The sequence below is a fragment of the Ursus americanus genome, chromosome 14 (assembly GCF_024610735.1).
Source record: "Ursus americanus isolate L20-20 chromosome 14, mUrsAme1.1.p, whole genome shotgun sequence".
NCBI classification, from domain to species: domain Eukaryota; kingdom Metazoa; phylum Chordata; class Mammalia; order Carnivora; family Ursidae; genus Ursus; species Ursus americanus.
Window position 1 is genome coordinate 45,739,946 of NC_142140.1, and position 62,392 is coordinate 45,802,337.

A 62,392-nucleotide genomic window follows, 5' to 3' on the forward strand; every position below is an offset into this window, starting at 1 on the left:
GCACTGGGAGGTTTCAGCAGGGAGAACTCTCACACCCTGCCCCTCCTGGTGGATTACAAACCTGACAACCAGACAGGAAGAGGTGGACTTGACCTTGGGCATGGATACTACTCCCGGCCCATTAAAGTTCTCCCAGTGAGAAGCCAATATACTTTGAATTCAGTTTTTTCTAATGGACTTTTTATAACAGCCTTCCTGACTTACCCCTTTTCTCCTTAAAAAGTCTACTTCTCCTTCGTTCCACCAAGCCTGCCTTTGGTTTTTCGGCAGCTTGTTTGTGCTGGATTGTGATTCTCTTTTATTACCAAATAAACACATCTTTTGTCAGTACAATAACTGGTGGTTTTTATTTTTAAGGTTAACACACTGATTGAGTTCCCATTCTGTGCCTCTGATGATTTCACCCTCATTAATTTAGTAAGGGGAGTGCTGTTTTTATCACCTGCGTTTTGAGTATCTTGAGCATATTCATTGAGAATATTGGTGTGCATAGAGGTTGGGTTACTTGCTGAAGGTGAAGCTGTCAAAATGGCAGAACTAAGACTTGAACCCATGGCTGGCTATCTCCAAAGACTATGCCTTTCACTATCCTTCTGGGTTGCCTCCCAAAATGAAAATGTTCCTCCACTGGACCTTCCAGCCATTGTCACTGTATTCTCCTACTCCCTTCTGAGAAATCCTGTTCTGCCCATAGCCTCAGAGACCCCAAGATACCCCTACCCCATGGCTACAACTGCTTGGACCAGCTTGCCCCTCTAACTTAAAACAAGTCAGATTCTTCCTCTGGAGTTACCCATGCAGGAAGTCAGAAGCAGGAGGCTGAGTAGAAATAACCTTCTGGCTGTTTTCCAGCTCCCATGAGGCATGTCTGTATGTTCTAAGGCAATGCAACATGGCCGTCAGACAAAGGGACATGGGAGCCAGCCAACCTGAGTTTGAATTCTTGTTCTGCCTACTGTGTAAATGTGAGCAAGTTTCTTCAGCTCTCTGTACCTCCATGTTCCCCTGCCTACTTCAAAGAGTTGTTATGAGAAATAAATGAGTTATTCTTAAATGTGACCTGACACACAGCAAAGCACTACCTATGATAAATCGATACACGAAGTGAGCAAACGTACATTGTCTGCAATCAGGAAATAACTTCAATTTAATGAGATTTCAATGTCTCTTTATGAATAACTTAACCATTTTTAAATGATCTTCTTTTTATTAGGCAATATAAAGTTTAAAAGGGCTGTAAGCCACTAATCTGCTTTCTGTCTCTTATTTACCTATTCTGTACACTCATCTAAATGAGATCATACACTATCTGGCCTTTGGGGTCTGGCTTCTTTCACTCAGCATACTGTTTTTGAGGTTTATCCACTTGTAGCATAGCGTTCTGAGAACTTGGTTGCTTTTTGTGGTTGAACAATAGTCCACTGTTTGGATAAACCACATTTTGCCTATTTACTCACTATTTAGTGGACATTTGGGTTGTTTCCACTTTTTCACTATTGTGAATAGTGTTGCTATGAATATTCATTCTTGCAGATGTTTAAAGCATATCAGTGGTTGCCAGGGGCTGGGGAGGGAGAATAGGGAATGACTGCTAATGGACACAGGGTTTCCTATGGGGATGATGAGAAAGTTCTGGAATTAGATAGAGGTGGTGGTTTCACCACACCATGAATGTGATTAATGCCCCTGAACTGTATTCTATAAAATGGCTAAAATGGTAAATTTTATGTTATAGTATTTTACCACAATAAAAAGATAGGGAAAAAGTGGTCGGTGGCCTTTTAGGTGGGCACAGGTCCCTGATCAAGCCCTGACAGGTTGGTAGTGAGAAATGAAGGGGGCGGCGGTTACATTGGTGACTAGAGGCTGCATTCCCCAAATATCACCAGTTTCCAGAGTTTCTTGGCTTCCTTTCCCTGGAGTCCCTTGCATCCTTGCTCCACTTCTGGGCCAGCACCTGCCCATAGGTCCCCAGGACCGTAGCCCCAACACCCCCCCCAGTCACTCTGAGATCTCAGAGGGGTGAGTCAAAGTCAATTATTTGGAAATTAGAACCTCCAAGAAGAGGCTGAATGGTTGAGACCAGGGTCATGGGAATTGTGCTCACAAGCCTCCAGCAGCTCTCCTACATCTAATGCAAGCTTTCTCAACTGTGGGACTCTTGATTTTCAAGGCCAGATCATTCTTTGCTGGGGGTGGGGGGAATTCTGTGCCTTATAAGTTGTTTGGCAGGAACCTTGGCCTACCAGCCCCCGCTTAGTGGTGACAACCAAAAATGTCCCCAGGCATCGCCAGTATTCCCACGGGGGCAAAGTCAACCCCAGTTGAGAGCAAGGATCTGAATAGTGCAGTTGCAATTCCTTGGCATGTTCTCTCTGCCCCAATCTTGGTTCCTTCCCTTCTCTGTCTATCAAATGCCTATTCGTCTTTAAGATTCAGCTTAAATGTCATCCTGGACATTCTCTTCCCAAAGCAGATTTAGTCACTCGTTCCTGCATGCTTCCAAAACAAAGACTCCTGAGTGAGTTTAAAACTCCTGGCTCCTACTTTATCATGATCATCATCATGCATCATGCTGGAGATAAAACCTTCTCTGGCACTGGATTTTGAGATCTTGATGAGAATAGCTACCCTTTATTGGATGTATTCTATAGACCCAGCACCTATGCTTATGCATTTTGTATTAAATCTTTACCCCAACATTATAAGGATGATCCCCATTTTATAGATGTGGCAGCTGAATCCCACAGAAGACACATCACTTGTCCAAGGGACTGCAGCTCTGGAATAAGGAAGCCAGGATCTGAACCTACATTTGAATGACCCTAAAATTTATCTCTTCCTAACCTCTCTGTCATACTCACCACTTACTGGTGGCTATTAATGAATGTCAGAAGCCACTCCCAGGACTTGGGAGATGTCAGTTTCACCATGCTGGACCATTTACACACTCCCTCCCCATATCAGTTAAGATCACAAAAATCCACATCCATGAAGAAAGAAAGGGAGAGGACGTATGAGAAGACAGGATGTCACCATGTCCTGGGGGGGTGGCCCAGAACTCTATATACCACCCTCTGGAATGATGGAGATGCAGAATACACCTAAAGAGGTGTGCCTGTTCATTCTGGAAAAGGCAAAACTATGGAGACAGCAAAAAGATTGGTGGTTGCCAGAGGCTCAGGGGGGAGAAAGGAAGGGATAAATAGGTGGAAGTCTGGGCGGGGGGTTGGGGGGGAGTAAGCTGGTGAACTGTTCTGTATGATACTGTAATGGTTGATACATGACATTGTGCATTTGTCAAAACTCATAGCATGTACCACACCAACGGTGAACCCTCATGTAAACTGTAGACTTTTGTTAATAATAATAATGTGTCAATATTTGCTCAGCAACTGTAGCAGTGGTACCTCACTAATGCAGGATGTTAAGGGGAAAACTGTGCGCGGGGGGGGGGGGGGTCTATAAGAAATCTCTCCATTATCTGCTCAAATTTTTTAATATTTATTTTATTTTCTTTTTCTACTTTATTTAAATTCAATTAGTTAACATATAATGTATCATTAGTTTCAGATGTATTAAGGAGAGCACCTGATGTAATGAGCACTGGATGTTATATGCAACTGATGAATTCTGCTCAATTTTTTAAAAGATTTTTTTAATTGATTTATTTGAGAGAGAGAGAGAGAGAGAGCATGAGTGGGGGAGCATGGGGGAGAGGGAGAAGCAGACTCCCCACTGAGCAGGGAGCCCGGACATGGACCTATCCCAGGACCCCAAGATCATGACCCAAGCTGAAGACAGGGCCTTAAGGCAGATGCTTAACCGACTGAGCCACCCAGGCATCCCTCTGTTCAATTTCTTATAAACCTAAAACTGCTCTAAAATGTGAATCCTATTAATTTTTTTAAGTAGAAAAACAACAACAACAACAACATACAACCATGATAGGTATGGGTCCAGGACAGGAGAGCGGGGGACTAAATTTCTCCTGGCATTGATTTACCAGAACACCTGGTGAATTCCTCTGTAGATAAACCAAACTGGCCCAGAGAGAGAGAGAGAGAAAGAGTGTGTGTGTGTGTGTGTGTGTGTGTGTGTGTGTGTGTGTGTGTGTGAGAGAGAGAGAGAGAGAGAGAGAGAGAGAGAGAGATCTGGCTAACTGGAACTTAGAGGAAACCATGGTGGGGTCAGCTCCTGCCCATTTACACCCCTAGGCCTGGGTTTCCTGACTTCAGCATTAGGAACTTTTGGGGCTGGATCACCCTTGTGGTGGGGACTGTGTGTGCATTTCAGGATTGAGCTGCAACACTGGTACCCATAGACGCCAGTAGCACCTCTCAGTTGTGATAATCAAAAGCATCACATGGTTTCACTTACATGTGGAACATCAGGAATAACATTGAGGATATTAGGGGAAAGAAGGGAAACCAAAGGGGGGGAATCAGAGGGGGAGATGAACCATGGGAGACTATGGACCCCGGGAAACAAACTGAGGGTTTCAGACGGGAGGGCAGTGGGGAGATGGGGTAGCCTGGTGATGGGTATTAAGGAGGGCACATGTAATGAGCACTGGGTGTTATACGCAAACAATGAATCATGGAACACTACATGTACTGTATGGTGACTAACATAACATAATATAAATAAATAAATAAATAAATACCCCCAAAAAAGTATCTTTGCATATTACCATATGTCTCCTGGGGAGCAGAAGTGCCCCTGGCTGACAGCCACAGGCTAAGTCTGTCTTGCTTCTCAGATCCCATCTTGCCTCTCAGGCCCCACCTGTCTGCACCCATCCTGTCTCTCTCTTAGTTAAACTGTTTGATTTCCCTTCTCTGCACCCTCCTTCCCACTTCAGACATCTCCTACCTGCCTTGTCTCTCCCTCTCTTCATCCTTAATTCCTCACCATCACCCCATCTGTCCCTCGGGCCTCCCTGATAGTTTATACCCCTGGAGGTTGCTGGAGCCTCTCTATCCTGAATCCTCTTATCTCTGTCTTTTCTTTGCCTCTCCCTGATCCTTTACCATTGGTTTCTGGGCAGGACGCAGAGGGGAGAGGTGAAAAGTCAGACGGGTATCCTGGGTAACTTTGAGTGGCAACTCTTCTGTCTCCGTACCTCCATTTCTCACCTATCCAATCAATCTCCCTCATAAGGAAATGTGTGCTCCAAAAAAGGTAATGCCTGAAAAGCTATCATCACACTGTCTTGAAGCTACAAGTGGATCCCCACGTGCTGCCCCCACACCATAGACTGAAGTTGAACAAGGGTTTGTATAAACAGGGTGACTTCACTGAGTCCAGGACAGATGCCATTTCCCCAGGTCTCTCCTAGTCAGGTGGAATGTGTGGAAGGTGACTCACCCAGGGTCGAGGCTGTGCATCCACCTCTGCCTCACTCCAACAGCAGATCCTTGGTTTGTTTTGCTCTGCAGGTGAGGGCTGAACAGGTGAGTGCTGGACTGCAAAGCAAGGAGTTACTGCCCTGAGCATTCCAGCTGGGTAGGTGTGGAGGGGGGGTTACCTCAGCCTGACCGCCATTATTTATGCTGCCTCTGCTCCCTACCTGCCTCCTTCTCTCACTGTGGTCCTACTGCTTCTGCCTCTGCTACAGGGATGCCAGGACCCCTTGGGATCCTGCAAGGGAGTCAGAGAGACTATGTCTTCACTTTCCCTCCCTCCCTGCCTGCCAGGGGTGAGTCAATTACTTGAGCTTCTCAGGGGCTTAAAGCAGAGTCTAATGCTCTGCAAATTTGGGATTTGGGGCCCTGGAATCTGATGTTGACAGGAGAGTAGCCCTGCATGGGCCACTGGGGACAAGGAGTCTGCCTAACATGCCCTCTCGACCTTCATCCTTCCCCATCCAGGTCACTTGCACAATTAAATGTCTTTTAAAAGATTTAAAACATTAAAAAAAAAACAACTATTTGTTATTAAATAATTGAAATGCCACAAATAAGGCTAAAAGTCATGCAATGGTCAGCCATGCAATTGTGATGGTGAATTTGATGGGCATCCTTCCAGACCTCTGTATGCATGTGGCATGGGAACAAACATAAAATAAGATTATTATTATGAGTTTGTGTTGTGGTTTAAGGTAGGTATCTATCTGTAACTTTATTTATTTATTTATTTATTTTTACTCAACATCACAAAGTGAAATCCACGTTAGTTTACAGAGACCAAGGTTTCTGGACCTTGGGAGTACTGATATTTGGGGCTGGATTACTCTTCATGCTGGGGGTTGTCCTGTACATTGTAGAATGTTCTCTACCTGCTAGATGCCAGTAGCCTCCTCACCCCAGTCATAACAAAAATGTCTCCAGATATTGTCAAAATCGCCCCTAGGCGAGAACCACTGCTATAGAACCACACCATTTTTATAAAATCCGTTATATTCAATTTTATGAATATGCACAATATATACTTAACTGATAGACACCTCAGTTGCTTCTAATTGTTCACTGTTATTAAGGATAATGCAAAACATATCTTCGTATGTCATTTACTACCACAGGCACTATCAAATACAAACTAAGTAGTGAGATGATCAGGTCATAAGATATATGATTCTTAAATTTAAGAAGAATTGCCAGTTTAAACTCCCAAGTGGCTGTGCTAATTCACATTCCCAACACCTGTGTGTCAGAGGATTTATTTCCCCACACCTTCACTAATGCTTGGTTGTGTAAAACTTAATTTTGCCAATATGGTTGCCAAGTGGTCTCCCGTTGTGGCTTTAATTTGCATTTCCCTAATTACTAGTGGGGTTGAAAATCTCCATTGGTTATTAATCACACGAATTTCCTCTTTTTGATATATCTATCCGAAGCCTTTCCTTATTTTCCTGTTGGATTATCTTGTTCTTACTGATTTGCAGGCATTTTTGAAGAGATTCTAAATGCTAATTTTGTCTACCAATTTTTTCCTTTGCCTCTGTTTCTTTTTTAAATAATTTTTTTATTATGTTGTGTTAGTCACCATACAGTACATCCCAAGTTTTTGATGTAAAGTTCCATGAGTCATTACTTGCGTATAACACCCAGTGCATCATGCAATACCTGCCCTCCTTACTACCCATTGCCAGCCTATCCCATCCCCCCCCGAAACCCTCAGTTTGTTTCCCAGAGTCCATACTCTCTCATGCTTCATTCCCCCTTCTGTTTACCCCCCTTTCTTCTTCCCTTTCTTCTCCTACCGATCCCCCTACTTCTTATGTTCCATAAATGAGTGAAACCATATGATAATTGTCTTTCTCTGCTTGACTTATTTCACGTAGCATTATCTCCTCCAGTCCCGTCCATGTTGCAGCAAATGGTGAGAAATCATTGTTTTTAATGGCTGAGTAATATTCCATTGTATATATGGACCACATCTTCTTTATCCATTCATCTGTTGAAGGGCATCTCGGCTCCTTCCACAATTTAGCTATTGTGGACAATGCTGCTATGAACATTGGGGTGCATATGGCCCTTCTCATTACTACATCTGTATCTTTGGGGTAAATACCCAGTAGTGCAATTGCTGGATCATAGGGTAGCTCAATTTTTAACTTTTTAAGGGACCTCCACACTGTTTTCCAGATTGGCTGTACCAACTTGCATTCCCACCAACAGTGTAAGAGGGATCGCCTTTCTCCACATCCTCTCCAACAATTGTTGTTTCCTGCCTTGTCAATTTTTGCCATTCTAACTGCCTTCTGTTTCTTATGCTTTACTACTCTTCCTGTCAGAAACATTCTCCATGGTTTCTTCTTTTTTTTTTTCATGATTCATATTTTTTTATTTAAATTCAATTAGCCAACATATAGTACATACTTAGTTTCCAACATAGTGTTCAATAATTTATCAATTGCATATAACACCCAGTGCATATCATCCTTAGTTTCTTCTAATGCTTTTGTATTATAGGGTTAGGGTTGAAAACTACCTCTTATAGATTTTCTGTTTCTATAAATAAAGTTTTGTTGAAACACAGCCATGCCCATTCATCAACTATGACTATTTTTGTGCTATGGGGGCAGAATTGAGTAGTTGTGACAGAGATAGAATGACCTGCAAAGTTGAAAATATTTACCATCTGTCCATTTACAGAGAAAGTTTGCCAGCCTCTCAAACTTTAATCTACCAAAAAACAAAAAAATACTGTGCAAACATTTCAGGCTGGATTTCAACTTATTTTTTAAGACTTTTTTTTTTAAAGATTTTATTTATTTATTTGACAGAGAGAGAGACAGCCAGCGAGAGAGGGAACACAAGCAGGAGGAGTGGGAGAGGAAGAAGCAGGCTCATAGCGGAGGAGCCTGATGTGGGGCTCAATCCCATAATGCCGGGATCACGCCCTGAGCTGAAGGCAGACGCTTAACCGCTGTGCCACCCAGGCGCCCCTTTTTAAGACTTTTTTAGAGAAGTTTTAGGTCCTTAGCATATTTAAGAGGGAGGCAAAGAGATTTCGCATATACCCCTTGCCCTGCATATTCATAGACTCCCATTATCAGTATCCCCCACAAGAGCGGCTCGTTTGTTACAGTCAATGAACCTACACTGACACGTCATCATCACACAAAATCTATAGTTCACATTATGGTTCACTCTCATTGTACATTCTAAGGGTTTTAACAAACGTATGATGAGATGTATTCATCATTATGGTATCATACAAAGTATTTCCACTCCCCTAAAATCCCTGTGTTCATCTATTCATATCTCTCTCCCCCTCCAACCCCTGGAAGCCACTGATCTTACTCTCTCCATAGTTTTGCCTTTTCCTGAATATAATGTAGTTGGATTCATACAGTCCGTAGCCTTTTCAGATAGGCTTCTTTCACATACTGATAAGCATTTAAAGCTCCTCCATGTCTTTGTAGGCCTGAGAGCTCACTTCTCTTTAGTGCTGAATAATATTCCATTGTCCGGATGGACCACAGTTTATCCATTCACCTCCTGAAGGATATCTTGGTTGCTTCAAGTTTGGGCAATTCTGAATAAATCTGCTATAAACATCCGTGTTCAGATTTTTATGGACCTAAGTTTTCAACATCTTTGGGTCCATACCAAGAAGTATGGTTGCTGGATTATATGGCCAGAATATATATAGTTTTGTAAGAAACCGCCAAACTGTCTTCCAAAATGCGGGTACTATTTTGCATTCCCACCAGCAGTGAATGAGAGTTCCTGTTGCTCCACATCCTCGTCTGCATCTGATGTTCTCAGTATTCTGGATGTTAGCCATTCTAACAGGTGTGTGGTTGTAGTAAGTATTACAATGTAACATTCTAACAGGTGTGTGGTTGTAATAAGTATTACAATGTCTAACTAGTGTTCTAACATGAGTTAATAAATAGTCCACTTTTTAAAGTGCCACTTTTTAAATTTAAAGTTACTTATATGTGAATCTGCTCCATTACTCTTATTCTTTTCCACTGTTTTATATGTCTATTCCCATACAATATAATGCTGTCTTAAAAAATTATTTTAGTAATATATTTATAGCATGGTATTTATCTTTGATAGTAACAGTAGTTGTAGCAGTTAACAATTACTAAGATTTGATCAGTACTTGCTCTGTTCCTGGTACTCTTCTAAGATTTTAATTACATAAACAGGTATATATGTGAGTCATCAATTCTCACAACTCTATGAGCTAGGTTCTCCTGGCATCCCCAGTCTCCAAATTTAAGAAACAGAAGCATAAGGAGGTTAAATAACTTGGCCAAGGTCTTTAGCCATGAAGAAGGGGATATTTGAATCCTCCATATTGTTCTCATCTCTAATTTTACCATCTGTTCCTAGTTCTTTTTTTTTCATATTTTCATCAGATATTCTTGCACATGTACATGTTCATGTGAATTGTGAACTAGAATTTCAAATTTCATGTTAAAATTTTTATCAGGTTTTTATCATTTTACAGATTAACTTAAGGAGGGGCTTTTTTTTACATTATTATAACTTTGGTATCTCTCTCCATTTATCTAGAAATTCTTTTATGTTCATTAGCAAAATGTTATAATTTCCCCCATAAATGTCTTCCTCATTTCTTGCTGCTGTTATAGTTAGATGCCTCATAAGTTTTGTTGCTTTTGTGAGTAGGATATTTTTTTCCTATTATATTGTGTTCATGAGGTTAATTATAAAGGAAAGCTATATTGTTAGTTAATTCTCAAAGCTTTCCTAGATAGATAATCATTATTGGCAAATATTGACAACACTGATTCCTCCTGTCCAATCTTTATACCTCTTTTTTGTTTTCTTGTTCTAGTGCATTGTCTAGGTCCTCCAGTACAATGCAGAGGAGAAATAATGATAGTGGCCATTCTTTTCTTTTAATTGAGATATAATTGACATATCACATTATATTAGTTTCAGGTGTACAGCATAAGGATTTGCTATAGATATATATTGAGAATAGGCGTTCTTATCATTTCTCATGTTAATGGGAATCCTTCTGTATCTCCCCATTAGGTAAATTGCTTGATTCTTTCAGTTCTCTACACCTGTGTGCAGTAGGCCACATCTTTTAATGTCCTCTTCCCCTTCTTGGCAGACTCAAACTCTATTTGCTGTATTTCCTGTTATAAACTGTTAGTGGTTAAAGGTAGAAGCTTGATTGGATTCAGTTTCTAATTCTTTTTTTTTTCAGTTTCTAATTCTTAAGCAACATTACTTCATAAGGGGTGTTGTGTGTCTTCTATTGCTTCATATCAGGAGGAATGCAATGTCTGACAGACATGCATTTAGTGGTACTAGGATTGGTCAATGGATTCTGATGTGTATCTGGCCTATTCATTCTACTTTCCTTTCATGGAATGGTTGAAGCTTTCATTGATCATCATTGCCTAGGAGACTAGAGCTTTTATTACAAAAGGAATACAGTCCCTGCTAAAAGCTGTGCCTAGCAGGACGGGGATGGGAGCAATTGCCAAACTTTTCCTGGTGAGTCCAGAACATCTGGGCACAGCCACAGATTCCTGTGTGAATGAGGAGGGTAAGAATTCAGCCACATGTGGTCCTACACATAGGACTGACAATACCCAAGAAACCTCATTCCCTTGTACCTAGGAGGAGAGGGGTTTGTTTAGATCTGTCAACTTGGAGACTTCATCTTGGGCTTGGTCCAGTCGAAGGCTATCTTATGAGCTGTGTCCTTCCAAAACTCATATGTTGAAGTCCTAATCCCCAGTACATCAAAATGTGACTGTTTTGGGAGGTAGGATATTTATAAAGAGGTGGTTAAGGTAAAATACGGTCATATGGGTAGACCCTAATTCAATATGACTGGTGTCCTTATCAGAAGGGGAAATTTGAACACAGACAGATACAGAGGAAAGACCATGTGAACACACAGGGAGAAGATGGCCATTTACAAGCCATGGAGAGAGGCCTCAGGAGAAACAACTCTTCTGACAACTTGGTCTTGGAGTTCCAGCCCCCAGAACTGTAATAAAATAAATTTCTGCTATTTAAGACACACAATCTGCACTACTTTGTTATGGAAGCACTAACAAACTAATATAAACTGGATGCAGACTTGGAGTAATTGTCTCAGCTAACTTCTCTATTCCCTAGGTTCCCCATCTGTGCAATCAGGATTGTGAAGCCTTACGCCCTAGGAAGGGCATTTAGAGCTCTGCCTCTAAAGCCCTAAGCATAGTATGTGACCCATAGTGGGTACTTAACAAAGGGGGTCTCTATTGTCATGAGAAGAACAGAGATGTGTCACTCAGGGAGACTAATAGGTGATACTGAGAATAAGAAAATTATGAGAAGGGCATCTCAGTGGCAGGAAGAGAATAAACCAAGGGGGTAACCAAGACACTTGTATTTCCCATCACTCCCTTGCCTGGTTCATTTCTACCCATTTTTCAGGCCTCAGGTTAGATGTTACCACCCCCTACCTCCACACTCTCTGATCTGGGTCAGTTGGCCCCTTAAGCTACCAGAATGCCCCCATAATTTGCCCTTCACTGATCCATCTGTATTCACAAATGTCTACCAACTTGTCATCTCTCCTACACGAGATTGGGTCTGCTTTGTTCACCAGGGGTCCCCAACCTGTACCATGATGCCTCGTGTAGTGAGTGCTCACTGAATACACACCACTGCCAATGTCAGAGTTTGCATTCAGGGGTGGAACTTAGCAAAACTGTGTAGGGATAAAGGTTGCCTTCCCTTCTGTTATCGTTCTGTTACACTTTTAAGTGTGCCTGGCGCATCCTTGACCCACACCCCTGGCACAGAGGTAAGAAAATAAAAAAGGTTCTAGGCAGTGTTTTGTTCCTTTCCCGCTTCTCCTTCGTCTTGCCTCCCCCTTTGTGGAACTTCTGATTCTTGACATGGCTCCTACATTCATGAAAGCTCAATGCACTCAGCCAGCCATGGCCTTTGTCCTATGACTGGGGGAGTTTGGGCAGATCTGTGCTATCTCCATGTGGCAACATCTAATACTTACACATTCCAATCTCTCTCCTCACCAGAACTTCTTTTCTGGTGTCCTAGTCCCTCAAGGTCATGACTTTTCACCATACTAATTTATACCAAGGTATGAATGGCTGTCTTTGGCATAATGGGCTGGCACTTGTATTTATCAGGGGAAATTAATATCTTAACTCAAAAAAAAGTGAATCCTGGGGTATTTAGACACACTGGAAGGATCTATAGAAGTAAGATATGAGAGCATGTGAACAAATTAAGGCCTTAAAAATTTTGGAGGGATTTTAAAGATTAGGAATGATAAGGATGTGTTTGACCTGAACAATTTGCATCTTACCTGTTGCGGCAGCACATAAAAGAACTAGTTTGGGTTTAAGGACATACTCACACTAAGTCAGAAATAGCCGAATATGTATTGAGCAATATTTGTGTGCCTGGCACCAAGGTATAAAGATGAATGAAGCCAGATGCCCTCCTCCGTGGAGTACACAGTCTGATGGGGAAGGGAGATCATTACCCTGGAGAAATCCAGAATGTTAAGTGGGACAGGATTTGTTCACCAATGTTCAGTTTTGGCAAAACTTTCATTTTCCAAAGTTCAGTAAGGTGATAAAAACAAACATCAGCAGATACAGTGAACTTGTTGAAAGGATTATCTCAAAAATAAAAATAAAGCAGCAAAAGTTACATTCAAGGAGTCTTCATCGTTCCTTTCTGTAAGCCCTCTCTTTAAAAATAAGCACTTCATATCTCTGTCTGGCACAAAGCTGGGCATTCATTCTCAGAAGCACCACACAATCTGTTTTTACAAAGTTGGTGCTTTCTTCCATCCAAAAATCCTCTTACATCTCATGAATTGACAAAACCTCAAATTCCAGGGGTTTTTTTTTCCAGTGCCTTATGACTCCATTAAAAAAGAGGTAAACTTGTGATGTCTATCTTTTTTGAGCCACAGAAATCTGATTTGTCCAGTGCTTATTATGCACAGGTCCTTCGACAGGTGATTTAACTTTTATTTGATAGAATTCTGGTGACCACATGGAGAGATGGGAACCATAACAGACTTTACAGGTGAGAAAACAGTAGTGCTAAGACATGAAGTTAACTAACTTGCAGCAACAGGCTAGAAGGACAATTGAACAGCCCCCACTTTATGAAAAAGAAAACTCACACTCAAAGGGAAAGTGAACAGATAAAGAGACATGCAGCTTATTCATGAGCAAATGGAGAATTTGAACCCAAATCTGTCAGAAGCCAGATGCCCCACACCATCGTGAAATCCCAGTGTTTTGCTCTTGACTCAACATGGGCAATTCGTCTCATTCAGTATCTCCCATTCCTCAGAAGACAAAAGTCGAGGTGTTGGTGAGGATGTGGTGATGAGGTAACCCTTGTGTACTGTTGCTAGGGATGTAAATTGGTCAATTATTATGGCAAACAGCATGAAATTTCCTCAAAATGAAAACAAACTGAGGGATTCAGAGGGGAGAGGGGTGAGGGAATGGGATAGGCTGGTGATGAGTAGTAAGGAGGGCATGTATTGCATGGTACACTGGGTGTTATACGCAACTAATGAATCATCGAACTTTACATCAAAAACCAGGGATGTACTGTATGGTGACTAACATAATATAATAAAAAATTATTATTAAAAAATAAATAAATAAAAAATAAAAATAAAAACTGACATTTCTGATTAAAAAAATAGATCTACCTTAAGATCCAGCACTTCCACTTCTGGGTATACACCCAAAGGAAATGAAAATGGAATTTCAAAGCGATATATGCACTCCTCCATTTAACATATCATTATTCACAATAGCTGGAATATAGAAACAACCTAAATGCCCATCAGTGGCTGAGTGGGTTAAAAAAATGTGATATATACAACAGAATATTATTCAACTATGACAAAGGAGGATAGCCTGCCATTTGTGACAACATGGATGGACTTGAGTACATTATGCTAAGTGAGGTAAGCAGACAGAGAAAGACATGCACTGTGTGATATTACTTATGCCTGGAGTCTGAAAAATACAAAAACAAAAACAAAACAAAAAGCAGTGGTGGTTGCCAGGGGAGGGAGGGTGGAGGAATAAGACTGGTGTTGTTTAAATTGTTGGAGAGGATGTGGAGAAAGGGGATCCCTCCTACATTGTTGGTGGGAATGCAAGTTGGTACAGCCACTCTGGAAAACAGTGTGGAGGTCCCTTAAAAAGTTAAAAATTGAGCTACCCTATGATCCAGCCATTGCACTACTGGGTGTTTACCCCAAAGATACAGACGTAGTGAAGAGAAGGGCCATATGCACCCCAATGTTCATAGCAGCAATGTCCACAATAGCTAAATTGTGGAAGGAGCCGAGATGCCCTTCAACAGATGACTGGATTAAGAAGTTGTGGTCCATATATACAATGGAATATTACTCAGCTATCAGAAAGAACAAGTTCTCAACATTTGCTACAACATGGACGGCACTGGAGGAGATAATGCTAAGTGAAATAAGTCAAGCAGAGAAAGACAACTATCATATGATTTCTCTCATCTATGGAACATAAGAACTAGGATGATCGGTAGGGGAAGAAAGGGATAAAGAAAGGGGGGTAATCAGAAGGGGGAATGAAACATGAGAGACTATGGACTATGAGAAACAAACTGAGGGCCTCAGAGGGGAGGGGAGTGGGGGAATGGGATAGACCGGTGATGGGTAGTAAGGAGGGCACGTATTGCATGGTGCACTGGGTGTAATACACAACTAATGAATCATCGAGCCTTACACTGGAAATTGGGGATGTACTGTATGGTGACTAACATAATATAATAAAAAATCATTAAAAAAAAAAGACTGGTGTTTAAGAGTACAAACTTATTAAGTCCCAATAGTTCATTTTTGCTTTGTTCCCTTGTCTTTGGAGATGCATCTAGCAAGAAGTTGTTGAGACCGAGATTGAAGACATTGCTGCCTGTGTTCTCCTATACGATTTTGATGGATTCCTGTCTCACATTTAGGTCTTTCATCCATTTTGAGTTTATCTTTGTGTATGGTGTAAGAAAATGGTCCAGTTTCATTCTTCTGCATGTGGCTGTCCAATTTTCCCAACACCATTTGTTGAAGAGACCATTTTCCAAGATCTATAAAGATCTTCTCAAACTCAACACCCAAAAAATAAGTAATCAAGTCAAGAAATGGGCAGAAGACATGAACAGACATTTCTCCAAAGAAGACATACAAATGGCCAAAAGACACTTAAAAAAATAAATAAATAAAACAAAGCTCTACATCATTCAGCATCAGGGAAATACAAATCAGAACCACAATGAGATACCACCTCATACCTGTGAGAATGACTGAAATGACCAAGTCAGGAAACAACAAATGTTGAAGAGGATGTGGAGAAAGGGGAACCCTCTTCTACTGTTGGTGGGAATGCAAGCTGGTACAGCCACACTGGAAAACAGTATGGAGTTTCCTCAAAAAGTTGAAAATAGAGCTATCCTACGACCCAGCAATTGCACTACTAGGTATTTACTCCAAAGATACAAATGTAGTGATCCAAAGGTCCACCTGCATCCCAGTGTTTGTAGCAGCAATGTCCACAATAGTCAAACTGTGGAAACAGCCCAGTTGTCCATCAGCAGATGAATGGATAAAGAATGGTGTGTGTGTGTGTGTGTGTGTGTGTGTGTGTACATATACATATACATATATATAATGGAATATTATGCAGTCATCAAGAAGGATGAAATCTTACCATTTACATCAATGTGGATGGAACTGGAGGGTATTATGCTGAGAGAAAAAAGTCAGTTAGAGAAAGACAATTATCATATGGTTTCACTCATATGTGGAATATAAGAAATAGTGCAGGGGATCATAGGGGAAGGGAGGGAAAACTAAATGGGAAGAAACAGAGAGGGAGACAGACCATGAGAGACTCTCAACTCTAAGAAAGAAACTGAGGGTTGCTGGAGGGAAGGTGGGTGGGGGGATTGGGTAACTGGGTGATGGGCATTAAGGAGGGCATGTGATGTAATGAGCACTGGGTAGTATATGCAACTGATGAATTACTAAACTCTACATCTGAAATTAATGATGTACTATATGTTGGCTAATTGAATTTTAATAAAATAAAAATAAAGATAAAAAGACTACAAACTTGCAATGAGTAGTAAATAAGACAGAGATCTAATGCACAGTGTAATGAACATAGACGATATTGTACTACAATCATCAAACTTGCTAAATGACTAAAACTTAATTACCCCAACCACTAAAAAGAAAGGGCAATTATGTAATGATAGAAGTGCTAAATATTGCAATAATGGCAATCATATTATAATATGTACATATACCAAATCAACATCTACAACTTAAATTTACACAGTGTAATATGTCGAATATATTCAACAAAAAATGAAGTACTTAAATAAAGAATAAAATTTTGTTTCTACCTTTAAAAAAAGGAAAAGAAAATACCCTGCATTCTCACACTGGGAAAAATTAGGTTTCTTTCAAAAACAACTGGGTCTGGGGTGCCTGAGTGGCTCAGCTGGTTGAGCGCCTGACTATTGATTTTGGTTCCGATTATGATCTCAGCATCATGAAACTGAGCCCCACGTCCTGCTCTGTGCTCAACGGGGAGTCTGCTTAAGATTCTCTCTCCCTCTGCCCCTCCTTTTGTTCATGCTCGCTCTCCCCCACCCCTCAATAAATAAATAAATAAAATCTTAAAAAAAATAATTGGGTCTAAAAAGAGTCTTCAGAGAGGTTTAGCCAAGTGGTTTCCTTTGAGAAGTTTCCTGAGGGCTTCCTTCAGATTTCGGTTCTGAAGGCTGTAGATGAAAGGGTTCAGCATGGGTGTGACCATGGTGTACATCACCGTGGCGGCCAAGTCCCTTTGGGTGGTATGTGTGGATGCAGGGTTGAAGTAGACCCCAATAATAGTCCCATAGAAGAGAGAGACGACACAAAGGTGAGAGCTACAAGTGGAAAACGCTTTCCACTTCCCCTGGGCTGAGGGCACCTTCCACACAGCCACAGCAATAGGTGTATAAGAGGCCATGATGCACACAAAAGGGATCAGAACCACGGAGCCCCCAAGGACCAACACCAACATCTCATTGACTTGGGTGTTGGAGCAGGAGAGTTTGATCAAGGCATTGAGGTCACAGAAAAAGTGTGGGATCCTATTGCTGCAAAAGGACAAGTGGGTCATCAGGATAGTATGGACCATGGAAATGAGGTTTGCTGAGATCCAGGGTACTGCCACCAGCAAGGCACACCGAAGGACGCTCATGATTGTCAAGTAGTGCAGAGGGCAGCAGATGGCCAGGTAGCGGTCATAAGCCATGGCCGAGAGAAGGATGCTGTCAGCTGCCCCAAAGGCAATGAAGAAATACATCTGGGTCAGGCAAGCCTCGGAGGAGATGGTGCTGTGCCCACATAGGTGGTTCACCAGCATCTTGGGGATGGTGGTGGAGGTGAAGCAGATGTCAAGAAGAGACAAGTTGCTGAGGAAGAAGTACATGGGGCTGTGGAGGTGAGGGTCCAAGAGGATGGCCAGGATGGTGAGCAGATTCCCCAGGCACCCAATCAGATACAGGCTGGAGGACAGACAAAAGAGCACCTGCTGTTGCAGGGGCTGTTCAGAGAGGCCGAGGAGGATGAATTCAAAGACTTGGGTCTGATTGTCCATGTCCAGGCAGTCCTAAAGCCAAAAATGAGGGCATCAACTGTGAGTGGACTCCTGGGGAAGAAATGGATTGTTGCATTCCCACCCACCCACCCCTCATGGTCCATCCCACTAACCCCCCTGATCCTCAGATTCCTCATCTGTTTCATGGGACTGGTCATTCTAACCTCTTAGGATCGTTACAATGATTAAGTGAGAAAACATGTATAAGGGCCTTAAATCCATGCCTGCAATGTAATATGGGCAGTTAATTTATCATTGGGAACTTCTAGTGATGCTATCAAAATAAAGAGCAATATATGTTAATTAGCTTGATTTTTGGTGATGATTTCATATATCAAAGCATCAAGGTGTACATCTTAATTATATACACTTTTATCTGCCAATTATACCTGAGGAATGATGGGAAAGAGAAATAAAACCAAATAAACAACATAAATAAACAGGCTTAATAGTTCCAGAATTTCCCTTAAAAATAAAAATAAATAATAGTGATTAAGAACATCCACTCTGGGGCGCCTGGGTGGCACAGCGGTTAAGCGTCTGCCTTCGGCTCAGGGCGTGATCCCGGCGTTATGGGATCGAGCCCCACATCAGGCTCCTCCACTATGAGCCTGCTTCTTCCTCTCCCGCTCCCCCTGCTTGTGTTCCCTCTCTCGCTGGCTGTCTCTATCTCTGTCAAATAAATAAATAAAATCTTTAAAAAAAAAAAAAAGAAAGAACATCCACTCTGAAGCCAGGCAGCCCAGGGTTAAAGCCCAGCTCTGTCACTTACTAGCTGTGTGAGTTAGGCAAGTTACTTAACTTCTATGTGCATTCGTGTTCTCATCTGTAAAGATTACTAATAATAGTAACTGCTCCAACTCCAGAAATGGACCTCGGCTCTACGGTCTACTAATCTTTGACAAAGTAGGAAAAAACATCCAGTGGAAATAAGTTAGTCTTTTCAATAAATGGTGCTGGGAAAACTGGACAGCTATATGCAAAAGAATGAAACTTGACCACTCTGTCACACCATACACAAAGATAAACTCCAGATGGATGAAAGACCTCAATGTGAGCAGGAATCCATCAAAATCCTAGAGGAGAACATAGGCTGCAACCTCTTTGACATTAGCCACAGCAACTTCTTTCATGACACATCTCCAAAGGCAAGAGAAACAAAAGAAAAAATGAACTTGTGGAACTTCATCAAGATAAAAAGTTTCTGCACAGCAAAGGAAACAGTCATCAAAACAAAGAGGCAGCCCACAGAATGGGAGAAGATATTTGCAAATGAAACTACAGATAGGGGTGCCTGGGTGGCTTAGTCGTTAAGCGTCTGCCTTTGGCTCAAGGCGTGATCCCGGCGTTCTGGGGTTGAGCCCCACATTAGGCTCTTCCGCTGGAAGCCTGCTTCTTCCTCTCCCACTCCCCCTGCTTGTGTTCCCTCTCTCACTGGCTGTCTCTATCTCTGTCAAATAAATAAATAAAATCTTTTAAAAAAAAAGAAACTACAGATAAAAGGCTGGTATCCAAGATCTATAAAGAAGTTCTCAAACTCAATACACGAGAAACAAATAATCAAATCAAAAAATGGGCAGAAGATATGAACAGACACTTTTCAAATGAAGACATACAAATGGATAACAGACACATGAAAAAATGTTCAAAATCATTAGCCATCAAGGAAATTCAAATCAAAACCACACTGAGATACCACCTTACGCCAGTTAGAATGGCAAGAATTGACAAGGCAGAAAACAACATATGCTGGAGAGGATGTGGAGAAAGGGGATCCCTCTTACACTGCTGGTGGGAATGCAAGTTGGTACAGCCACTTTGGAAAACAGTGTGGAGGTACCTCAAAAAGTTAAAAATTGAGCTTCCCTATGACCCAGCAATTGCACTACCGGGTATTTACCCCAAAGATATAGACGTAGTGAAGAGAAGGGCCATATGCACCCCAATGTTCATAGAAGCATTGTCCACAATAGCTAAATTGTGGAAGGTGATGAGATGCCCTTCAACAGATGACTGGATTAAGAAGATGTGGTCCACATATACAATGGAATATTACTCAGCCATCAAAAAGAACGATTACCCAACATTTGCAGCAACATGGACGGGACTGGAGGAGATTATGTTAAGTGAAATAAGCAGAGAAATACAATTATCATATGGTTTCACTCATTTATGGAACATAAGAAGTAGGAAGATCGGTAGGAGAAGGAAGGGAAGAATGAAGGGGGATAAACGGAAGGGGGAATGAACCATGAGAGACTATGGACTCTAGGAAACAAACTGAGGGCTTCAGAGGGGAAGGGCATGGGGGATTGGGATAGGCTGGTGATGGGTATTAAGGAGGGCACATACTGCATGGTGAACTGGGTGCTATACTCAAGTAATGAATCGTGGAACTTTACATCAAAAACTTGGGGTGTACTGTATGGTGACTAACATAACATAATAAAAATTTATTATAAAAAATAAATAAAGGCACTGCAGTAAAATGTTACAATGACAAATATCTTTTATATCAGCCTCCTTGTCACACTGTATCAGCATGGCACAGATTAATTATATCTTGGTGTAGGTTATTTCCAAAAGGAGCTAATTTCATTCATTTGATGCTTCTTAACAACATTAGAGATAGACAATCTTAATTTGTCCACCAATTTTGGCCCCACGTCCAAGGTGGTGCTTGCATTACCCCAACCCTGTCTTCCACCGGGCCCACTGACTCTGTCTAAATCCATTTAGGCTAAATTATACTGCAGTAACATCCATGCCCAAATCTTGGTGGGTGACAGCAATGAAGGCTTATTTCTCTCTCAGGCTACATGCCCATGACAGGTTGCTATGGCTGTGCTCCATGACGAATTCACTTCAGGGCTCAAGCACCTTTGTGTCTGGGACACTGCCAATTATCACAGCAATGGAAAAAGTGAATTGTAAGCTGACTTCTAAGAACTTCTACCAGGAAACAGCCTTCTTTCACCTCCACGCACATTTTAATGGCCAAGTCTGTTGTCAAGGGGGGGGAGAGGTAGAAATCTCACCCAGGGAGCAGCAGTACATATATGTGAACAACACTAGACTCTCCAAAGCCTTCCATTCACCTTCTTCTACTGAAGGCTGAGGAAGGGAGTGAATAGCTGTTTTTTTGTATTTCTGAACCACCACCCCTGCAATCCACATACCATACACATGACATGGTATGCTCAAAGTACATATGCGGTATGAAAATATTTATAATACAAGTGGCAGGTGTCTTAGTTTGGGGTGGGGAGTCTCCATTGTCTTCCATACTTATGTTTTTCATTCAATGGATTAAATTCATTCTGAATTTCTGGCTCAGCACCCACCTCTTTTCAAGTTCCTACTTGATTATCCTTTTGTTTCCTGGACATCACTCCCAGACACTCCCAGGCACTGTCATCTCACGAGGTCTGAAAGAGGATCCCCCTGCCAGAGCTGCTGAGGTTGGCCCCAGGAGTCATGCACTGCACCATCCCACTGGGTGCACAACCTACACAACTGGGCATTGAGGACTGGGCACTGCCCTCCCCTGCTGTCTTGCCTCTCACTTCCCAACAGTTCCAAATTTGTGGATTTTTTTTCTTTCCTTTTTTTTAAATAATAATATTTTTTATTATATTATGTTAGTCACCATACAGTACATCCCTAGTTTTTGATGTAAATTTCCATGAGTCATTACTTGCGTATAACACCCAGTGCACCATGCAATACATGCCCTCCTTAATACCCATCACCAGCCTATCCCATTCCCCCCCCCAAGCCCTCAGTTTCTTTCCTAGACTCCATAGTCTCTCATGGTTCCTTTCCCCTTCTGTTTACACCCCTTTCTTCTTTCCTTTCTTCTCCTACCGATCTTCCTATTTCTTATGTTCCATAAATGAGTGAAACCATATGATAATTGTCTTTCTCTGCTTGACTTATTTCGCTTAGCATTATCTCCTCCAGTCCCATCCATGTTGCAGCAAATGGTGAGAAATTGTTCTTTTTGATGGCTGAGTAATATTCCATTGTATATATGGACCACATCTTCTTAATCCAGTCATCTGTTGAAGGGCATCTCGGCTCCTTCCACAATTTAGCTATTGTGGACAATGCTGCTATGAACATTGGGGTGCATATGGCCCTTCTCTTCACTACATCTATATCTTTGGGGTAAATACCCAGTAGTGCAACTGCTAGGTCATAGGGAAGCTCAATTTTTAATTTTTTGAGGTACCTCCACACTGTTTTCCAAAGTGGCTGTACCAACTTGCATTCCCACCAACAGTATAAGAGGGATCCCCTTTCTCCACATCCTCTCTAGCATTTGTTGTTTCCTGCCTTGTCAATTCTTGCCATTCTAACTTGTCTAAGGTGGTATCTCAGTGTGGTTTTGATTTGAATTTCCCTGATGTCTAATGATTTTGAACATTTTTTCATGTGTCTGTTAGCCATTTGTATGTCGTCATTGGAGAAGTGTCTGTTCATATCTTCTGCCCATTTTATGATTTGTTTATTTGTTTCTTGTGTGTTGAGTTTGAGAAGTTCTTTATAGATCTTGGATACCAGTCTTTTATCTGTAGTGTCATTTGCAAATATCTTCTCCCATTCCATGGGCTGCCTCTTTTGACTGTTTCCTTGGCTGTGCAGAGGATTTTTATCTTGATGAAGTCCCACAAGTTCAAATTTATGGATTTTTAAACATCGTCTTCATCTCTTAGAAGCAGAAAATCCATTCCCAGAGCAAGCATTCCAATCCAGGTTACTATGGACTCCCATGTAAATGATCCACTGTTCTCTGGTCTCCCCATAGCACACTTGCCCACCCCCTGCAGTCCTGCAGCCAGTGACTCCATGAAAATGCAGATGGGGATCCAATTCAACTTCATGCTTCCATGGCTCACCACTGTTCCTCTCATTCCCAGACCTCAGTTTCCATCTTCCTGGTTTTATCTCTGCCTTAGGGCCTTTGCACCTGCTGTTCCTCCTGCCTAGAAGCCTCTAACCCCAACTTTACCTCACTTAAGCATTACCTTTACGTCTGCAAGGATCCCTGTCCCACTCATCCTAGTGGGATTCTCAACCTAGGCTCTATTGACATTTGGGACCAGATCATTTTTTGTGGTGGGGACTGCCCTATGTAGCACCCCCTCACCCCAGCTTCAACAAGATACCTTGGGAAGAGACTGAAATTCCACCCCCCATTGAGGATCGTTGATCTAGGTTGAACCCCCTGCTCTCTCCTCCCACAGCGACTGCCCAAATCGACTAACTTTGCATGGGACAATGACATATATTTAATGGAAATCCACATTTGAGCTGATCACTTGACACATAGCATCCCACTGAACCCTCAGCAAGCTCCCTCAGGCAGCTGAGGCTCCACACCTCACTCCTGCATGGAGCTAGAATTCAGCCTAAGCTCTGGCTCTGGCACCACACTCTTAACCAGCTCACAATGCCCTGTCCACCCATGAGGCTGTGACACCAGGCACTCTAAGCTCTGGTGGGGAACACTGACCAGGCAGCCCCTCAACATCTGAGGAGAAACTCCGGGGAGGGCTCTACCCTGAGACCACTCCCTTGCAGCTTGTCTTCCTGACACACTTACTTGACCAGTGGCTACTGTACCCCTGGCAGATCCCATACCTCTCAGCCCCTGGATGTTGTATTTCCAGGGGGTAGGTGTTGCTGCTGCCTCAACTTTGTCTTATGGCTGCGGAGGAGAAGCATGTTTTTTCCAAGAGCACGAAGCAGAACCACCACCACAGTTTATACCAGACTCTCTGACCCACGAGACGTAATCCCCAGAGAACTTTGTTGGAGGAAATGCAATTAGCTCATCTTCCCTAGTGTGCCTCTGAGTCTAGCACACTTCCAGGAAAGAAGTTTGTCATGAGGATATTGACCTTTTTCAGATTCATCTCTCTTGGTTGACAGAGGGATAACATGGTACTCCGTGTTTTCCATGGTGAAGCGTTTAAATATATTATTACCAATAACAGTTATAATGTATTAAGTATTTGTTATGTGGGTAGAGCTGCGCTAAGCATGCAGTGTCCTATAATTCTCACCATAGTGAGTGCCTGCAAGAGTAGCTACTCTGCACATATATATCTCCATGCATAGTTTTATTTTTTCTTTAAGATACATCAGAATATCTGTAGTTCTTAAAAAGTCACTTAATGTTTTGTGCAATGGCAAATATGATATTTTCTTTTTTTGATTTTTTTATTTAAATTCAATTAGCCAATATATAGTACAACATTAGTTTCAGAGATAGTGTTCAATAATTTGTCAGTTGCATGTAACACCCAGTGCTCATCACATCACATGCCCTCCTTAATGCCCATCACCCAGTTACCCCATCACTCTACCCACCTCCCCTCCAGTAACCCTCAGTTTGTTTCCCAGAGTTAAGAGTCTCTCATGGTTTTCTCCCTAAATGTGATATTTTCTAAATATTTCTTTGTCTTTCAATTTGCTCTTCATTTATAAAACATAATCTCTATACTGATTTTGGATGCAGAAAACTTGGTACACACTTCTAAATTCTAAAGGTGTGTGCAGATGCTTTAGTATCTCTGTGAAAACAATGATGTCATGTATGAAAAATGGTATGTTTGTATCTTCTTTCCCAAATTTTAATACTTTTATTTCTTAGTGTTTTATGGGGTGCTTTTTGGGGGGGGTTGTCTCACTGCCTGTCTAGGACCCCAGAATAATGTTGAAGAGAAATCCATAACTATGGAAAGCCATATATTGTTCCTGAGCTAAAATGGAATGTTCTCAACAATGCACTGTGAAGTATGACTGTTATAGTAGGACTTTAGGTAGAGATCAATTTTAGGTTCAGACACTTCCGTTCTATTACAAGTTTGCTGAGTTTCTTTTTGATCATGTTTACCTTATATGAATTATTATTAATTGCATTTATTAATTTAAAATTTTATGTAGAATGTTCCTCTAAACACAAATTAGAGGAAATATATGATGGACTCCTATGTCTCAGCTTTAATAATTGCAAACACTTGGCCAATTGAGTTTCTTATATACAATCTTCCAGCTTATTTGATTTATTATTTTAAAGAAAATCCCACACAGTATACAAATTTACCCATATATACTACCCATACTCATGTTAGTATGTATTGCTAACATATAGTGATATATCTCTATCCATCTATCTATCTATCTACCCATCATCTAGCTATACCATGCCATTAGCACACCTCACAAATAAATAAAAATGCCTTCATGTGGGGCGCCTGGGTGGCACAGCGGTTAAGCGTCTGCCTTCGGCTCAGGGCGTGATCCTGGCGTTATGGGATCGAGCCCCACATCAGGCTCCTCCACTATGAGCCTGCTTCTTCCTCTCCCACTCCCCCTGCTTGTGTTCCCTCTCTCGCTGGCTGTCTCTATCTCTGTCGAATAAATAAATAAAATCTTTTAAAAAAATGCCTTCATGCTTCCTGATACACAATCCATACTCAAATATTGTGATTTCTTCAAAAACTTTTTTGAATCAAAACCCAGACATGGTACACACGTTAATTTAGCGATGTTAAGGCTTTTTTATTTTCTAACAATACTACATTTGCCTTTATTTATGTCATTTCTTAAAAACTAGATTATTTGTCTTGTAGAAAGTCTAACACAATATATTTTCCTCACTGTTCCATCCTGGCATCATTTTTCATGTTCCTCAACAGCATTTAGAAGCAGAGGCAAGAGAGGGGAAAGATGCTACCAAGAGGACTGGGGCTTTCAGGAAACCCCCTTTTCTGCAGAGAAGTTGGGTAATTGCTATGAGGTCACATATCAAGACAACTTTTCCCAAGACTGCAGACAGAGGAAAGGGAGCAGGCTCAGCAGACCTGTGGCTTCTCACAGATCCAATGATACCAGTATGCACGGCATATATCGGAGGACCAGGAGCCAGACTTCTCCATGAAGACACAGTCATAGCCAGAAGATTTGGTATCAGGCCAGTTGCTGTGAAAACACACACAAGCATCAGCCAAGTCCCTTAACCACAGTGCCAGAGCAAGCCACACGTAGCCATGCCCAGGGGGGCTTCTCACCATTGAGATCCCAGCAGAGGATAAGTCTACCAGGTTTCTTACCTTGGGGATATGTGAGAAATCCCTACAAGTAAAATATCCTAGCCATATCTTATAGCAAGGGTTTCTACATGAAGGAACTATTGACATTGGGAGCTCTATCATTATTTGTTGTGGGGGGACATCCTATGCACCACAGGATATCAGCCAGCATCACTGGTCTCTACCCACTAGAGCATCCACTCTCCATTGTGGCAACCAAAAATATTGCAGACAGTGCCAGAGAGCTGTAGGGGGAAATCACCACCTTCTGTGCACCACTGTTTTATAATAATCATTTGGTGCAACATCTTGCATTATAAATGAAATACATGAGGCCAAAGTGGACCAACGACTTAAAGTCCCTAGATCTCTGAGATTAAGTTTGAGGACATGATGCATTTGAATGTCTGGTATATAATAGGTGCTAAGTCTGTCAAAGAATCCCATACCCTCTTTCCTAAACATTCCTTGAAATGTTTACAACACTCATTCATTCATTCATTCATTCATTCCAAAACAGTTTATTGTGCACCTTCTGTGTACCAAGCCCTGTACTGGGTACTGGAGACACATCAATGAGTTGGATGCCTGCTCTGCCCTAAAGCAGCAGACTGTCTGATAGGTAAGACACGTATAGGCAAAGGAAGACCATAATTAACACAGCCACAAAAGCCTGCATAGTGTATGACCAGGATATTAAGGGAGCTGGATTAATTCATTCTGGGCAAAGGATGGATTCCTCTAAGAGGCTTGACACACATATTGTAGCTCACCAAACCAATAAAATGTGTTCTAGACGGATGAGACAGCAGGAGCAAAAGCAGAAAGATCAGATGCAAGACAGTATTCAAAAAGATGAGTCGTTTGTCACATAGCTGTGGCAAGGAGATGGAGAGCCCTAGGGAGTGTAGAAGATGAGACCATAAAGTTAAGCATGACAATAGGAAATGTGACAGTCACGTTGGTTTTGGCCAAAATCAGACACTTGAGGCAGTTTGGGAATCTGTGGGAAGATGTCTTCAAGATACAATGGGACAGACAAGCTCAGGTGTTCTGAGTCCCAACAGGGACACTCACACAAAGGTGGGCGCTGAGCCATCTTGCCACTTGTGAATGCCCTTTGGGTACTGTTTCCTGAGGCCAATCCAGTAGCCAGTACTTTCGTTTGGACTCAGGAATTTCTGCATGAGAAGAAGGCAGATTAAGTCAAGAAATACAGCGAGAGGTGAGAATGGTGGTGGAAGCAGTACATGAAAGGGACTAAGACCTAGGAGACCCCAAGGGCAGGGATGTTGTCCAAAGCAGCATCCTTGGCTGAAATTGGCTGAAAACTCTGGGTAGATCTCCATTTCCACCATTTTTATGACCTATGTGGTCAGCGAATTATGAAAACTTATGGCCCTTAGGCTTTTCATTTGTAAAATAGGGATAACAATGGCAGGTGCCTTCCAGGATTTTCTCGTTTCTTTATTATTATTATTATTATTATTATTATTATTATTATTATTATGTTCAGTCAGCCAACATTTAGTACATCACTAGCTTTTGATGTAGTGTTCAATGATTCATTAGTTGCATATAACACCCAGTGCTCATCACAACATGTGCCCTCCTTAATACCCATCACCCAGCTACCCCGTCCCCCTGGCCCCCTTCCTTCTGTAACCCTCAGTTTGTTTCCTGGAGTCCAAAGTCTCAAGAGTCCAGTGTGGCTCCTAGCTGAGCACTGGTTAAGAAGTAGTTAGGATTATTCAAGGGCAAGGTTTATAGGGTGAGAAATGTGGACACTGCCCCCTTAGAAAGTGTTCTAGCAATCAGTTGGGTTCCACTGACAAATATTGAGTCCACTGAACCATATTGAGGATGTCTAATCTGGTTCCTGGCACTATCAACTCAAAAATAAGTCAGAACTACTCCTAGTCTGGAAGTTCTTCATGTGAGAGGAGATGAACCAGGGATCTGGCAGCATAGTCCAGTGTTGAGGAAGAGGGGGTGGGAAGGATGTTGAAGGACAAAGTTGAATCTGATGAAGAAGGAGTAGGAGTTGTCCATGTAGATAAAAGGAAACATTCCAGACAGAAGGGCCAGCAGGAAGAATCACTCAGAAGCAAGACTGAATCCTGGCCAATACTGCCTGGTAAGGGAGTAGAAGGGTATTATGAAGGGCAGAAAGAAGGATTTGCACTAGATTCTACAGGACATGAGCTTGCAATGACTTGAAGGGTCCCCAGAGCACCCCTCCCCACCTTCCCACCTGCTCTGCTTGGCTGTTGATGATCACTAAGTGATCACCCTTCTCAGCGCAATGATCCTTGGCTTCAAACCAGTGCTGTTGCTGTGTGGAAAACAGATAGCAGGAGCCCTGAAATGCCATCCAGTCTTCCAGGCAGGGCTCACAGGAGGATTCTGGAGAAGGGGAAAGCTCTGTTGGGGCTAGGGACTGCACTGGCCACTGAACAAAGCCTCCAGTGAAATGACTCACCTGTGCATCTTTGCCACTTGGCAAAAGTGAGCACAGTTAGCCTCCTGTTTATTCATTCAAGAGATGGGCATTATCAGACGGCAGAGTAATGCCACGCAGGGGGCCTCAAACTTTGTACAAACATCAACCCTGATGGAGGGGCGATTAAAACAACCCTATGTAGACTCGTGTGCTGCAAGAACCACTACCATCAACAATGCCTAAGAGAACAACCTTCCTCTCCCAACTCCCACTTCCCACCACCCACCCTGCCCCATCTCCTTACCGTTGCCTGCCCGCACAGCCTCCATTTGCCGGAACACCTCTCCCCGTGTGACGTCCCGCTTGTGGCCAGCATCTGCCAGACCCTGCACAATTAAGGGGCCCACATAGAAAGGCAGATCAAGACCTGGAGGTGTGTGTGGGGAAGAAGCCCTCCATGTCATTCAGCACTCACATTTGATGTCCAACTGCTTGAGTTCTTCCTGCATCTGGTTGAAGAACTGTAGTACTAGAAGAAACACATGCTGATATGCTCTAGACCTTTTGACACATGGTTCTTTTCCCACTCCCCAAATTGCAGGCTGAGACGAGGAGGTCAGTTTCGTTCTAGAATCATTAAGTCCAGCAACACAGTCCATCCACCCCCTCTGACCCATCTCTGCCCCAGCTCTGTAAAGTCCTCTTCTCAAGACTGCAGGTTTGGGAGCTTGGGTCCATGTGATCACCCATTCCCAATGGCTCAACACCTTACCCTCAGCCAGGAACACACTGAAGATGAGGACTAGAAGAAGCAACATCAGGGTCATTGCCAGGCAGAAAAACTTCCAGGGGCCATCCTGGGGCAACTTTCAATGCCACTGTGCTGCAGGAAGCACAGCCAGCATGAGGCAGTACACATGGTGTCTGAAAGTGCTGGAATCATGCTAGGAATGTGGAGGGATGAGCCTGAACCAGGCCCTGGAATGAGAATCAGTCAGCTCTTCCTGGTATTGAGGAGGGTGTCTACTCCTGCCCTCAGCCTCTTGACTCACCTGTTTCCCCTGGCATGGGTGGAGATTTTCCCTCCATGGGTGTGAAATCCTGTAGCCTGATGTTCTCTGTGGCTGCGTTCACCTGTGGCTGCAGCTTGTTCTGTCTAGCTACCCACAGAACTTCTGGTTATTATTGAAGACACACCCATCCTATACTAGGAAGCGCCACCCCCCATGTAAACCATCAGATGTTTCCTTCCTGCTCAGTAAGGCCCCCAAGATCTCTAGATCGCTTATCAGCAATTCATGTCACAGGGAGATGGCATTAGCATCTTGGAAAAGGTATTCTGTTCCAACTATTCTCTACAGCTTTGTTTCTCTCTCAGTTTGGGGGACAGTAGTGGCCCCAGAAACCTTCCTCCACGTTTCCAGTGTATTTGCACTTTTAGGCTTCTCGTTACAGTCATTTCAAAAGATCTTGCATTTTCTCAGAGATGAAGTTGTAGTAATTTCAACACTGGAGTTACGTTTATGCTCTCAGAACGTGTGGCCACTCCTCCAACACACATTGCTTTATAACTTTATGTTTTGAACGGAGAATATGGTGCAGTAAGGAGGACAAGCAAGCTGATGTAATCGAGAGGCTTCTACTTATCAAACCTGTTGTTAGGAAATGTTCATACATCACGTCATTGCGTGGGTCTTTTTCTCTCTGAATGCCGTTACAATTTTTCTCTTTTTCTTTGGTTTTCACCAGGTTGGCTACGGTGTGTGTCTGTGTGTGTGTGTGTGTGTGTGTGTGTGTGTGTGTGTGTGTGTGCGCACGTGTGCCTCCATATGCTGTTGGGAATTTACCCAGCTGGGGATTTTCTGAGTTCCTTCTATCTGTGTTTTCATTATCGTTCATGATTTTTAGAAGTTCTCAGAATTCTGAGCCCCAGATCTCCTACTCATTTATTGTGATAACCTGCCATATGCCACCTAACCTATCAACCTCAGTTTCCCTATTTGTAAAATGGAAATAAGTACCCTGCTTATCAGGGATGTTCTCTGCATTGCGACTATGGTATCTGGTGATTCACAATCCTCCCATATATATGGTTATGGGCCTTTTGAAAGGCATAGTAATATTCTTAGACTTGGCCAAGCAGGATGCCTACCTGGGTCCTGAACATCTGCAGGCCCTCAGTTTCAGGTGCAGTCCTCCAGGGGAGTCCTCCTCTGCTATCTGGGGTCCAACAAGACTGTCAGTGGCTTCTAGGAAGGGCACTTCATGCCCCCAGGACCACAGTGAGTTTGAGTGGATCTGGTCATAGGAAAGAATGGTCTCAAAATTTTCACTCCCTCTGGTGCCTGTCACCTGCCAGGGGCAACCCTGATCCCCATTTCCTTCTCTTGGGGCACTCTTAAACCTCAAACCTCAAACACCTCCCCCCAAAACACTGCATATATGAGTTTTATTACAGGACCTTCAATGCCAGGCTTGAAAGTTAGACTCTGAAAGGTAGAGGTGGCTTGCCACTGAACTCCACATGAAGCATCTATTGAGTCTCTACCGCGTGCCCAGCAACTGTTACAGGCGCTGGGGACAGATACATCCTATCCAGCTTCAGAACCAGGGTGGAGGAGCCTCCCCACAATGTGAGGGAGACCTCTGCTGGTCACCATGGGAAATGTGAAGAAAGGGACGTTCTCCCTGGGACTGAAAGGATGAGTAGGGCTTCTCTGTGCTGATAGCAGGGGAAAAGGAATTCCTGCCACAGAAACAGAGATCAGTAAAAGTAGAAAGTGGGAAAGTGCATGGTTGGATCATGTCCACATGCTGGGAGAGCTTGGGGGGATAAGCCTGAAAGGGCTCACACTCACAGTCAATGAGTAGGAGACCTGGGGCTCAGAATTCTTTTTTTTTTTTTTTTAATAATGATTTTTTATTATATTATGTTAGTCACCATACAGTACATCCCCGGTTTTCGATGTAAGGCTCGATGATTCATTAGTTGTGTATAACACCCAGTGCACCATGCAATATGTGCCCTCCTTACTACCCATCACCGGTCTATCCCATTCCCCCATCCCCCTCCCCTCTGTAGCCCTCAGTTTGTTTCTCATAGTCCATAGTCTCTCATGTTTCATTCCCCCTTCTGATTACCCCCCCTTTCTTTATCCCTTTCTTCCCCTACTGATCATTCTAGTTCTTATGTTCCATAGATGAGAGAAATCATATGATAGTTGTCTTTCTCTGCTTGACTTATTTCACTAAGCATTATCTCCTCCAGTGCCGTCCATGTTGTAGCAAATGTTGAGAACTCATTCTTTCTGATTGCTGAGTAATATTCCATTGTATATATGGACCACAACTTCTTAATCCAGTCATCTGTTGCAGGGCATCTCGGCTCCTTCCACGATTTAGCTATTGTGGACATTGCTGCTATGAACATTGGGGTGCATATGGCCCTTCTCTTCACTACGTCTGTATCTTTGGGGTAAACACCCAGTAGTGCAATGGCTGGATCATAGGGTAGCTCAATTTTTAACTTTTTAAGGGACCTCCACACTGTTTTCCAGAGTGGCTGTACCAACTTGCATTCCCACCAACAATGTAGGAGGGATCCCCTTTCTCCACATCCTCTCCAACAATTGTTGTTTCTTGCCTTGTCTATTTTTGCCATTCTAACTGGCGTAAGGTGGTATCTCAGTGTGGTTTTGATTTGAATTTCCTTGATGGCTAATGATTTTGAACATTTTTTCATGTGTCTGTTAGCCATTTGTATGTCTTCATTGGAAAAGTGTCTGTTCATATCTTCTGCCCATTTTTTGATTTGTTTATTTGTTTCTCGTGTATTGAGTTTGAGAAGTTCTTTGTAGATCTTGGATACCAGTCCTTTATCTGTAGTGTCATTTGCAAATATATTCTCCCATTCCGTGGGCTGCCTCTTAGTTTTTCTGACTGTTTCCTTGGATGTGCAGAAACTTTTAATCTTGATGAAGTCCCATAAATTCATTTTATCTTTTGTTTCTCTTGCCTTTGGGGATGTGTCATGAAAAAGGATGCTTTGGCCGATGTCGTAGAGGTTGCTGCCTATGTTCTCCTCTAGAATTTTGATGGATTCCTGTCTCACATCGAGGTCTTTCATCCATTTGGAGTTTATTTTTGTGTATGGTGTGAGAGAGTGGTCAAGTTTCATTCTCTTGCATGTAGCTGTCCAATTTTCCCAGCACCATTTATTGAAGAGACTGTCTTTTTCCCACCGGATATTTTTTCCTGCTTTATCAAATATTAGTTGCCCAAAGAGCTGAGGGTCCATTTCTGGGCTCTCTATTCTGTTCCATTGGTCTATGTGTCTGTTTTTGTGCCAGTACCATGCTGTCTTTGTGATCACAGCTTTGTAGTACAGCTCGAAATCCGGCATTGTGATGCCCCCAGCTTTGTTTTTCCTTTTCAACAGTTCCTTGGAGATTCGGGGCCTTTTCTGGTTCCATACAAATTTAAGGACTATTTGTTCCAGTTCTTTGAAAAACGTTCTCGGTATTTTGATCGGGATAGCATTGAAAGTGTAGATTGCTCTGGGTAGCATGGACATTTTAACTATGTTAATTCTTCCGATCCATGAGCATGGAATATCTTTCCATCTTTTTATGTCTTCCTCAATGTCTTTTAAGAGTGATTTATAGTTTCTAGAATAAAGGTCCTTTACGTCTCTGGTTAAGTTAATTCCAAGGTAACGTATGGTTTTTGGTGCTATTGTAAATGGGATGGATTCCCTGATTTCTCTTTCTTCGTTCTCGTTATTCGTGTACAGAAATGCAACTGATTTCTGAGCATTGATTTTGTATCCCGCCACGTTACTGAATTGCTCTATAACTTCTAATAGTTTGGGAGTGGCTTCTTTTGGGTTTTCCATATAGAGTATCATGTCGTCTGCGAAGAGAGACATTTTGACTTCTTCTTTGCCGATTTGAATACCTTTGATCCCTTTTTGTTGTCTGATTTCTGTTGCCAGGACTTCTAGTACTATGTTGAATAATAGTGGCGAGAGTGGGCATCCTTGTCGTGTTCCTGATCTTAAGGGAAAGGCTTCCAGCTTTTCCCCATTGAGAATAATATTTGCAGTAGGCTTTTCATAGATGGCTTTTATGAGATTGAGAAATATACCTTCTATTCCTACACTCTGAAGGGTTTTAATCAGGAAAGGATGCTGTATTTTGTCAAATGCTTTTTCGGCATCGATTGAGAGGATCATATGGTTCCTGAGTCTTTTCTTGTTGATATGATGTATCACGCTGATTGATTTGCGAATATTGAACCACGCTTGCATCCCAGGTATGAATCCCACTTGATCGTGGTGGATAATCCTTTTAATGAACTGTTGGATTCTATTAGCAGGTATCTTGTTGAGGATTTTGGCATCCATATTCATTAGGGAAATCGGTCTGTAATTCTCCTTTTTGAGGGGGTCTTTGCCTGGTTTGGGGATCAAGGTAATATTGGCCTCATAGAATGAGTTTGGTAGCTTTCCTTCTGTTTCTATTTTTTGAAATAGCTTTAGGAGAATAGGTATTATTTCTTCTTTGAATGTTTGGTAGAATTCCCCAGGAAAACCGTCCGGGCCTGGAGTTTTGTTATTTGGAAGGTTGTTTATCACTGACTCAATTTCTTCATAATTAATTGGCCTGTTTAAGGAATCAATTTCTTCCTGTTTCAATCTTGGTAGTTTATAGGTTTCCAGGAAGGATTCCATCTCTTCCAGATTGCTTAGTTTATTGGCATATAGCTGTTGATAAAAATTTCTAATAGTCCTTCCAATTTCAATGGTGTTCGTCGTGACCTCTCCTTTTTCATTCATAATTTTAATAATCTGGGTCCTTCCTCTTTTCTTTTGGATAAGTCTTGCCAGTGGTCTGTCAATTTTATTGATTCTCTCCAAGAACCAGCTTCTAGTCCTGTTGATCTGCTCTACTGTACTTCTGGTTTCTGCTTGATTGATTTCAGCTTTAATTTTGGTCAACTGCTTCCTTGTGCGTGGATTAGGCCTGTCCCTCTGTTGCTGTTCCAGCTTCTTGAGGTGAGAATATAAAAACTGCATTTTAGATTTTTCTATTCTTTTGAGTGAGGCTTGGATGGCTATGTAGTTCCCCCTTAGGACTGCCTTTGCAGTATCCCATAGGTTTTGGACTGTTGTATTTTCATTCTCATTGGTCTCCATAAATTGTTTAATTTGATTTTTGATTTCCTGGTTTATCGAGTCATTCCTGAGCAGGATGGTTCTTAGTCTCCAAGTGTTTGAGTTTCTTCCAAATTTTTCCTTGTGGTTGAGTTCCAATTTCAGAGCGTTGTGGTCTGAGAATATGCAGGGGATAATTTCAATCTTTTGGTATCGGATGAGACCTGTTTTGTGTCCCAGAACATGGTCTATTCTTGAAAATGTTCCATGGGCATTAGAATAGAATGAGTATTCTTTGGTTCTGGGGTGTAGTGTTCTATATATATCTAAGAGGTCCAACTCGTCGAGTATGGCATTCAAAGCCTTTGATTCTTTGCTTAGTTTTTGCCAGGGTGTTCTGTCTATTTCTGAGAGTGGAGTGTTGAAGTCCTGGGGCTCAGAATTCTGAGAACTTTTAAGCCCATGGGCCTGAAGCCTGGACAATGGAGTATGAAGTGGATCCGACAAGGAACAGGGACATGCCCATGCTCTGTCTTGAGAAGGACCCTGTGGCCCCTCTTGTCCTCACCTGCTATGATGGTGGCTAATAGAGATGAGGTGAGCTCCCTCCTGTGCCAGACAGACTTGGTCTGATTCAAGAAAAGTCGTCTCAGCCGGTGATGGGTAGTAAGGAGGGCACGTATTGCATGGTGCACTGGGTGTTATACACAACTAATGAATCATCGAGCCTTACATCGGAAACCGGGGATGTACTGTATGGTGACTAACATAATATAATAAAAAATCATTTAAAAAAAAAAAAGGAAAAAAAAAAAAAAAGAAAAGTCGTCTCGGGAGAAATAGTAGCAGGAGCCCCCAGACAGCTGCCAGGCATTGGGTGGGGCTCACAGGTGGATTCTGGGGGATAAGGCAGGCTCCCCTGGGGCTGAATATTGGACAAGTCTCCTTCAATTCTAACACCACCTCCATTTTGCAACTCTAGGCTAAAATGAGATGGGACCGTTTTCAATTTCCTGAGTGTACCAGACCCTCTCGTCCCCAGGTCCCACTGCATCCCTCATGCCCCACCCCCATCTGCTTCAATCAGCCGGTTTCAGGTCACATGCCACCTCCTCCAGGAAGCCTATCCTGCATCCCCACACCCCAGACTTGGCCAGGTGCCAATCTGACTCCTAGCTTGCCCTGAAGCCCCCCATCCCATGGTGCTGTCATCACCTGGTTATGGGTCTGTGTCTCCCACTAGACTTCGACAGACCTCGTGAGGGCAGAGATGGCATCTCACTGGGCACATGCTGTGTTCCCAGCACCCAGAATGGTAACAATTAAATGGAACAGTAAATTCTCAATAAAGATGCATTCAAGAAAACAGTGAGGAAGGACATGCACAGTGCTGGGAGACCCTACAGTGCAGCTGGGAAAGGAGGGACATGGCATCTGAGCTGTAGTATGAAGGATGAATAGCCCATGACACACGGCATCATGGAGGGAACAACAAGCAGGGGACCCAACATGAGCAAAGGCATGGAGAAGTGCCCAGAATGGGGGCGGGGGAGGCTGGGATGTCAGACAGGGGCCAAAATGTGAAGGAAATTGGAGGCACCTTGGATCTACCTCCCTGGGGCCTGCAGGAGAGTGGGCTGGAAGGTGGTGCCAGCCTGGACTGAGGGTCCCGATGACACTCTCCTCTAAGCTCTAGCCCACTGGCACAGCAGAAGACCCCGAATGTGGGGGCAATCTGGGGGATTTTCTGGCACAACTCAATTCCAGAACGGACATCACAGAAACACACGTTCAACCAAGAAATGAATTCAGGACTAAGGAGAAAAATCATTGTTGCTGCTTCTGGACACCCAGAGAGGTCAGGCTGCAAGGCTAAGGTCACAGAAGGGGGTCAATAATAAGCCAGCAGCTGGAGTGGAGCCCAAGGTCTCAGTACCGCTGCATCTTGCGGCCTGGCCTGGAAGGGACGCTGTGACCCTGGACAAGTGGCTTGGCCTCTCTGGGACTCACTTTCTCTTTGATGGAATGAGGCTGAATGATAAGGAGAAGAGACACAATATGTGTAAAGAGCCTGGCACACAGTAGGTGCTCAGTCGAGGTGAACTCTTCCCCCTCAACCCCCATTTCAATCTTTTTCTTGAACTATGAGTACCATGCTTTCATTTGTCTCATAGGTATTTCTTGTGCACCTACCGTGTGTCAAGCAGTGTGTGGCCACTGGAGATAAAATGACCAGTAACCAAAGTCCCTTTGAATCACAGCCTTGTAGCTTTGCTCAGTTGTTCTGTGAGACAGGATTCATGCATTTCTGGGTCTGTGCCCTGGGTCTGACCCAGGGGTGATCAAGAAATACTGTCCGAGTCGATTCCTACCCCAGACATTCATCAGCCCCTGCTGGATGCCACAATCAGTGCTCACCGCTGCAGATGGAGAGATGGGTCAGACCCAGCTTGCCCCCAAGAGTAATGTCCTGCACCTGCTTCCCTCCACAGCACTGCGCCCCTGGCCCAGGGCATGTGGGGCAGTTTTCCGAGTCCTCCATCTAATCCCAGGCACATGAATATGGACTCATTTCTGGTCAGTGCATTTCCTTTTCGGATCTTTTTACCACCATGGGTTTCAGGGAAGTCAACGGAGCTGTAGCGTCCTGGGAGTGGGCTGCACCTTCATGACATTTATCTCCAGGATCTGAATGACTTCAGCACTCGCCTGTCTCCCCCCCGCCCTTGCCCGGTTTCTCTTAGAGGTGGCACTTGGGTCCAGTCACTTTCCATCTCAGCCCAAACTAGAAACACCGCAAATATGTATAGGACAAAATTCCCACTATGGATTGAGCTGTTAAGTCAAGTTGAAAAACTCTTCAAATCCTTGGTCATCATCTTGTTTAAGAAGTCCCCCCTCCGTATTGCATGGTGCACTGGGTGTTATACCCAAGTAATGAATCATGGAACTTTACATCAAAAACTAGGGGATGTACTGTATGGTGACTAATATAATATAATTTTTTTTAAAAAAAGTCCCCCCTCCCCTTTGCTAGGCGGCTGTGTGATGGTACATGCAGGGAGGAAGCCTCATGCTTGATCTGCTCTTTGATAACTTGGTGAAGTCGGAACAGGCCACACTAGCTGGTTAGTGTGATAAGCGTGACCAGCCTCAGTACCCAAAGCCTGTGGGCCAGATAACTCTTATCTTCAGCTCAGAGGACGTCCAGCCCCAGCTAGCATATGTCCAACAGCTGTGTATGCAACGCCTGAGCCCTTCTCTGGGGAGCCCACAGTGACCAGGACTGACATGCCTGCTTCTGTGGACATGACAGTAGAGGGGAGAAGGTGGGTGATGAATAACTGAACTTAGACAAGAGAGTGGTGAGTTTGAGGAAAAGAAGGCAATTGGCTACAAGAAGCCAACAACCTAATCCACAGAGAATAGAGAGGCTGGGGGTAGGTTGGAGGGTGCGTTCATGGTTAAAGTGCCATTTCAGCCAAGATACTGTGTTCCAAAGGCAGAGTGAGAGGAAAGGGTACACCAGGCAGAGGAAACAGTGTGTGCAAAGGACCTGAGGTGGGAAGATAAATGTTCATCCAAGAGACAGAAAAAGGCCAACACGTCAGAGTCTTGGGCAGCAAGGAGGGGTGAGTGGCTCAAAATGGCCTAAAATGGCAGATGGGGGTCAGATTACAGAGTACATTACCCCATACTCCCAACAGGCATTAGATGACATACATTTTGCAAGAGGGATACTGGCTGTGATGTCAGTGAATTTCAAATAAATTAGGGAATAGTCATTCACATTTTGGTGGAATTTTGCATCACACAGACTTTCCATAGGGTTGTAATGAGAGACTCCTTTCTTTTCTCAGCCAGTTTATTGAACACCTGTTAGGTGTCCAGCTGTGGGAACCCAATATTAAGCAAGTTCGAATTGGTCCTACCCTATTAGGGCTGCCACTCTAGTGGGGAAGGAGGGGAGGTGTTGATCTATAATGGTAATATCTATAATGCAGTGCAGTGAGCATTACTGTGGGAGTAGAATTCTCAGCCGCCCTCAGAGCTCTGGAGATCTTACTCCAGAAGCATGGAGCACTCACAGGGGACCACCCTCAGCACTTGGTGCTTTGCAAACTTTGGGTTCTGCTGCCCAGGACCCCAGTGTGCATGTTGTAGCATTTGGCTGTTTGGAGCTCTGGGAATCTTATGGCTTGGAGGAAGAGAATGTCACCTCCAATTCCCACTTACATCTCTTGGTGCAAATCAAATGCCCAAGTTTGGGCTTGAGCCTAAGTCAGAAAACTATCTGGGGACCAATCTCCAGAATGGGGTGAATCAGTTGCTGTGTCTCCACCTTAGCCCTGAGCTGTATATCAGATCTCATCTGCCTGCAGCTCTGTGGCTGGTCCTCTGGGACTCTTTGATTTCCACAAATGAAGTGAAGGTGGGGAATTGTGAACCAACTTTTAATGAGCCCTTAAGTGCCACCAAGAATCCCATGGCTTGTTCACTAACAAAACTTGGAATTGGTTTCTAGGGATTACTGTGCCAGCAGAGTCTGGCAGATTGTTCTGGGAGCACGTCCCACTGGGCTCTTTAATGCCTGTCACGTCTATAATATTTTTAATCTACCTCTGTTCTCAAGCAAGCATGCCCAGGAGCCCTGACTGATGGCACAGAGAGCGTTGGGGTGGGGCTGGAGGTGGCAGGTTTAGACGAATTCTAATTGCCTGCTAAGAAGAACCCATGACATCACTTCAGATGAATTCTCTGGTGACTTATTGTTTTCTTTTTTTTTCCTTTAATTTATTGTTTTCCTTTATTAAACAGAGACCAGCTGGTCACCAGCGTGAACTGTTCATTTCCCTTCAGATTCTTAAACACAGATCAGTAGGCAAGGGGAGACTTGCATGGTAACGTGGATAGCTGCCTGGTTTAGGGCACTGACTCACATCAAACAGACGTGGGTTCAAATCCTGACCCTGCCACTTTCTGGCTGTGTGAACTTGGTGACATCAATTACCCCTCTGAGCCTCCACCTGAAAATGGGGAAACTAAGAGTTTGGGGAAATGGGGAAACTATTAGTACCTGCCTCATAGTGTGGTACTTGTAAATGCTCAATAAATGCTATGTAGTGTCAATGCAAAAGGAGCAAACCTTGCAGAATCTCTAAAAGTAAGAAAGAGTTTTATTCCAGCACAAGTTAGGACAGCTGCCTGGGAAATACACTCTTCACAGGAAAGAAAGTGCTCCTGAGAATGAACAGTTTTATCAAGGTTGTATACTTTTTTATATGTTGTAAAGCTCAAAAGATTACAGACTATAGATAAGCAGTATATACAGTGCACAGTACATAAGCAGGCATCATGAGTTCTATTGTGAACAAATGCAGGGAGCTGGAGCATTGAGCCATCTCTCAAGGACAAGACAGTTTTCCTCTAAGCCACTCATTCACAAAACAGATATACAATGCACGACTGGCAGGTCATAAGTCAGGTTTTTGGTTTAACCAAAGTTTATGTACAGCCATTCTGACTCGGACAAAAAAACCTAAAATGGCTTCTGTTGCAAGTCAGGCCTTTAGAGAATTTCTGTCTCATCACGAGTAGAGTCCTGTAGGTGTATGAGCCAACCAACTACCCCATGTCTTGAGAACCAACATTTGCTGAGTGCTTTATTTGCTCCAGGCTTGGAATTCAACCACAGAACAAGGCAGATGAGATCCCTGCCCTCCTGGCATTCATCTTGAGGTGGGAAGAGAATAATTCACAAGAATAGGAGCAAATAATCAAAGAGTTACACGTGTATATTAGTGTCTTAAAGGGAATTAAAAGCTTGTTGATTTTAAAGATTTGTGTACTTATTTTAGAGAGAGAACACAGGAGGGGCAGAGGGAGAGAGAATCTAAGCATACTCTTTGGAGGGGACGTGGGGCTTGATCCCAGGACCCTGAGATCATGACCTGAGCCAAAACCAAGAGTCAGGCATTCAACGGACTGTGCCACCCAGGTGCCCCAGGACGTTGTGATTTTAAAGCAGTGTGTTCTAGGCATTGAACTGAATGCCTACATGTTTAAGAGAGTGTTGTCTACACACCTGATGAATGACTGAGACCTGGAGTCCCCATGAGGGGAAGAGTTTTCTCATGATTAAAAGCATCCAAAGAGGAAATGGCCCACACCGGGGGGGAAGGGGACTTCAAACAGAGGCCTTGCACACCCACCGTGTGAGTGGGGAAATGACTCCCCCGTTGGACGTGGAAGGAGTGACAGACCCCTAAATCCCTTTCTGATTGAACAGAGACTGTTTCAGTTGTCAGGGACAGAAATGTAAATTTGAGACCAAAAAACCAAAAACCAGGACTCCATTGACTCCTGTACTGGGACATGCAGGGATTGGGGGAGGCAACCTTAGGACTCAGATCATGGCATCACGGCTCTCTTATTTTAAAATTCCCAATTTTCACATTTCCAGTTTTCCTTCTCTGTTTGTGCAGACAAGCCTCATTCCAATTTCCCTAGATGGTGGAGCCCACAAAGGCCAAAGAGGGCTTCTCTCTCCTGCCACCCACATGCTTTCGTTTTATTAAGGAGGGCACATGTTGCATGGAGCACTGGGTGTTATACACAAACAATGAATCATGGAACACTACATCAAAAACTAATGATGGACTGTATGGTGACTAACGTACCACAATAAAAAAAAAAACAGTACATACTTTTTCTGCTTGTAGAGGAATAGCCACACCTAAATGTTGTTTTGCTTTTTTTTAAGTAATAAAAAATTATTGAGAATTCCTGGGACGGTGGTTGTCATCTCCCAACCTGGAACAGTGTAGGAAATCACTCAGAAATCATACTGTCCCAACACTTCTGGCTAACACAGGGAGGAGCAAAATCATCCCCCCACCCAGAACTGATCAGCCTTTGTTCATCCAAGAAGGCTTGGGAGGACAGATGCAGGAGAGACTATCCCATGATACTGGGGGTGGGATGGGGGTGTGCTGGGACCCCAAGCCTCATCAAGTAAGAAATAAGCCTGGTGACCAGGAATTCCACCCCCAGAGAAGTAGATCTGATTCTCCCCCTAGTTTCTGAGGAGCCAGTTTGGGGTCCAGCAGCACCTAAATGTTTTGAGAATTGTGTAGTAGATGTGAATGAGTGGGGTACTAGACCCACAAAGTTTGTAACCTTTGACAAAATTTCATTTCCCTCACCCCCAACCTCTGGCCACCACAAATCTAGTCCTTTCCTATGACTTCAGCTTTTTTACATTCCACGTATGAGTGAGATAGTGCAATATTTGCCTTTCCCTACTTATCTTACTTAGCATAATGCCCTCAAGGTCATTTTTGTTGCCATAAAAGACAGGATTTTCTTCTTTTTATGGCTGAATAACATTCCATTGTATTTATATATAAATATATAATGTACATATAAATATATAAATATAATATATAAACATGAGCTTGCTGGGTCATGTGGCCGTCCTATTTTCAATATTTTGAGGAGCTTCTGTACTGTTTTCCATAGTGGCTATGATGTGGGAAACAAAGAAAAAAGAAAAAAATGAATTTCCTTACTACTTGCAGCCCATCGATGGGTCCATGAGACAGGAAGAGTGACCTTCCTCTGGGACCTGGGCTGCCTCGGTGTTAATACTTTGCTGGGGGCGAAGGGCAATCTTAGCTTAACATTATCCCTACACCCCAGGATCCTGTAAGTCTCCTTTAACATATAAAAATTCCTTTGAAAACTTCCTTTATCTCTACCCCCAAGATACAGGTTAGCAATCATCCTCCAAGCATATGGCCCACTGATACACATCTGAAGGGTCTCATGACTGAGTTTTTATTAAACAGTAATAAATGACCTTTTCCTAAAAATAGCTAGCCCCCTCAAGATCCTGGAAATCTTACTTCCAAAATTCCTTAAAGACTTACACTCTCCCTAAACCCCTCACAACTTAAAAGTATATAATCAGTCACCTGTCACAACCCCAGTGCAGCTCCTTCTGCCCACAGTTCCCATCCCTGTGCTTTAATAAAACCACCTTTTTGCACCAAAGACATCTCAAAACTTTTTCCTTGACTGTTCACTCCCGAACCCCAACCATTTCCTACATCAGCTGCTCTAATTTACAATCTCATGAACAGTGCACAAGGGTTCTCTTTCCTCCACATCCTCATGAGCAATTGTTATCTCTTATCTTTTTGATGACTTATTCTAACATGTGTGAGGTGGTATCTCAATGTGTTTTTTAAATTAATTTATTTTTTTATTGATGTGTAGTTAACATACAATATTATATTCTGTCCAGGTGTCCAACGTGGTGATTCGACAATTCTATACATCAGTGTGATTTTGATTTGCATTTCCTGATGATTAGTGATGAGAATTTTTCCATGTACTCTATGGACCAGCATCTTCAAGTCTGGGAGGTGTGGGGAGAGGGCAAATGCATGGTCCTCAGCCCTCAGCCCCCAGCCTGGCTCCAGTATTCTCTGAACACTGAAACCTGACCAGATCTGTAGTTTGCCTCTTTCTTCCAACCCAGATATCTGACATCTAAGGATGTCAGGAATTTGCCCAACACCCACCAGACCGGGTCTCTTCATCATGTCGTCGGGCCCCTGCTCCCCATTCAGGAAGCCAGAAATTCCCTCAGTGAGTTCAGCTGAGCTGCCACTGGTGACACTGGGAAGCTCAGGTGGTAAGGCCAGCCTCAGGGCGAGGAGGCATTGAGGCTGGGCCAGATCCAGGTCTTTGAACTTGTGGGCTCCTCTTGTAACAATACTTGCTTCCTCTGTTTCCAGAAGTTCTCCTCTCCTCCCGGCATCCTCTTATCACTCCTTCCAGCCACTTCCCCAACCCTGTCCCCTATCCCCCCCCCCACACACACACACCTGTATGCCCTTCCTCCTACAGGCAACCATGCTCTATGAATAAGAATGCCAGTGTTAGTCACTAAAAACTTTCCCTGTGCCTGCCCTTGAACTAAACACTGCCCTCGGGTCATCTTATTAACTGCTTACAACAGCTTCTGCGATAGATTCATCGAGAGCCCATCCCACAGTGATGAGACTGAGGCTCAGCGTTTAGTCCCTCACCCACGGCCATGCATCTTTTAAGGGGTAGAGCTGGGATCTGAACCAGCTCTGCCTGACCCTAGGACCTGAGTCTCACTGCCACACTGCCTGCCTCCAGTACCTTCACTCCCAGCTCTCTGTTAGGGAGGCTCTCAGTCCTGTTGGTTCCAACTCCAACTTCAGCTGATGGGTCACATGAGGTGCTTCCCAAGCTGGGAATCAAGATGGGGGCACAGCTCCCCTCTGCCTCCCTCCTGATTCCCACAGCAATCAGACCACCCCAACCCTATGACCATCCTTTCTTCTCCAATCCTTCCCCAGCTTGGTGGGCCTCTTCATTTGTGAGATGGACACTGGGGGGCCTGGGTCACTCCAATCACCCTGGATTCTAGCAGGCCAGTCTCTTCCCCTTTATCAGAATAACACTGAGGAAAGTGACCACCAGAAACAGAATCAGAGTCTCTGTAAGGCAAAGAACTTCCAGGGATTAAATTTTTGTTCCCATCATCCTGGGGAGAAATTCATTCAATGGAGGGCAGGGGGCAGTGGAGAGCTCCCTGTCCCCCATGGACACACTCTCACCCATGGATTTCCAGGTTCACCCTCTGACCCACCAGTAGTGAATTTTCTTTTCTTTTTTTTTTTTAAATGATTTTTTATTATATTATGTTAGTCACCATACAGTACATCCCCGGTTTCCGATGTAAGGCTCGATGATTCATTAGTTGTGTATAACACCCAGTGCACCATGCAATACGTGCCCTCCTTACTACCCATCACCGGTCTATCCCATTCCCCCACCCCCCTCCCCTCTGAAGTCCTCAGTTTGTTTCTCATAGTCCATAGTCTCTCATGTTTCATTCCCCCTTCTGATTACCCCCCCTTTCTTTATCCCTTTCTTCCCCTACTGATCATTCTAGTTCTTATGTTCCATAGATGAGAGAAATCATATGATAGTTGTCTTTCTCTGCTTGACTTATTTCACTAAGCATTATCTCCTCCAGTGCTGTCCATGTTGTAGCAAATGTTGAGAACTCGTTCTTTCTGATAGCTGAGTAATATTCCATTGTATATATGGACCACAACTTCTTAATCCAGTCATCTGTTGAAGGGCATCTCGGCTCCTTCCACAATTTAGCTATTGTGGACATTGCTGCTATGAACATTGGGGTGCATATGGCCCTTCTCTTCACTACGTCTGTATCTTTGGGGTAAATACCCAGTAGTGCAATGGCTGGGTCATAGGGTAGCTCAGTTTTTAACTTTTTAAGGGACCTCCACACTGTTTTCCAGAGTGGCTGTACCAACTTGCATTCCCACCAACAATGTAGGAGGGATCCCCTTTCTCCACATCCTCTCCAACAATTGTTGTTTCTTGCCTTGTCTATTTTTGCCATTCTAACTGGCGTAAGGTGGTATCTCAGTGTGCTTTTGATTTGAATTTCCTTGATGGCTAATGATTTTGAACATTTTTTCATGTGTCTGTTAGCCATTTGTATGTCTTCATTGGAAAAGTGTCTGTTCATATCTTCTGCCCATTTTTTGATTTGTTTATTTGTTTCTCGTGTATTGAGTTTGAGAAGTTCTTTGTAGATCTTGGATACCAGTCCTTTATCTGTAGTGTCATTTGCAAATATATTCTCCCATTCCGTGGGCTGCCTCTTAGTTTTTCTGACTGTTTCCTTGGATGTGCAGAAACTTTTAATCTTGATGAAGTCCCATAAATTCATTTTATCTTTTGTTTCTCTTGCCTTTGGGGATGTGTCATGAAAAAGGATGCTTTGGCCGATGTCGTAGAGGTTGTTGCCTATGTTCTCCTCTAGAATTTTGATGGATTCCTGTCTCACATCGAGGTCTTTCATCCATTTGGAGTTTATTTTTGTGTATGGTGTGAGAGAGTGGTCAAGTTTCATTCTCTTGCATGTAGCTGTCCAATTTTCCCAGCACCGTTTATTGAAGAGACTGTCTTTTTCCCACTGGATGTTTTTTCCTGCTTTATCAAATATTAGTTGCCCAAAGAGCTGAGGGTCCATTTCTGGGTTCTCTATTCTGTTCCATTGGTCTATGTGTCTGTTTTTGTGCCAGTACCATGCTGTCTTTGTGATCACAGCTTTGTAGTACAGCTCGAAATCTGGCATTGTGATGCCCCCAGCTTTGTTTTTCCTTTTCAACAGTTCCTTGGAGATTCGGGGCCTTTTCTCTTTCCATACAAATTTAAGGACTGTTTGTTCCAGTTCTTTGAAAAATGTCCTTGGTATTTTGATCGGGATAGCATTGAAAGTGTAGATTGCTCTGGGTAGCATGGACATTTTAACTATGTTAATTCTTCTGATCCATGAGCATGGAATATCTTTCCATCTTTTTATGTCTTCCTCAATGTCTTTTAAGAGTGATTTATAGTTTCTAGAATATAGGTCCTTTACGTCTCTGGTTAAGTTAATTCCAAGGTAACGTATGGTTTTTGGTGCTATTGTAAATGGGATGGATTCCCTAATTTCTCTTTCTTCGGTCTCGTTATTCGTGTATAGAAATGCAACTGATTTCTGAGCATTTATTTTGTATCCCGCCACGTTACTGAATTGCTCTATAACTTCTAATAGTTTGGGAGTGGCTTCTTTTGGGTTTTCCATATAGAGTATCATGTCATCTGCAAAGAGAGACATTTTGACTTCTTCTTTGCCAATTTGAATACCTTTGATCCCTTTTTGTCGTCTGATTGCTGTTGCAAGGACTTCTAGTACTATGTTGAATAATAGTGGCGAGAGTGGGCATCCTTGTCGTGTTCCTGATCTTAAGGGAAAGGCTTCCAGCTTTTCCCCATTGAGAATAATATTTGCAGTAGGCTTTTCATAGATGGCTTTTATGAGATTGAGAAATGTACCTTCTATTCCTACACTCTGAAGGGTTTTAATCAGGAAAGGATGCTGTATTTTGTCAAATGCTTTTTCGGCATCGATTGAGAGGATCATATGGTTCCTGAGTCTTTTCTTGTTGATATGATGTATCACGCTGATTGATTTGCGAATATTGAACCACGCTTGCATCCCAGGTATGAATCCCACTTGATCGTGGTGGATAATCCTTTTAATGAACTGTTGGATTCTATTAGCAGGTATCTTGTTGAGGATTTTGGCATCCATATTCATTAGGGAAATCGGTCTGTAATTCTCCTTTTTGAGGGGGTCTTTGCCTGGTTTGGGGATCAAGGTAATATTGGCCTCATAGAATGAGTTTGGTAGCTTTCCTTCTGTTTCTATTTTTTGAAATAGCTTTAGGAGAATAGGTATTATTTCTTCTTTGAATGTTTGGTAGAATTCCCCAGGAAAACCGTCCGGGCCTGGAGTTTTGTTATTTGGAAGGTTGTTTATCACTGACTCAATTTCTTCATAATTAATTGGCCTGTTTAAGGAATCAATTTCTTCCTGTTTCAATCTTGGTAGTTTATAGGTTTCCAGGAAGGATTCCATCTCTTCCAGATTGCTTAGTTTATTGGCATATAGCTGTTGATAAAAATTTCTAATAGTCCTTCCAATTTCAATGGTGTTCGTCGTGACCTCTCCTTTTTCATTCATAATTTTAATAATCTGGGTCCTTCCTCTTTTCTTTTGGATAAGTCTTGCCAGTGGTCTGTCAATTTTATTGATTCTCTCCAAGAACCAGCTTCTAGTCCTGTTGATCTGCTCTACTGTACTTCTGGTTTCTGCTTGATTGATTTCAGCTCTAATTTTGGTCAACTGCTTCCTCGTGCGTGGATTAGGCCTGTCCCTCTGTTGCTGTTCCAGCTTCTTGAGGTGAGAATATAAAAACTGCATTTTAGATTTTTCTATTCTTTTGAGTGAGGCTTGGATGGCTATGTAGTTCCCCCTTAGGACTGCCTTTGCAGTATCCCATAGGTTTTGGACTGTTGTATTTTCATTCTCATTGGTCTCCATAAATTGTTTAATTTGATTTTTGATTTCCTGGTTTATCGAGTCATTCCTGAGCAGGATGGTTCTTAGTCTCCAAGTGTTTGAGTTTCTTCCAAATTTTTCCTTGTGGTTGAGTTCCAATTTCAGAGCGTTGTGGTCTGAGAATATGCAGGGGATAATTTCAATCTTTTGGTATCGGATGAGACCTGTTTTGTGTCCCAGAACATGGTCTATTCTTGAAAATGTTCCATGGGCATTAGAATAGAATGAGTATTCTTTGGTTCTGGGGTGTAGTGTTCTATATATATCTATGAGGTCCAACTCGTCGAGTATGGCATTCAAAGCCTTTGATTCTTTGCTTAGTTTTTGCCAGGGTGTTCTGTCTATTTCTGATAGTGGAGTGTTGAGGTCCCCTACTATTAATGTATTTTTATTTATATGTCTCTTTATTCTGGTTAAGAGTTGGCTTGTGTATCTTGCTGCTCCCCTGTTGGGGGCATATATATTTATAATTGTCATATCCACTTGTTGAATACTTCCCTTAAGAATAATATAGTGCCCTTCTGCATCTCTAACTATAGTCTGTAGTTTAAAATCCAATTTATCTGATATGAGAATTGCTACCCCAGCTTTCTTTTGAGGTCCATTTGCATGAAAGATGGTACTCCATCCCCTTACTCTCAGTCTGAATGCATCTTTGGGTTTGAAATGAGTCTCTTGTAGACAGCAAATGGATGGGTCATTTCTTTTTATCCAATCTGCAACCCTGTGGCGTTTTATCGGATGGTTCAAACCATTTACATTAAGACTGATTACTGAGAGATATGATTTTAATGTTGCCATGTTGCCAGTAAAGTCTTTGTTTGTATTGGCTGTGACTTTCTGTTCTGTATCACTCTTGGGGCCTTTTTACTTTTATAGAACCCCCCGTAATATCTCCTGTAGGGCTGGTTTCGTGGTTACAAAATTGGTTAGTGACTGGCGATTCTGAAATGTCTTTATTTCTCCATCGATTCTGAATGACAGCCTTGCTGGGTAAAGGATCCTTGGCTGCATGTTTTTCTCTGAAAGAGCTTTAAATATGCTCCCCCAACCCTTTCTCTCATTCCAGGTCTGTGTAGACAGGTCTGACGTAATTCTGATGCTTTTGCCTTGGTACGTGAGAAATTTCTTTGCCCTGGCCGCTTTCAATACTGTATCCTTGCATCTAATATTTGCGAATTGCACTATGACGTGACGTGGCGTAGGTTTGTCATGGTTGAGCTTGGGAGGGGTCCTCTCTGCCTCTTGGACACGAATGTTTGTTTCCCTTGCTAGATTAGGGAAGTTTTCAGCTACAATTTGTTCAAATATCTCTTCTAGACCTCTGTTTTTCTCCACCCCCTCGGGGATGCCGATGATTCTAACATTGGATCGTTTCATTGAGTCAGTAATCTCCCGTAACCTACATTCGTGGGCGTGGATTTTTTTAAGACCATCTTCTATTTTCATTTTTTCCTCTATTAACCCATCCTCCAACTCACTAACCCGTTCCTCTGCTTCTGCGACCCTGGCCGTCAGAGCCTCTAGTTTTGCCTGCATTTGGCTCATAGAATTTTTAATTTCTGTCAGATTCGCTCTCATTTCTGTTCTTAGGGATTCTATATTCTCAGTAACCTTTTCGTTAATAGTTTTTTCAATTCTACTCATCATTTTGACCATCGTTACTCTGAATTCCATTTCTGATAATTTGGTTACATCCATATCCATTATTTCTGTGGCAGAGGCCACAGAATCACTGTCTTTTCTTTGCTGGGGGGGCTTCTCCTTCTTGTCATTCTGATGAAGAGAGGTTGCGGGGTTTCCAGAGCCCAAATTATTGACTGGGTCCCAGGCCGTGCCCCTTGTTTTATAGGGATCTTAGGGATGTGGGCTTCTTCTTTAAAGATTTTATTTATTTATTTATGTGGCAGCCAACCAGCGAGAGAGGGAACAGAAGCAGGGGAGTGGGAGAGGAAGAAGCAGGCTCCCAGCGGAGGAGCCCGATGAGGGACTCCTTTCCAGAACGCCGGGATCACTCCCTAAGCCGGAGACAGGCGCTCAATGATGGCGCCACCCAGGCGCCCGGGTTGTGGGCTTCTTGATTTTTCAGCCTGCCTTCTGTGTTCTGGGGGAGGGGCCTGCCACGCCGATACTCAGGCAGCCATGTTTGGGTAGAGTCTCGGCGTCCCCTGCGAGGGGGGATGGGGATGGGCACTCCCTGAGCCGGTATTTCCAGGCTTTTGTTCTCTGGCGGCTTTCCCTGGCGGTTTGCTGTGCCTCTTCTGAGAGTCAGAGCAGCAGCGGCCAAATTTCAGCCTCTGTCACAGAACAGAGGGATTGCGGCCCGTTCTCTACTAATGTTCTGGCCACTTTAACTCTGTTTCTGTTGGTGCTGCTCAACCCTGCAGCGTCCGGGATGTGCGCCCCACACCCGGCGTCCCAGCCCTCACTTCCAGGGCCTGCTCATCTCTGTCCTTTGTGTTTCTAACGCCGCCAGCCGCCAGCCGCCCCGCACGCGCTCTCGGATCTCCCGGTCTCAGTCTGGATCCAGTAAGCGCACCGGGATTCTGGTGTTCCGCGAGATGCCTGGTGGCGCGCGCACCCGGCTCACGGTCTCAGTCTGCTGTTTTGCGGGTGTCGTCCGCGAGCCCCGCCCGCTCTCCCGTGCAAGTGGCTACCGCTTCCCGGCGCCCGAACGCGGCGGCTCCCTCCCCCTTCCGTTTATCTTCCGATATCTGTGCACAGTTTCATGGCTCCCCGCTTCGTACCTCAATACTCAGCGCTGGAGATGTTCATTTGTACAGATCCAGATGTATCTTCCTGCGTCTCAGGCTGGTTCCGTGGTTGTTTAGGCTGGTCTGGTACCTATCCAGCTCGACTCGGAGGACCGGCTGAAAACGGTGTCTCCTACTCCTCCGCCATCTTAACTCCTCCCAGTAGTGAATTTTCTGATGCTGATTTCCTTCCTGATAGGGGAGAAGAGATTACACTTTCACCTCTTCTCCTTCTATCTAGACTCTGGATCCTAGGCTAAATCGTGACTTAGGTACTGATTTAAAATTCTTCATACATGGCTGAGCCTTCTGCACAGAGGAATATTGGGAGTGGAAGCCAATGGGTCAAAGGAGAAGAACCGTAAATCCATAATCCTGCCTGTGGGGGTGGAGTAAAATGTACATTGCCCAGCTCCTATCTTACCCGTTTCCTGCAGCCGGCTTGGATCAAAGGTCCGTGAGCTTCAGTGCAGGCCACAGACACTGCACATGCCCAGCTGCAGGCCCCTCTGCCCTGAGCTGCCTTCACTGTGCTCATATATTCTTCTCCTGTCCTTGGAAGGAAAGTGCTGCCCTTCAGGCCTCCCACATTTCCCTTCCTTCCTAGATCAGCACAGAGACTGAGATCTGTGGATAGTTTATCATCAAATAAAATGGTGAGAGAAAGAATCCAGGCAGAAGGGGGTGAGTAACGAGCTACCTCTCCAAAGGTGATTTTCTGTCCAAGATCATGGATACCCCCTGGACTGCTCCCAGCCCACATGCCTTATGTCCTCTGGTCAACTCAGCCTCCAAAGTCCCATAGCTTCCTCCCAAATGTGGCCATTTCAATTTAAGCAGTCATTCTTGGCATTCCTCTCCTTTAGTGTTAGTAGGAAGGTCACTTCCCAACACTTTTATTTACTTTCATTTAAATTTTGAAGTTAAGAATTGGATTCAGGGCACCTGGGTGGCTCAGTTGGTTAAGCAACTGCCTTCAGCTCAGGTCACAGACCTGGAGTCCCAGGATCGAGTCCCACATCGGGCTCCCTGCTCAGCGGGGAGTCTGCCTCTCCCTCTGGCCCTCTCCCCTCTCATGCTCTCTCTCTCTCTCTCATTCTCTCTCTCTCAAATAAATAAATAAAATCTTTTAAAAAAAGATAAAAAAAAGAATTGGAATCAACTGGAAGAGAGGAGAAAATCAGAATTATTGAATGGTTTCTATTTCCAAGCACTGTAACTACATTCTCTTGTGTCACTGTTACAATCCTGGGGCTATCAGAGCTCTATAACCTTTTTTCTGGAGGCTCCTAAGCTAATAAGTGGTTCTTCAGAGACTTAAATCACAATGTCACCGAGTTTAAATTTAACTTTCTTTCTGAATGCCATTCTGCCTGGCCAACCTTAAAAATGACATCTTTAAAAAAAGAGAGAGAGAGACAAACCAAAAACCAGACTTTTAACTCTAGAGAACAAATTGCTGGTTACCGGAGGGGAGAGGCAGTGGGAGAAATAGGTGATGGGGCATGAAGAGCACACTTATCGTGGTGAGTGCTGAGTCATATATAGGATTCTTGAATCACGATATTGGACACCCGAAACTAACATAACACTGTATGTTAAGCATACTAGAATGAAATATTGTTTTTAAAGTACCTCTTCCAAGAAACCTGTGAGAATCAGGTAACTACATGTTTTATACTGTCCTTCCATCCTTATACTCATGCATAAATATTTCCACACTAGTTACAGAAGTATGTAAATATCACATATATGCCCTATGTTTCTCCATAGACTTCATAATTTTTACCAGCTACATAATAATGGCTCATCATCCACCCTTGAACTATCCAAAAATATATATGGGAATAAGAAAAGAATAAAAAAGAATATACAGTAGAGAGAAAATATGAAGTGTAGGTGGCAATAAACTTCTAATATAAAAGACAGTCTCTTCAATAAATGGTGCTGGGAAAATTGGACAGCTATATGCAAAAGAATGAAACTTGACCACTCTCTCACACCATACACAAAGATAAACTCCAAACGGATGAAAGACCTCCATATGAGACAGCAATCCATCAAAATCATAGAGGAGAATATAGGCTGTAACCTCTTTGACATCGGCCACAGCAACTTTTTCCATGACACATCTCCAAAGGCAAGAGAAACAAAAGAAAAAATAAACTTGTGGGACTTCATCAAGAAAAAAGCTTCTGCACAGCCAAGGAAACAGTCAAAAAAACTAAGAGGCAGCCCATGGAATGGGAGAAGATATTTGCAAATGACACTACAGATAAAAGATCTACAAATAACTTCTCAAACTCAGTACACAAGAAACAAATAATCAAATCAAAAAATGGGCAGAAGATATGAACAGACACTTTTCCAATGAAGACATAAAATGGCTAATGATGTTCAAAATCATTAGCCATCAGGGAAATTCAAATCAAAACCACATTCAGATACCGCCTTATGCCAATTAGAATGGCAAAATTTGACAAGACAAGAAACAACAAATGTTGGAGAGGATGTGGAGAAAGGGGAACTCTCTTACTCTGTTGGTGGGAATGCAAGTTGGTACAGCCACTCTGGAAAACAGTGTGGAGGTCCCTTAAAAAGTTAAAAATTGAGCTACCCTATGACCCAGCCATTGCACTACTGGGTATTTACCCCAAAGATACAGACGTAGTGAAGAGAAAGGCCATATGCACCCCAATGTTCATAGCAGCATTGTCCACAATAGCCAAATTGTGGAAGGAGCCAAGATGCCCTTCAACAGATGACTGGATTATGAAGATGTGGTCCATATATCAATGGAATATCACTCAGCCATCAGAAAGAACGATTACCCAGCATTTGCAGCAACATGGACGGGACTGGAGGAGATTATGCTAAGTGAAATAAGTCAAGCAGAGAAAGACAATTATCATATAGTTTCACTCATTTATGGAACATAAGAAATAGCAGGAAGATTGGTAGGAGAAGGAAGGGAAGAATGAAGGGGGAGTAAACAGAAGGGGGAATGAACCACAAGAGATTATGGACTCTGGGAAACAAACTGAGGGCTTCAGAGGGGAGGGGGGTGGGGGAATGGGGGCCGGTGATGAGTATTAAGGAGGGCACATATTGCATGGTGCACTGGGTGTTATACACAAATAATGAATCATGGAACATTACATCAAAAACTAAGGATATACTGTATGGTGACTAACATAACATAATAAAAAATTATTATAAAAAATAAAATAAAACAAAGAAATTGAAAAAAACACTAAATACAAAAAAATAAAATAAAATAAAAAATAAATAAATAAAAAAAGAATTACTCCTAAGATATGAGTAAATGTAATTGGGTTAAAATCACCAGTTAAAAGACAGCTTTTAGATTTGATTAAATAAGAAATGAATGTCTCCGTGTGCCTGGCTGGCTCAGTTGGTACAGCATGCAACACTTGATCTCAGCGTTGTGAGTTCGAGCCCCATGTTGGTTGTAGAGATTACTTAAAAATAAAATCTTAAAAGCAAACAAACAAACAAATGTCTCACAGGAAGGTGTGTACAAGACACTCAATTAAAATAAGAATATGGAAAGATTTAGAAAAAAAGATGAGGGACTGGGGAGTGACTATTCACTAGGTACAGGCTTAGCTTTGAGAGTGATGAAAATGTTCTGGAAGTAGATAGAAGTAATAGCTATTCAACATTGTGAACTTACTAAATGCCACAGAACTGTTCACTTTAAAGTTGTTAATTTTATATGAATATCACTTCAGTCTTTTTATATATGGAAAAGATATAGCTAACAAATAATAAACAAAACACCTGGGTGGCAATCTCAATATTAATATCTAATGAAGTTAAAGGGAAACCATCTTATGTTACAAATAAAGATACTATGTGTTTTCCTAAGATTGATTGATTGGTTGATTGATTTTAGAGAGAGGGAGCATGTGTGCGTATGAGGGGGAGGAGGGTCAGGCAGAGAAGGAGAAGAAGAGAAGTAGACTCCCTGCTTAGCATGGAGCCCAACATGGGCTGGTCCCATGACCCCAAGTTCATGACCTGAGCTGAAATCAAGAGTTGGATGGTTAACCAACTGAGCCACCCAGGTGCCCCAAGATGCTGTGTATTTTTAAAGAGCCAGACAGATTGTAAATAGACATAAACTCAACATACATAAAGCAGTAGATGGTAATTCACAGCTGCATCAATTCCAATACCTGGAGCTTTTACCCCAACCTTATAAGTTGATAAATAAAGCAGACAAGACTCACACTAAGGGATATATTACCTAAATACTGCACCTTAAAAGTTTGAGCTATTAAATATAGAGATAAATGTACACCCGGGGAGGGGGGACTCATTTTTCAAGCACTCAGGGTATATTTAAAGAAGTTAACCATGTATTTACCCCCCAAAAACTCAATGAATTCCAAAGCAAATCTATTTATGTGCTTGACTGCATTGTGGTAAAATTACATGACCAAAAAAAAAAAAATAGCTTTAAAAATGCACATGTCTGGAGAATCAGTCAATGAAACCGCTTTTGAGATCAGCAAAGGGGCAGGTCTGGGGTGAAAATCAAGAATTTGGTTTGGACACAGGCAGTCTGAGATGGCTGTTAATCCAAATGGGGATGATCACTGAGTTGGCATGTTTACCAGATTTTTATTGGATTAATCAATGTCTCTTTGCTCTATGTCCCAAAGCATCTGGAAATGTCAAATGTCTTGTCACTACACTGTTAGTTTCATCAAAAATTTTGTTTCATGGGGCGCCTGGGTAGCGCAGTCGTTAAAGCGTCTGCCTTCGGCTCAGGGCGTGATCCCGGCGTTCTGGGATCGAGTCCCACATCGGGCTCCTCTGCTAGGAGCCTGCTTCTTCCTCTCTCACTCGCCTGCTCTGTTCCCTCTCTCGCTGGCTGTCTCTCTTTCACATAAATAAATAAAATCTTTAAAAAAAATTTGTTTCATTAGGAAATAATCTAGATTTCCTAGCTTTCTTGGTGTTCTGAGGTTTTTGTTTTAATTTGGTTTCCTTTCTCTTTTCCATACTTTTGTATTTGATATTATTACATTTAGATATTTATTTTAGTTTAGTAATACATGAACCTGATTAAAAGAAATCAGAGTGGGTGAATGTGATGTAGGAAGACACTAGGGTGTGAAGCCAATGGCCAAGAAAGAATTCTTGAGACATCTTTGGTGCAGAAAAGGTGGTTTTATTGGGGCGCCTGGGTGGCACAGCGGTTAAGCGCCTGCCTTTGGCTCAGGGCGTGATCCCGGCGTTCTGGGATAGAGCCCCACATCAGGCTCCTCTGCTATAAGCCTGCTTCTTCCTCTCCCACTCCCCCTACTTGTGTTCCCTCTCTCGCTGGCTGTCTCTATCTCTGTCAAATAAATAAATAAAATCTTTAAAAAAAAAGGTGGTTTTATTAAAGCACAGGGACAGGACCTATGGGCAGAAAGAGCTGCACCGGGGTCATGAGGAGTGGCCCATTATATACGTTCAAGTTGGGAGGGGGTTAGAGATAGTGCAAGACTCTAAGGAATTTGGAAGCAAGATTTCCAGGACTTTGAGGGAGCCAGCTCTTGTGGGGAAAGGTTATTTATTACTATCCAGTAAAACGTTAGTCATGAGACTCTTCAGATGTATATCGGTGGGCCATATGCTTGGGGGTTGATTGCCAACATGTAATCTTGGGGAGATAGAGATAAAGGAAGTTTCCAAAGAAATTTTTACAGATTAAAGTAGACTTAAGAGTATCTCCTGGGGGTTGGGCTAAGATTGCCTTTTGCCCGAAGTATCAACATCAGAGGCAACTGAGTCCCTAGAGGAATGTCACTCTGCCTGTTTCAAGGACTTGTCAATGGGCTGTAGGTAGTAAGGAAATTTAATAATTTTTATTTTGCCTTTGTTTCCCACATCGAGTATTTCCTCTTCTCTTTCTTTACTTTCATTCCAGGGGCTTTTCAAGGACTACGATCTTAATGGAACACTTTGATGTCGGTTGCTCAGGCTGCAATCCTCTAGCCCCTGGCTACTGTACAGGGAGGAATAAAGCCCACCTTTTGGCTGGACGTTAGTACCCTGGCCGGCATGGTAATAAGACCAGAAACTGGATTGCCCTTTCTTCATTTCTGTCCTTATACAAAGTTGTCAGTCTTGTGCATGGGACAGCCACCTAACACACCAGGATAGCTCCCAATCTTAAGACTCCCATGTGAGGTTTCTTTCTCGTTGGTCAAATGTGACCCCCTCCGCATCTGTGGTCTAGCCGCTTCTGGCCCCAAGACCCACTCAGGTACTCCACCAGTACCTGATTGAGTTAAAATCCAACTGGGGACAATTTCCCAGAGAAGTTGGCTGTAAAGACTACATGTGTTGGAATGTTGCTTAGACCATGATAGACTTCTATCTTCACTGTTTTCTGTCAATGTCCCCTACTAACTGATGAGGTCGTAGAATATACATGAGGTTCAGTGGGGTGGATCCAGAGCCGATGACCAAGAAAGAATTCTTGAGGTGCCTTTGGTGCAAAATGGTTTATTAAAGCATGGGGACAGGACCCGTGGGCAGAAAGAGCTGCTGCCCCAGGTTGTGAGAGGTGGCTGATTATATACCATGGGTCTGGGGGAGGTGAGGAAAAAGGGAGCCTGAGAAAGCACTTTCATATGTCAAAGAAGACTCGCAGGACACTGGAGGCCTTGCTATTGTCAAGTTAAGGTTGTTGACCCCTTTAGAATGTGTTAATAGTAAGATAGTGGGGAGCTTCCCTGGAGAATGTTACTTTCCTCCTATCACGTGTCCTTATCAATGGGCTGCAGATTTTATTTACATTTCCTTCTTCTTTAGCTTCCCTCAATTTTATGGAGGGGATGGTAATGTTAGGGCTTCAGGAAACTGAATTATGGGTCTCTGGAAGTTAGGCTATTGATAAGAAATCTTCTTCCTTATAAATCACTAGGACATGTGTAAACTGAGGGAGACCCAGGCCTCCCAGGATTGTGCTCTCTGTCAGTTAATCATTTCTTTTTCTTTTCCTTAGTTTTAGGGCAGCCAGAAGTGCCAAGGAATGTTGCATACATGGGGGGGGGGCATTGCAGGGTGTCAGCTTCTGCTTTGTCTTCAGCCAGCCTTCTGTTCCCTCATCACTAACTACTTAAGTTACAAAATTGGGTAATTTCCTCTTGAAAACTTTTCTAGCATTTTCCATGGGTTAAAAATGGTGGGTTCTTTGCAGCCTTCATAGCAAGAGAAACTTAGCCAGCACCCACTGTAGTCTAGAATGCAATGGGGAAGAGGAGGAGGGCAGGCCTCCCTCCTACAGAGCCTTTACAGCAGGGCGATGATCATAGCGATTTTGTTCAGTGGACACCTTAGGTTGCTTTGATATCAGAAACCTCTGACATACCCTGTGGGTGGATGCCATGTAGGAGTTGAGGGGAGGAGCAGATTTTCTTGGTAATGGACCTTCTCTACTTTTCTAGGAGTATGGGAGCTTCTCTCCTCAGTTCCCTAGGACTCTCCCACGGGATGTCTTCACCCACTGGAAACAATTCGGATTGCAAGATTTAAGGGGGGGAAACGACTAATCTTTTATAACACTGCATGGCCTCTGTACTCCTTAGGAGATGAGGAAAAATGGCCCATTAATGCGATATTAAACTGCAATACTGATGTGGTTTTGGAATATAGGTGAAGTTTGGTGGGGTGAAGTCCAGAGCTGACAACCAAGAAAGAATTCTTGAGACGTCTTTGGTAACAAATGGTGGTTTTACTAAAGCACGGAGATGGGACCAGTGGGCAGAAAGAGCACTTGCACTGGTGTCTTGAGGAATTGTGGAAGTAAGGAAAAGGGAGGTTTCAAAAGAATTTTCATATGCTAAAGAGAAGGAACATACAAGATACCTACAAGATACCAGACGTCTTGCCATTATCAAGTTAAGGTTGTTTTCCCCTCTAGCAAGGTATTAACATTAAGATAGTTGGGAGATCCCTGGAAGAATGTCACCTGTCCCGCCCAGGAGTGGGGAGTGGGGGAGGTTGCCCGGTGTCAATTTATGCTTTGTCTTCAGCTAGTCTGTGCTCCCTCATCAGTACAATCTATCCATTATATCTCTTTTGCAAGGAACAGGGCAAATGGACAGAGGTACCCTATGCTCAGTCCTGCATGGCCCTGTATCAGGACCCTGACCTAAGGGCCTCTTGCAGAGTATGTTTGCCTGAATATGTTTGGCTAGCAAACTCCCTCCTGACATATTGGATAATAATTGGGTCAGCAGGCCTCTGGATAAAACCAGGTTGCTGGAGGAAACACAGGCTATTCCTGACAAAGAGGATGCTGACTCTATCACTGTTGCTCCTAATAGACCCAGGTTATTCTAGCTGTATGTGGGGGGTTCTCCCACATTCATTTCCTGGGTCAATGGCTATAATGGAACCAACTGTCTCTGGTTAGTCTACCTCAGGATGGAGACTTTATGGATATTCCCAAGCAGCTGCTGAAATTCCTTTTGTTTTGGGGAAATTTCCTGTCTTCTCCCACCTCACACAGACTGCCTAATTCCACTTTGGTGGAAAAACATGGCGTCTCTTCCTCTGTTTAGAACTGGGAGACCTCTTTCTCAGCCCTCTGGGCTTTTATTCGCCTCCAGCCTTCCTGGGGACACCTCACCTCTTCTGCCTTCCCCTCCCCCTCTTCCTCCTCCTCCAGTCTGCACCACCTTGGGTGTGGCATGCATACACCGCTCACTTCAGATTTCCCCACTGTTGCCCCAGGTAAAAACAGACAATGGGAACAAATTGATTGACTTTTAAGTAGACTCAGCTGGAACATAATTCAGCATTTAAACTAATTGAAACTTTTATTCTACCAAGGATTACTGAAGGTAAAATACGCCAGTGTTATCTCTATTGCAATTTGCCAGCAAAAGATGATTTAAAATAATGGTTAACTTTGTTTGTCTCAAAGTTTTCATGGGTAATTGTTAAGATAGCTTTCATAGTCTTTGGTAACCAAAACTTTAAAGATTTGCTTGGATAATAAATGGGATTGAATTCACTGGACATCTAGGCCTTTTCCAAATGCACTAAAATGCTAAAGCATTGATTACTGAACATAGATTTTTGGTTTTGGCTTATTGCAGGAAACTAAGGATATTTAAATCTGTTGGGAAATATTTTTTGTGCTTAATAGTTTCATAAAGTTGCCATCTAAAGAATTCTGGTGTGGGAGTTCACAATTGGCTACTAATTAGTTTTCACTGAAGACTAAAGTTTCTAAGAGTTAAAATTCTGCTAAATGTAATTAAGACTGATAGAAATAAGGGAAGCAACTCTGAATGAAAAACTTGTAAAAGGTTTATGAAGGAAAACCTTTGGAAAAGAATTTTATATGTAGTCAAGGCTAAGGTTAAAGTGAATGGATTTTATTTTATTTTTCTAAGTAGGCTCCATGCTCAGTGTGGAGCCCAACAGGGGCTTGAACTCACAACGCTAAGATCAAGACCTGAGCTGAGCTCAAGAGAGACCACAGGATGCCTGGGTGGCTCAGTAAGTTAAGTGTCTGCCTTTGGCTCAGGCCCTTATCCCAGGGTTCTGGGATCAAGGTTCACATCGGACTCCCTGCTCAGCCGGGAGCCTGCTTCTCCCTCTGTCTGCTGCTCCCCCTGCTTGTGCTCTCTTGACAAATAAACAAAATCTTAAGAGAAAAAAAAAAAGAGTCAGACACTCAACTGACTGAGCCACCCATATGCCCCCCAAATTAATGGATTTTGAAAGTACACTAGTATAAGATTGAAATTCTGCTTTTCTCTCTCTTCAAGAGACAAGTTTTCTTGGATTGTAGGTCTGCTCTTGATAAGAAAATGGAAGCAAAGGTTTTTTTCTCTCTGTCTGCCCAGAAAACCAGTTTCTTTTTTTTTTTTAATGATTTTTTATTATATTATGTTAGTCACCATACAGTACAACCCCGGTTTCCAATGTAAAGTTTGATGATTCATTAGTTGCGTATAACACCCAGCGCACCATGCAATACATGCCCTCCTTATTACCCATCACCGGTTTATCCCATTCCCCCACCCCCTCCCCTCTGAGGCCCTCAGTTTGCAGAAAACCAGTTTCTATGTTTTGTCTTTATCAGGTCTTTGATCACTTACTTAAAACTTCTCAATGTTAAGAGAGCTGAGTTTTGCTAACAACAATATAACCCTACATATTTGCCTTTGGAATGTCTTCTTGCCACCTTGGTTAAATAAATAATTAAGTTTTAAGTTTTGTAATGATATAATCCTATTTGAGCATGTGCTTTATAAATTTCTGAGGTTTTTTAACAAACTTCCCTGGGATTTCAATCATAAGTCTTTGACTCCTTGACCTTTTTATTTGGTATGTTAAGTTACTGGGAAAGCTCTGTCAGTGATAAGCCTCAGGTTGTATTGCTTGGATAAATGCTATAACTGTTGTAGAGTTAGATGAAATTCCTGAAGTTTTAATATATTCTGGTACAAGGTCATCACTTGATGTTCTAATTATTGAAGTGTTAGGTGTCACAGAAAGAAGTGGATTTCCTTGCCAGCTATGTTGTAACCACTCATCAGATCTTTAACCATATCCATTTTTGAGCCTTTGTCATACACAGTTATTATTCGTATTCTCTTGTGAAACGTGTTTCATCTTCAAGAAGATTCATTTAAAAAAAGGCTTTTAACAAATACAGGTTTTGATATCTTTAAAATTGGTAAAAATTTCCAGAACTAACTAAAAGCTGCATTCAAACTGAACAAGAATTAGTAACCTGGGACTAAATAAACTGAGGAAGTTGATTATAGTGTTTGTGACTCATGTTTTGAAACATTGCTGGTTCTCTAATGTTTGCTCTTCCAGACTAAGGAAACCTTCTCTTATTATCTATGACTTACAGAAATAGGGTAAAATATTCCTCTGTGAACAAACTGAAGCCTTTAACTTTTCTCTCTGCCTGAACCCTCTGAATTCAAAAGGTCTCAGTGAGTGTTCTTTCTTCCATGGCAATCATAGCCATTTGCATAAGTTCAATAAGAATCTGTTCTCCTTGTAACAGGACATCACTGGAAACATTGGTTATTTTACCAAGGCTTTGGCTGGAATGTCATACTTGAGAGGCATGCATAGACTCAGATATGACTAGACAGCTTTAATGAACAGAGTTTGACTTTATGAAATGAGGAGCAATAAAGCCCCTCGGAACTGTTGGCCTGGTACCTACTTACAGAGTTCCCGGCAGCCTCGCCAGGTGAGTAGAGAATGTCACTTCCTGGCAGGTGCAGGAACCTCAGGATACTTTGGGGACCTCATGAAAAGAAATTCACCCATGTCTGCAAGCATTGCAGGCATGTCTGATAACAAATGCTTGGTTTGGCTTCTGGCCAAGAGAGGCTACTAAAAGTTCAATCGAGATTCCTTATGAAAGTTCCAGCAAAGCAGATTTTGAAAGATTTAGATGGCTCAACAAGAAAAGAGTAAAAAACCATATGATCCTCTCAATAGATGCAGAAAAAGCATTTGACAATATACAGCATCCTTTCCTGATTAAAACCCTTCAGAGTGTAGGAATAGAAGGCACATTCCTCAATTTCATAAAAACCATCTATGAAAAGCCTACAGCGAATATCATTCTCAATGAGGAAAAGCTGGAAGCCTCTCCCTTAAGATCAGGAACATGACAAGGATGCCCACTCTCGCCATTATTATTCAACATAGTACTAGAAGTCCTTGCAACAGCAATCAGAGAACAAAAAGCGATAAAAGGTATCCAAATC

The 62,392-nt window shown here is 42.8% G+C and overlaps 2 protein-coding genes across 2 annotated transcripts; both read right to left on the minus strand.

Annotated features, from left to right (window-relative positions):
• Nucleotides 1-17,194: 17,194 nt before the first annotated feature.
• On the minus strand, nt 17,195-18,130 carry LOC123780075 (olfactory receptor 1f45-like). The gene has a single exon (XM_045778876.1). It carries the CDS (start codon nt 18,128-18,130, stop codon nt 17,195-17,197), a length of 936 nt encoding a protein of 311 aa, XP_045634832.1.
• A 7,263-nt stretch (nt 18,131-25,393) lies between these two features.
• LOC123780082 (C-type lectin domain family 4 member G-like) lies at nt 25,394-43,438 on the minus strand. Its single transcript, XM_087867718.1, has 7 exons — nt 43,229-43,438; nt 29,448-29,541; nt 29,151-29,204; nt 28,980-29,069; nt 28,487-28,638; nt 27,310-27,413; nt 25,394-26,122 (listed from the first exon to the last, which is right to left on the minus strand). The coding sequence occupies exons 1-7, from the start codon at nt 43,436-43,438 to the stop codon at nt 25,996-25,998; spliced, it is 831 nt and encodes a 276-aa protein (XP_087723844.1). The 3' UTR covers nt 25,394-25,995.
• Between the last annotated feature and the right edge of the window lie 18,954 nt (nt 43,439-62,392).

What these genes read in the sequence shown, in the direction of transcription:
- LOC123780075 (XM_045778876.1), bottom strand. Translation starts at nt 18,130, where the DNA reads ATGGACAATCAGACCCAAGTCTTTGAATTCATCCTCCTCGGCCTCTCT.
- LOC123780082 (XM_087867718.1), bottom strand. Translation starts at nt 43,438, where the DNA reads ATGATGAAGAGACCCGGTCTGGTGGGTGTTGGGCAAATTCCTGACATC. An exon ending in CAGTGTGTTCCTGGCTGAGG is followed by an intron (nt 29,205 to 29,447) that starts GTAAGGTGTTGA and finishes TGTTTCTTCTAG; the next exon opens with TACTACAGTTCTTCAACCAG. An exon ending in CAAGCAGTTGGACATCAAAT is followed by an intron (nt 29,070 to 29,150) that starts GTGAGTGCTGAA and finishes TGGGCCCCTTAA; the next exon opens with TTGTGCAGGGTCTGGCAGAT.